At 34.5% G+C, this 72,089-nt stretch overlaps 4 protein-coding genes across 37 annotated transcripts; 1 reads left to right on the top strand and 3 right to left on the bottom strand.

Moving 5' to 3' along the window:
• Positions 1-8,942: 8,942 nt before the first annotated feature.
• LOC130965667 (uncharacterized) lies at positions 8,943-10,196 on the bottom strand. Its single transcript, XM_057890428.1, has 3 exons — positions 10,121-10,196; positions 9,318-9,695; positions 8,943-9,005 (listed from the first exon to the last, which is right to left on the bottom strand). Exons 1-3 carry the CDS (start codon positions 10,139-10,141, stop codon positions 8,943-8,945), a joined length of 462 nt encoding a protein of 153 aa, XP_057746411.1. The 5' UTR covers positions 10,142-10,196.
• A 4,802-nt stretch (positions 10,197-14,998) lies between these two features.
• Positions 14,999-16,696, bottom strand: LOC130965666 (transcription factor MYB14-like). Its single transcript, XM_057890427.1, has 4 exons — positions 16,558-16,696; positions 16,002-16,131; positions 15,100-15,538; positions 14,999-15,010 (listed from the first exon to the last, which is right to left on the bottom strand). The coding sequence occupies exons 1-4, from the start codon at positions 16,694-16,696 to the stop codon at positions 14,999-15,001; spliced, it is 720 nt and encodes a 239-aa protein (XP_057746410.1).
• A 4,112-nt stretch (positions 16,697-20,808) lies between these two features.
• On the top strand, positions 20,809-29,568 carry LOC130968176 (pentatricopeptide repeat-containing protein At4g16835, mitochondrial-like). 33 transcript variants are annotated; one of them, XM_057893325.1, is made up of 11 exons: positions 20,809-21,206; positions 22,862-23,168; positions 23,849-25,842; positions 26,188-26,251; positions 26,351-26,537; positions 26,935-27,035; positions 27,806-27,919; positions 28,051-28,139; positions 28,694-28,792; positions 28,993-29,134; positions 29,252-29,568. In XM_057893325.1, exons 3-5 carry the CDS (start codon positions 23,918-23,920, stop codon positions 26,387-26,389), a joined length of 2,028 nt encoding a protein of 675 aa, XP_057749308.1. In that variant the 5' UTR covers positions 20,809-21,206; positions 22,862-23,168; positions 23,849-23,917; the 3' UTR covers positions 26,390-26,537; positions 26,935-27,035; positions 27,806-27,919; positions 28,051-28,139; positions 28,694-28,792; positions 28,993-29,134; positions 29,252-29,568. The 33 variants fall into 33 exon arrangements, with proteins under 33 accessions (XP_057749308.1, XP_057749305.1, XP_057749307.1 ...); XM_057893322.1 differs by having other exon boundaries at positions 28,011-28,139; XM_057893324.1 differs by having other exon boundaries at positions 26,351-26,572; positions 28,011-28,139.
• A 4,553-nt stretch (positions 29,569-34,121) lies between these two features.
• Positions 34,122-36,152, bottom strand: LOC130970179 (transcription factor MYB13-like). 2 transcript variants are annotated; one of them, XM_057896172.1, is made up of 4 exons: positions 35,905-36,152; positions 35,346-35,475; positions 34,420-34,739; positions 34,122-34,326 (listed from the first exon to the last, which is right to left on the bottom strand). In XM_057896172.1, the coding sequence occupies exons 1-4, from the start codon at positions 36,047-36,049 to the stop codon at positions 34,262-34,264; spliced, it is 660 nt and encodes a 219-aa protein (XP_057752155.1). In that variant the 5' UTR covers positions 36,050-36,152; the 3' UTR covers positions 34,122-34,261. The 2 variants fall into 2 exon arrangements, with proteins under 2 accessions (XP_057752155.1, XP_057752154.1); XM_057896171.1 differs by having other exon boundaries at positions 34,126-34,739.
• Between the last annotated feature and the right edge of the window lie 35,937 nt (positions 36,153-72,089).

Genomic DNA, 72,089 nt, shown 5'->3' with positions numbered 1-72,089 from the left:
CCAGAATTGTAATTTGGTGCGCGCTGGTGCTGCCAGAATCCTTCCTTGGTGCGCTAGATTCGTTTCTTGGTGCGCTAGAATCATGCCACACAAAAATGCTGCCCTGCCCTCGCGGAGGGCAGGGCAGTGTTTTCACTTTGATGTCCCAAGTTCGAATCATGGCCAAAACACACGCTACTTCATTTTCTTTGGCTTCCTTGGCACGGTAATGGGACTTAGTTCCTTGCTTCCTCATGGTGCTTGGTTCGAAACTTGGTGAAAGCACTTGAGGAGCAATTTTTCCTTGATTTTCCATGAAGAGCACGACATTGCCCTGCTCTCCAAGAGGGCAGGGCAGAAAATTGAGCGCCACTTTGTTTTGGATTGAGGCTCCAGCTTCGAGCCTTGGTGGAAGCACTTTAGTTTATTTTCGCTTATTTTTTGCTCTTAAAGATGCCTCTCGTTCCTGCCTCAATTGTACGCCAAATATGGATTTCTATATATCGTTGGAAAGCTCTGAATGTCAGCTTTCCAACGCAACTGGAAGCACATCAATCGGACGTCTGTAGCTCAAGTTATAGCCCTTTGAAGGAGGCATGGTCATGCTGTGAGCGCCCAGATTTTACCTTAGCGAAATTCTTGCTTCCAACCTCAATATGCATCACGATTCTGCCCTGCCCTTGGCAAGGGCAGGGCAGTGTGCGTGCTGGCTGCTTCCTTCCTTGATTTGGTCATGGGCACGCTTTTAAAAGCGTGGCCTAAGGCTCCAAAGTGTACCCCAACTTCAAAGTGTGTCCCAAAGCTCTTTTTTTCTCCTTTTTTGTGCTTCTTTGCTTCTTTTTCTTCTTATTTCCTACAAGATTTATAAAATTAAAATATCAAGAAAATATATCATTTAAGTACAAAAAGCATTCAATATTTAAGCACAAATCATCAATTTCTTGTATGAAAAAGCATAGAAAATGGGTATATGATGACTTGTCATCAAGCTGGTTCGTTCGAACTCTTATTGTGTGAGCTTGGAAATAAGGCCTTAGCCTTCGGGAGGCTACTATTAAGGCATATGCAAACTTCTCAGTTTTTTGATACCTTAATTCGGGGCCTTGTAGAACTTTTCTAGTGAAATATACAGGATGCTGCACGACCTCATCTTCCCGTACTAGAGCTGATGCTATAGCTTTGTCACCTACGGACAAGTACATGACGAGTTCCTCCCCGATTTTAGGTCGGGTCAGAATCGGAGGTTGGCTTAAAAATCTTTTGAACTCCTAGAATGCTTCTTCGTATTTAGGAGTCCATTCGAACTGGCATCCTTTTCTTAGTAGGGAGAAGAGTGGTAGGGATCTTAACGCTAATCCTGCCAAGAACCTGGAGAGAGCTTCAAGTCAGTTGTTCAACTGCTGAACCTCCCTTAAGCAAGTCGGGCTTTTCATTTCTAGGACTGCTCTACACTTGTCGGGGTTGGCTTCAATCCCCCTTTGTGTTAGCATAAATTCCAAAAAATTTTCAGCCTCCACCGCGAAGGTGCATTTTGCGGGATTCAATCTCATCTCGTGCATCCTAATGGTGTTAAAGAGTTGCAAGAGATCAGTCAAGAGGTCGGCATCTTCCTTGGTTTTTACTAACATGTCATCTACATACACTTCCATTAGCTTCCCAAGATGAGGTGTAAACACCTTATTCATCAACCTTTGATATGTGGCTCCTGCATTTTTTAACCCAAAAGGCATGACCACATAGCAATAATTTGCTCTTGGCATGATGAAAGATGTCTTTTCTTGATCCGACTTGTACATCTGAATTTGATTATATCCCGAGTATTCATCCATAAACAACAAGTATTGATATCCCGAGTTGGAGTCTACTAGGGTATCAATATATGGGAGTGAATATGGGTCTTTTGGACATGTCTTATTTAGGTCGGTGTAGTCGACGCACATCTTCCACTTGCCATTTTGTTTTTTTTACTAGCACCACATTTGCCAGCCAGGCCGGATATTTGACCTCTCTGATGAAGCCGGCTTCTAGGAGGGCTTATACTTGCTCTTCCACCACTTGGGCCCATTCAGATCCGAGCATCCGTATTCTTTTCTGAATAGGTCGCGATCCAGGGTATATTGCCAGTTTATGCAACATGAGCTCGGGATCTATTCCTGGCATGTTGGAGGCTTTCCAGGCGAAGAGGTCGAAATTCTCTTGTAGAAGCCTTATAAGCTTCTGCTTCAAATCTTCTTTCAAGTTGGCTCCTATGTTGGTGTTTTCTCCTTTCTCTTTTCTGACATGCACCTCTTCAGTCTTTTTCCCAGGTTGTGGTCGTAGCTCTTCCTAAGCTCGAACTCCTCCAAGTTCAATGGCATGAACCTCCTTTGCCTTTTTCTCTCAGGTTTAGGGTTTCATTGTAGCATTTTCTTGCCAGCTTATGATCTCTCCTGATGGTTGCAATTTCCTCTGGCGTTGGGAATTTCATACAGAGATGGGGGTGGATACCACTGCTCCAAGCTGATTAAGGGTCATTTTGCCTATTAGAGCATTATAGGCTAAACCCACGTCAACGACTATGAAGTCGATACTCAGAGTCTTGGATTTCATCCCCTTTCCAAAAGTTGTGTGTAGGGGTATAAATCCTAGTGGCTTTATTGGTGTATCCCCCAGCCCATATAGGGTATTAGGGTTTGCTCTCAATTCCTTTTCATCCAATCCTAGCTTATCGAATGCTGGTTTGAACAGGATGTTGGCCGAGCTCCCCTGATCCACTAGGGTTTTATGTAGATGGGCGTTGGCAAGGATCATAGTAATCACTACCGGATCATCATGTCCGAGAACGATGCCTTGCTCATCTTTTTTAGTGAAAGAGATGGTTGGTAGGTCGAGAACTTCGCCCCCGACCTGGTAAACTTCCTTCAAATGTCTCTTGCGAGATGACTTTGTGAGATTATCTCCAGCAAACCCCCCGAGATCATATGTATATGTCTTTCCGGGGTCTATGACGGCGGGTCTCTTCGATCTCCCTCATCTCGCTTCCTCTTGCCATGAAGGTTCGACCTTTCCATGAGATATCTGTCGAACCGACCTTTCCTGGCCAGCTTTTTTAATCACATTTTTCAGGTCGTAACAATCATTCGTTAAGTGACCATATAGTTTATAGTATTCACAGTATTCGCTACGACTTCCCCCCTTTTTGTTCTTGATGGGCTTAGGGGAAGGTAGCCTTTCAGTGTGATAAATTTCTCTGTAGACATCGTAAAGGAGTGTAGGAGTGATATCTCCTATGCCTTTCAGGCCCGACTTCTTCTTTTTTCTTGGACTCTCTTTTTCTCTTTTGTTGAGTGGGAGTGCCCAGGTCGCCAGCTTGGCTCTCGCAGCCTGGCGTTTTCTTTCATGTTGATATACTTCTCAGCTCTTTTTTGTACATCACTGAAAGAAGTCGGATGCCTTTTCGAGATGGACAGGGAGAATGCGCCTTCTCGTAGTCCATTTACTAGGCCCATGATCACTACCTCCGTGGGTAGGTCTTGAATTTCTAAGCACGCTTTGTTGAACCTTTCCATGTAGTCTCTCAGAGGTTCTCCGATCTCCTTTTTCACTCCCAGGAGACTCGGCGCGTGCTTTACTTTGTCCTTTCGGATTGAAAATTGCATAAGGAACTTACGTGAGAGGTCGTCGAAACTGGTGACTGACCTTGGGGGAAGGCTAACGAACCACTTTATCACTGCTTTCGTCAGGGTTGTCGGAAGGCTTTGCAACGAGTAGCATCAGTGGCGTCGGCTAGGTACATCCAACTTTTAAAATTGCTCAAATGATGCTTTGGATCGATAGTCCCATCGTAGAGGTGCATATCGGAACTTTTAAAGTTTCTCAGAACTTTTGCCTTTATTATGTCCTCATTGAACGGGTCTTATCCTCCCAAAGGGGAATCTTCTCGGTTGCTGCGAGAGTTCTTGCCTCGGAGATTAGATTCTAATCTTAAGAGCTTTTCTTCGAGCTCTTTTCGTCGCTCAATCTCTCTCCTCAAGCTTTTCTCCGCCTCTTGCTGTTGTTCCAGTTTTTGCTCTAGCTGTTCCAGCCGTCCCTGGTAGCCGTGGAATAATCCCATTAGTTCAGTTGCATGGGGTTGTCCCTCCTTTCCGGATCTGTGACCCTCAAAAAGTTTCTCTTCGGGTCCTTTTCCCCTGAGGTACCTTCTCTGTACTGATTAGTCACCCCTTGGTGAGTGACTATGGCTCTGTCGTTATTACCAGCGTCTTGATTCTCTTGCTCAGAATCGTACGCTGTGTTTTTGCCTTCATTTGAATCGTTCACCATCATGGGTTGATCTCTCAAGTCCCCGGCAACGGCGCCAATGTTACGAGGGTAACCTAAACTTAATAGGTTGGGCTTGTAAGGCTGACCCAAACGTTAAAATGAGGTGGTCTCTGACTTGGTTCACATCTGGGAGCTGCCGTCTGACTTGTGTGTATAAAGGAATGAGGGGTGGTACCTGCAAAGACACTCCGATGCTTAAGTCAGCAAAGGATTTAGCAGGTTCAGAGAATATTGGAACTTAAAGATACCTTAGGGGTGTCAGTGTATTTATAGTGGTGATCCAATAACTACCGTTGGAGTAGTTCCACCTTTTAAGGTGGATAACCATCCCTTTATCTTAGGGTAGTTGAGATATGCCTCCTGAAAGTGGGTTGAGAGATTTTAGGGATAGTTATTCATTTGAATGAGTGTTATCTGCCAGTTATCCTTCGAACCCGACTTCTTTGGAATGGAGTCTGTGTTGAATCCGACCTCTTCTGAGGAGGTCGGTAGGTGACAAAGGCCAATCTATGGGTTGGACCTTTGGTGTGTTTGGATTGGACCTGGGACATAGTGTTGGGGTATGATATGAACACCGATTAACTACAATTTGATTATTTTATGAACACCCCTAGTTGACCTTCTCATGTCCTACAATCCTACATCCAAAACAAATATTTTTGAGTCCCTCATATTCCAGTAAGTATCTCACTCCATTAATGAAATATCGAAATACTAAAAGTTTAGTTATGTCCAACTTCATATATAGGCTCAATTTGGGTAAACAGTTTAATTAAACTTATTTTGACAACATAGTTTAAATAATAAATAATAAATAGTTATATTAAAAGTAGCTTATAAATAAGTTATTTTATATTTAGATTTTTAATTCTAAAAATGCTTATTTTATAGAAATGTAATAAAAAAATAATAGTATTTTAAAAAAAATCATTTTTTTAAAATTTCTCTATAAACTCCTAAATAACTTCTTAAAAAGATACAATTTGATTTTGAAAATTAAGGTAAAAAACTCAAAAAAATTACTTTTTTCCAAACGGGTCCAGAGTCCATTTGTCTGTAGTATTAATGCCCATCTTCAGCAGAGTCCCCACAATATTTCTTATACTTTCCAAAATTTTCTTCTCGTAATATTCTATTGCAAAGCCTGGTAACTTCACCCAAGCTGCAATTATATCTATGGTTGCTTCCATTGGATTGAAGTTGGGAGTCCACATATAGATAGAAAGATAGTTGTTTAATTTCCAGGGACCTCTAGTAAGTGCAAAGTCAAAATCCTCTTGAAAAATTTTTTTACTAAGAACTCATTCCCAAGGTCTATAATCTCTGTACTTCCCTGTTTGTTCCACATTATTTCAAGCCTTCAAGTGAGAGCAGCTAGGAAAATCTGTTTGCCCAAGAGCTTAATGATAAAGCGTATCCTACTAAGGATGCCTCAAAATTATACACACCATTTACCTTCTCGACTCTTATCTCTGGCTCAGCTTTTTTCCACTATGCTCTCTAGTTCATAAGGCTTTGGCCTTCTCCTTCTCTGGTCCTTCGTGGGCTTTTTGCTCTTTATATCCCTTCATATTCTTCCACTGCGTCACTTGATATAATGTCATTTTCATTCTCTGCAACTGGACTCTTTCCCCCCTTTAACCGCCTCGCGTTAAGTCATTGCACTCAACTTACTGAATTTAGTCTCTCTTTGAGAATTCTTTTTCGGGTCCAATCCCTCCTAAGAGCATATTTAACATCACACATAGACAAGCTTCTTAACCTTACTCAGATTAAAGAGTCTATACTTTAGTGCTAGTATGTAACTTATATACAACAATGTGGGATAAAATTAAATACTCAACTTGTATCAGTTTCACAAACTTCTTTTAAAGCCTTCTACTTGATAATTAAATACGTATTACTCTCTTAAGATCGTCTACACCAAAATCAATTCCACCTGCTCCTCTATACTGCACATGGCAGTATCCCATTCACAAATCACAACCATAGACTTACATAAAAAATAATCCCTAAACTACACGTCAATGACGCCTGAATATACTGCACATGTTCAAGCCACCACAGTTTATTTCCACCACGACCATAAAAGCATATTATATCATAAATCATAAACATTATAAAATTTAGAGTCAAGTATCGATATCACCATCCTCTTGGATAAAAAAAAAGTTAACACCATTTATTTCAAATTCTAAAGTTAACTAGATTGTATTTTCACCTTTTTTCCAATTATAAAAGCAACACATGTTTAGGTAGAGTATACCATTCCACCAATTTCTCAAATGATATAAGCAATGTATACCCTCCTTTATTTCAAATTAGATCAAGTATGTAATATCTCAAATTTTTTCGGATCATAAAAATTATTTGATTGAGTCAACTACATCATGCCAAATCTTGGATCAAGTATGTCATTCCACCAACTTTTCAAATCATAATGTATAAGATTCTTTATTTCAAACTAGGTCAAGTATGTGATCTCAATTTTTTTTCAGATAATAAAAGACATCTTTTAAGATCAAACTAGATCAAGTACATCATATCACCTTCTCATATCATAAAAGCAACATATTTCAAATTAGGTCCAAGTATATCATATCAATCTTTTTAAATAATAAAAACTATGTTTACCATCATTGATCCTCGATTTTTAACCGAACTTAGAACCGATTATGTAAAAGCCTTTACAACAAAGCAATACATGAGTAGATTTATGAATAGCATGCATACCATGCTTCATAACTTCTCAAACATTGGGTGATAGCATTTCTTTTACCATGTTCAAAAGAGTCATGAATATAATCCCACAGTTTTACCATGTCCATCAGATCAAGTAATCTGTTTATCCCACCAATGATTCTAGCCTGCAACACTTTTCTTAATAGTTATATACTCACTTCACAATTATTTCCAAATTCAAATGTTAAAACAATTTTTTTTCCCAAATGAAAAAGACAACTACTTTTTCAAGGAGCAAAACATTTTTATTTAATATGAACAGCAGATGAACATAGAGAAATCATGACGAAAGCATACTAGTCAAACCATGTTTTTCTAGAGTCAAGTTGTTCAAAAAAAAAAAAAAACATGGGTCAACGTACTGCACCAATCTCAGAGTGCCTTCAGTACTGGATCTTCAACTAGCTAAATTGGATAGGCATCATGCATCAATCTTTCCATATCTTAGATCAGGAAGCAACAAGAAAGCACAATATGTGCAGCAGAGTTGTTTTATGTAGTTAGAAGATATGCTTATCCAAGCTTCAGTGTCTTCCACTTGATAATCACACATCAATCTCTAAATAGTGTCTACACCAAAGAATTCCTCCTACTCGTCTATACTGCAGTTTGCAGTATTCCATTTACAACCATAGATTTTCACAAAAAACAGCCTGTAAACCCGTTATCGTTGTAACACCCAAACATGCTTCCCTTATTCAAGCCCCCATAATCTGTTCCCAACGCTACCATAAAATCAGTATATCATATCATAACACTAAATTTCAGGGTCATGTATAGATATCACCATCCTCTCTTACAAAAGAAGCTAACACCATTTATTTCAAATTGTATTTCCATCTTTTCCTGATTATAAAAGCCATACATGCCATCCAACGGACAATTTGAATTTTTTGGGTCAAGTTCATGTCCCCTTTTTTCTCATATCATAAAAGCAAACGTATCTCATCTTTTATTTCAAATTGGGTCCAAGTATGTCATATCTCGATCTTTTCAAGATCTTAAAAGCTATGTTTACCATCACTCATCATAAAAGAAAACGTATATCATCCGTCATTTCAAATTGGGTCCAAGTATGTTATGTCTCGATCTTTTCAAGATCGTAAAAGCCAGGTTTACCGTCATTCATCCTCCTCTTTTATCCGGGCTTGGAACCGGCTACGTAAAAACTTTTGCAACAAAGTTTTACATAGGCAGAGTTATGAATGCCATGCATACCAGGTTTCATAACATTCCAAACATTTGGGTGTATAACATTTCTTTTAACATGTTCAAAAGAGTCATGAATATAATCGCAGAGTTCTACCATGCCATCAGATCAAATAATTTGTTTATCTCACAAATGACTTTAGCCACATTGATATCCAACATTTTTCTAAAATGATCATCAAAAGAATAGTTTACCCATAATTCTTAGCGAAGTCTAAAATCATAGTGCTTTGATAACCAACCTTAAAACACAAATGCCAAAAAGTTACATGTAGCAGTAACTAGTAGTGACAACACTATACTAAATATGATTAACAGTGCTTAGCCCAACATATTTAAACAAGTTCAATAATTGATGAACAATAATATTTCCATTTTGCGAGGCCCTATATTCTAAATCAGTAAATTCACATTGCAACTACAGTGTTGAAAAAATACAAACAGTTCAGGATCCTTTGATGAGAGAGTTTGGCAAATCAATAATACCAAAAATATTTTTTGCATTGTTTGCCTAATAGCACAAGAGTAGCAGGTTCCACTTCCACATGTTCATGGGTAGTATATGTCAGACAAAAAAGATGAAAAAATAGCATATTGAAATCATTAATCTACTTAATACTTATTGCAATGAAAAACATGTTAACAACACAACTAACGAATTACTTTACCACTTGAGAATCACCAAGAGTAAATTGATTATACTGACTCCACTAAAATTGACAATGTAGGTGTAAGGCTTGAACATTTCCAGGGTCCCAACTTCCATTCAATAACTACAATACACACAAGAGTTTTTAACACGATGCAAAATCAAAGAGACCTATTTTTTTTCTTTTGTATCCAATTTTTAAAACATTTATAATAATATCCATTGCTTAATTTTAAAACACCAAAGCTTCAACTTGTCTTGTAACAATAAAAAAAGCAAAACCAAAGAAACTCTAAAATAGAAACATCTTGATTCTTGAATCTTGAGGCATTGCCGTTAACTAACTAATAATGCAGTGGAAAAGTTTCTTTTTTTTCTCAAAAAATCCATTATGTGCAAGAAAAAGAAAAAGAAAAAAGAAAAAAGAGAAAGATACCTTCTTCATCCTCCTTCTCGTTGATGATAAGATTTGGCTTCTTAAAGAATGAGAGGCTTGTAGGTAAAAATATGACCATTGATGCATCGATGGGGACCTATCAACCGCAGCAGCTTCTTTCCCACCATTATTCTGCTTCTGAAAACACACCAACATTTTTGTTTCCAAAACAGTTATGAACTTGTACAACTGTGAAAGGAAAACAAAATAGAAAAGGGAGAGAAAGATAAAGTGATGAATGAAGAATAATTCGCCTTGAAACCCTTGAGGAAACGAGAGAGCCGATGAATCACGCATTGTGAAAGATCCAAGAACCAATGGCATCACGAAATGTAGAGGGGAAACAAACCCTAATGGCAATGTTCTTGTTACTTTCACCTGCAATATAATGCAACTACGCTATCCTGTTATGTCAATGCATAAATCAAACTATAAAAGTGAAAATAATCATGAAAACAGAAAAAGAAAATATGATGCAATTTGCGCTAAAGAGAACTAGAGAAGACGGTGAAGATTGAGGGCTGTTGAAAACAAAACGTATACTGAGGCATATTATAGGTTTAGCATATTATAGGCATATACTGTTGAAAACAAGTCGGTGGCTAACTTTTAGTTAACGCTACTTCAGGACCATTTTTTTTCGGTGAACCAGGACCATTTATTATACTAACAAAAATAATCTTCTTCAGCCCAACATGACCCATTTTAGAAACCAAAACCCAAAACAAAAACTCTATGCTAACTGACAATTAAAAAAAACCAAATAAATTCTTGATTTTTTTACTCAAAATTTCGACACTTACATTTCTCATCCCTCCATTCATCGTGGTCGATCCGGTATCTTACGTGGATGGTTTAAAAAAAGGTTCAGGGACACAAAAAAGCCCCTAGGTTAAACGCGTCGTTTTCTCATTCTTTCTTGTCCCAAAAAGGTCTAATTTCTCAGGTACTCAGGCTAATCTCGCCGGACAAAGATCTAGTGGTGATCGGGAACACTTTGTCATGCCTGGTGGCAATCTCCACGGAAAAAAAGAACAAGTTGAAGCTGGTACATCTCGGAGCAGTGAAAGAGGTCTCAAACCTTATAATGGATCGAGCCTGAGTGCCTTGATGGCGGAGAATGTGCTGAAGCTTCTAGAAACGATGTCGTTAACAGAGTGGAGATATGCGAGGACAGCACGTGGCGGCGATACTGAGCAAGCCGATGAAGGTCTCAAGGGCAGCGGCGGGTCACGCCGTGACGACTCTGTGGAGCGTGTGCTATCTGTTTCGTGACCAGAAGGCGCAAGAAGCAGTTATGAAGGCTAACTCTGTTACTGATGCAGAGCAATTGTTTGCCTCCTATGCGCCACCGCAGATTTGATTCGAGGCCTTGAAAAAATCGAGATCAAGAGCCAGAGCAGCAATAGCAGCTGCTACTTGGATTCTCTGCTCCTCGTTTTGCAACGTGAAAGCACTGATTCGAAGATCGCGTCAGCTAGGGTTTTGCGATCATTCGCCATGGATACCAAATCAAAGCTCTTGATAGGGAAAAAAGAACGCTGTAACGTCCACGTCTGTCGAACGGTGTCCACGGCAGACTTTTTCGTTACATTTTCCAGCCACAAATGGACGGAAGTATCCACTCGTGTTTAGGTTTTAAGGAAGTCAAAAGACTTAAAAAGATTTAAATATATTTTTTAGGGTAAAATATCTCAATAAACTAATAAACTAAATGTATATTAATATTATTTAAATATCTCAAATTAAAAAATTGTAACATTAAAGTCACAAAGTATATTTTTATATAAATCGAATTGATTAAATTTAATTTCATGAAACACACAATAAATTGAATCCAATAAATTTGAATTAGATGAAAAACGTTAATTGAATGAAAATCGAATCAAGTGAATTCGAATTAAATGTATGGTTAAAATACTAATAAGAGCAATGCTAGGGGCCAGCAATTTTTGTGATTGTTAGCCATCAACTAGCCATCAATGATGATTTGATGGTGTGAGATTGGTCTGAAATTTCATCCAATAGCTCACCTTCCTCTGCTGATTACATGCTGGCCAAAATTCAATAAAACTGCTGGCCCCCTAGACTTTTCCTACTAATAAATTGAATGAATTGGTTTCAATTTACATGTTTGTTTTGTCTCCCATAGTTCGAATCTAATGAATTCGATTTGCGTGAACTTTGGGTATAAAATTTTTATTTTAAAAATAATTTATTAAATTAATTTTTGAAAGATAATTTTTAAATAAATTTTTAGCATTTAAAAATTTATTATTATTATTATTATTATCAATTTTTTATTTATTTTGTCCAAAAAATGTCAACAATTCATACATAATAATTTTATTATTGAGAGTATATAAGAAGAGTACTGAAAAAAAAGTCTGGTAAATATTTATAACATGTAAAATAACATATTTTAGTACTTTTTTTTAGGTATTCTCAATAATAAGATTATTATGTATGAATTATTGATCCTTTTTAAACAAAATAAATAAAAAATTGATAATAATAATAATAATAATATTAAAAATATTTAAAAAGAATACTAAAAGATTACGTTGAGTGAATAAGCCTATAATAAAGTAGGTATAATATATTTTTATTTCTCTTTCATATAGAAATATTTATGCAAGTTATTAATTTGTTCTTATTAAAATTAAAAAATTTAATATAACTTTATATATTAATAAATATATAAATTTATTTAATTTTTATATATTTATATTTATTATAATATTTTTAAAATTAAAAAATTATTATTAAATATAAATATTATTAGTTGTGCTTATTAAAAATTAATTTTAGTTTAATTTATCAAAGATAAATACTAAAAATTTATTTAAAATTTACTTTTTAAAAACTAATTTAATAAATTATTTTTCAAAACAAAAATTTTATAGCTAAAGTCCACGCAAATCGAATCTATTAGATTCGAATTATGAGAGACGAAGCAAACATATAAATCAAAACCAATCCATTCGATTTATTAGCATTTTAACCATGCACTTAATTCGAATCCACTTATTTGATCTTCATTCAATTAACATTTTTCACTTAATTCAATCTATTGGATTCGATTTACTATGTGTTTTATTAAATCGAATTTAATCAATTCGATTTATATAGAAATGTGTTTTGAGATGTTGACGTTTCCTAATTTGGTAAATTTATGTAATATTGATGTGCATTTGGGTGTTTTACCCTATTTTTTAATTTTTAAAAATTTAAATATTTGTAGGATAAAAAATTAGAGATTTATTTTTTTTAATTTAAGTATTTTTTTTTGTCTTTACATTATAAAATTAAATCTTATAAAAATAAAAAATATAAAACTCCATTCCACCATCGTCAATTTCTCTCACCCTCATCAACATCCTCTCATCTATTATCATTGTATCACCTCTAGGCTGTTGCCAATACCTACGCAGCTGCGTTGTTGCCTCCCAACCAGTATCGACGACTTTCATCCGCAGCAAGACACCGCCTGTCAACTAACCGACAACGAGTGCCGCACATTCTCCATACCTCTTTGTGGGCGATAATGGCCACGACCCCAACAGATGCAATTTCGAGCATCGTCGTTATTCTGCGTAACCAAAACTCCCGACCAATGAAGCAACTGGCGGCATCTCCTCGGTAACAACCGCGTGAAAGTGGATTTACTTTCTCTTTGTTCCTGTTATCAACTTTCATTTTTTTTTTTTCATTGATTTGCTTTCTTAGAGAGAGAGATATATATATAGTAATAAAGAAAAATGTTGGAGAAGAGTTTGATTTTGACCTAAAATATTACGAACGAAAAAGTACTTAACTTTAATAATAACGATACTACGTGTATATTAAAATCAGTTACTAGTATAAAATACATGTTGAAATACAAAATACACATTGAAAATGAACTAAATAATATATATACTTATACAATTTTAATGTACAAATAGTATTTTTGTAATAATAATAATAACATCCAAGGGTGAATTTACTGTAGCTTCGCCTTCAATATTATTCTAGCAAATAATGGTGGAGATACTAATAGCAATTGAAAAATGTTGTGGAAGTGAAAAGGACCAAAGAGTGAAGATTTTTATATGGCAAATAATGCACAATAGACTCTTTACAGCGATACGAAGAGCAAGAATTATAGGACCGACCCTTATTGTCGCAACTGCAGAGGAGTGGATGAATCATGCCTCCATGTGATGATGAGGGACTGCCCGAAAGCTGTGGAAGTGTTGATGAAGCTTATACATCCAACAACTATATCTGCTCTTTTCTCGATTCCTTTTGGAATGTGGGTAGGTGTTTTAACTTTCAGAATAACATTGAAAAATTCTCAAACCATAAATGACTGGATCGTTTTATAGTTGCTTGCTTGAAGTTGTGGCTATACGGAGGGGATTGAAATGGAAAGCGCCACAACAAGGTTGGGTTAAACTGAATTCTGCTGGCCTATTACGTACGTACACTAGTGATTGCAATTCCCTTTATCAAGCTAATTCAGAATCTAAGAAATAAACTCTGGGAGTTATCTTTTAACAAAGTTTATAAAGCAAAAAAATGTATTGACTGGCTAGTTTTTTATTTGTAAATAATCCTCCCATGAATTGGAGGTGTGTGTTTTTTTATCATCAATGCTAATGTACTAGAGATCATTATAAGGAGACTCAAATAATGTTTGATTTTATTTATTGGATAAATTGTTGTGTATTAAATTTTTGATACTTGTCATAAATTAAAAGTGTTATCTTTATTAAAAAGTATTGTTATATTTTTGAAAACGTTAATTTGATTTTGATACTAATATTTTAATTTGTTTAAAATTTATATTTTAAACAAAAAATTTATTAGAAGATTATTTTATTTTTATTGTTTTTTATAAATTTTATAATATTATTTTTCTACTTACATCTCATTATTATATTTTAATCTTTTTTTCTCATTTCGCAAAATTTAATAATTTTTTAAGATTTGAGTTTTTATTTACAATTTTTGTCATTCTTTTAATAATTTTTTTATTTTTTAAGAGTTATATTTTAATTTAGTAATTTTTATTATTAATTATTTTATTTTTAGTCAAATAATTTTTATTTATTTTTAAATTCTTTAAATAAAATTTATTGTGAAATTAAGATTTTTAAAAAAATAATTTATATTAATTTAAAAAATTCAGTGTTGTTTGAATTAATATTAGTTGGAATAACTAATATAATTATTTCTTTTTTAAAATCTTTAATTTTATTCATAATTTATATTTTGATTATTAATCTATATTTTTTAAATGTGACCAAATAAACAACTTTAAAAAATATATATTTTTGCCATCTTTTTATGAATGGTGTCCTAATTATAAAAGCATATTAAATAGGCCTTATTTTTTATTTTTAAATAGGTCTTGTTATATTACCATAAAAAAAACTTTAAAAGCCAATTGAATCAACAAACCACATTAACATCTTACCAAATAAAATCACATTATTATATAAAAAATAATGTCTATACGTCAAAATTAATTATCATATATTTATATATGAATATATATTATTTAATTTATTTTTAATATATATTTTATACTATTCACTAATTCTTATGTAAGCTTAGCATTATCCTATCAAATATAAGCATCATTTGACAATTTTAACTACTTCTGATAAGATTTTACACGCCTTCTATAGTTATTACGGAAAAGTCTGCATTCATTTCAATTCCCAAATGTATTCGTTACGGCAATGACATTTTCCTCCCTTACAAATTATTCCTATAGACCCCAAAGTTGTACCTCATAGATTGGACTTGAATAATCCTGTTGAGTCCAAACATAATCTGCACCGATTGGCACTATGTTACTACTGTGTACCATATTATCCAGGAAATTAGCATAGTGATCATCATTATCAATACCCAAAACCGAGTTATTACCAAATGGTGCAGCAAGATCCACCGCTGGTGTGTAGAAAAAGTCACTCAATGGAGAAAAATCGTCATATGTATTGCTTTGAGAAGAAGCTGGAAAAGTGTTGTGAAGATTACTATAAGGGTATTCATTTGTAGTGGCATTATTATTCACTATCTCTTCTTCCGTTGATTGAATTAAGGCATTATGATTATTTGAATTGGAGGCTGAAGTGTGTTGGAATCGCTTTTTAAGTTGGGAGTGCCACCGATTCTTTATCTCGTTGTCTGATCTTCCATGTAAGTGAGACGCAATCATGGACCATCTACAATAATATTTGAGACTCATCAGAGGAGTAATTATTATACCCTTAAGTAATTAATTAAGTTGATGCATGTATACATTTAGTGTTAATCGATAACATATCAAATGATTCATAATCATCACTGTAAAGAAATTATAATAATATATACTGGGTAGCAATCATTAACAAAACTAGTTAAAAAAAAAAAGAGATTAACCTAAAAACTACCGATGCTAATAAAGTTATTGTTAATTCACATTTGAACCCTAACCAACTATAGTTACAATGTTATCCTTGCTGTATCAACAATTATTAGATGTAGTTCTTAATCAAGCAAAACTTAGGTGATCGTGTCTAATGTCACTCTGAACAATTTTTGTTAATCTGGATTTTGCGGATTAATAAAAATATCATATTATTTTTGGTTAATTTTTTTTGTTTATAAAAAATTTCGGTAAAAATATAATGAGGTGTTGGCTCATACCTATTACCAAACTGATTGTGTAGTTTGACTATAGTGTCATCTTCTTCTTGTGTATAATTCCCTCTTTTCACATCTGGCCTTAAATAATTCATCCACCTTAATCTGCAGCTCTTTCCACACCTTGCAAGACCTTAAGAAAACATATAATGATTTGCATATGAATGCCTCAACTATGATCATCATATAGAAAAAATCAATTATCTTGAATATAATTAGCAGGTGATATTAAAAATATAATTATTTATATATTTTTTAAATTAAAAAAAATAATTATAATATAATATCAAAATTTTTATGATTAAAAGATTTATAATTCGCTTTAAAAGAAAAAAATTAATATAAAAAAATAAAAATAATGACTATACAAAATTTTTCCACACTAAAAAAATTGTGTAAAAAACTAAAAAAATGTATTAGATATATAATTATTTATGTATTTTTTGTTACAACTTAAATTTTTAAAATAAGTGGTATAGCAATGAGTGGTGATTAAAATAATGATTATAAATTGTTAAATTAGCAGTTAGTTAAATTATGAAGTTCTTCCTATATGAACCTGCAGCTCCGGGTAGTTGGCGCCAATTGGTGGGGTGACCAAACGTAGTGAGATGAGCAATCAACTTGGAATCTTCCTCAGGTGTCCATGTTCCTTTCCTCACTCCACTTTTCTCACACCGATGAGGGGTTCTCACCATCTTGATTGATTTCAACTCTCTATAAATAACAATAATAATTATTTTATTACTTCTATATTTAATTTGGCTCACGTGTGTGTGTCTGAGGTTGTTTCGAAGATCAAAGAGAAAACGCTTTTGATGGATATTGTTAGTCTAAGCAGCCATGATTCATTTCTCTACTTATATATATGCTGTATACGCGCAACCATAGAACTTTCTTCTTTTAATAAAAAAGAAAAAAAAAATAGTAGGAGATACTATATTCACATAATTTCAGGGAATAGAATATTTAAATATTTTCCCTCTAACTATAAATGTTTAGAGATTCAAATTAAACCTCTAGTCCACTTTTTAATGAAAATCCAAATTGTCCATCATTAATTTTTAATAAGTTGTTGAGATAAAAATTAAAACTGTTTCTTCATCCAACGATTTATTAAAAATAAAAAATATTAAACCAACTTGAGTTGCGAGATACCGTAAGAAAATAATAATAATAATAATAAATATTAGATAATTAACGTTTTTTTTTTCTTATATTTGAATTCACACTAATTATTTCATATTTGTTCTAGAAAAATATTAACGGTTAATATTTTATTTTTATTTTGTGATTCTCCATTTATTTTTATATAATATAGTCTAGCTAATATCAAAAAGGTAGTTATGTCATCTCAAAAACTAAAATGGCAACGCTACAAAACTAATTGCAAAAGTGGTGAATACTAATAATATGCTTTCGAAAAAGTAAGAAGTATAATGTTTCTTGAATTCTAAAATTTAAATTTTAAAGTATAAATGATTAATTTTAAACTTTAATTATGTTTTAAATTTTAAATTAAATTCTAATCTCTAAATCTTAAACTCTAAATTTAAATTATTAATATAAAATATAATAAACAAAAATTAAAATTTGTTTGATTAACGAAAAATAGGAAACTAATTTATTTAGGAATGAGCCGGAAAGAGGAAGCTAAGTAAACAATTACAAAATAATGGAAAAGTCTAGGGCCAGCAACTTTTGTATTTTTTAGCCGGCACTTAACCATTAAAAGTGAGTAATCTCCCACTATAGATGTAATCTCACACTATTAAAAATATTATTGATAGCCAATTGATTATTACAAAATACTAAAATTACTGACCCTAACATTCTTTCAAAATAATATTCATTTTAATTTATTTCTGGGGTCTACCTGCGAAAACTAGAAGGCAGAAGCTCTCTTCCTCTCAGGTACGAGGTGGTTACCCAACCACCACCCACTTGACTATTTCCCAAGTGTTTTTTTTCCTTCTTTCTTTGAAGTGCGTTCATATTTTCTACAATAATACTATCTTCTATATTAGTATACTAATAAACTACTAATAAACTCTATCTTCTTATTTTATTTTTTTAGTCAAAATATTTTTTTTAAATATATATTTTTTATTATAATTTTCTTCTAACGTGCAACAAAAATCATAATTGTAGTGATTATAGAAGTGGTTTAATTTTAGTGATTTGTGAAGGAAAGTGATAAAAGAATAAGAAAATTAAAACGATAATAATAGGGATAAAATAATTTTTTTTAAATAAAATATTTTAATTTTAAATAGAATAAAAATAGAATATTTTAAATATTATAGACAAAATTAAAATTTAATTAAACGATTAACAATTAAAATAATCCTTTACCCTAATATAGTGAAAGCTCAAACGTTCAAATTGAATGAAGCAGAAAGTACGGGAAAACAAAAGACTAGAGTTTATCAAGGTTGTGCTTCAATAAAGATATTTATTTATTTTGGAAATTTATTCTAGCTTTTTTTATTTTTCAGATTTATTGATCCCATAATTCAAACTAGTATGTAGTTTTTTTTTTTTTAAATTGATGTAAAACTGGTTTATAGTGTGTGAAGTACTTTAGTCTTTTAACCAAATATATCATGCATGGTTGATTTTAGAAATAGAACGAATTCTCATTGAGAAACTTAATGCGTTCTTTTAAAGCTTTTAGGTCGTTAAATTCAATTAGTTGAGTGTCTAATAATAGAGCCTAATGAACTATTGATAGATTTAAATATTTAGTAAATACTTTTCCAAACTTTAGCATAAAAAAATTGGAAAATACTTTTTCAAAGTTGAACATCAAGAATGTTATTACAAAAAATTAACATCTTAAGTTCAATGAATTTGCAAAACAAGTTTAGGGAAATGTTATTTTATGAAAACAGCTTAAACGACAAAGCCAAGTCTTGTAAATTTACAAGGTCCACTTAAAGTCTTAAAAACATTTATTTCCGAGGAGCTGATTATGTCACCACCAAGGTTGCGAGAACTGGACCGGTCATTGAACCGGTCAAGTAACTGGTTTAATGGTTTAATACTTCAACCGGGATTAAACCGTAGTTGAACTGGTTTAATTAAATATAGAGTAAAATTATAAAAAATTTAATACATAATTTTAAAAAGTTAAATGCAATAATTTCTAAACTAATAAAATTTAAAATTTAACAATTTCATAAAATAAACAATACATAATTTATCATTAAAAGGTCATAAACAACTTCAAATATCAAAGTTTGTAACTAAAGAAATTAAAACGCACATAAATAACAAACACAATATTTTGCAACCAAAAGAAACAATATTCAACGAACAATACTTCAATATATCAATTCATAGTTCATAGTTCATACAATTTATAATTTTATATGCATTCAATAGAGCAGAATTGACAGGATAAAAAAACTAAACAGAGCAGATTTGAAAAGATTAAAAAAATAAAAATTGAACAACAGAGCAGAACATAATTTTCAATTTCAACATGCATCAATTTTATTCTCAAATCCAACATACAAGTATACAACAAATTCATTCCACATTTGATTAATCATATAAAAAAATAGAAGAACAGAAGCTAGAAAAAAAATTGAAAACGGTATACACTATACAATGAACAGACGCCAGAAGCCCAGATCTTACCTCAAGAGAAGAACGAAGAAAAGCCAGAAAACAACACAGCATGAACAGAAGCCATAAACCCAGAAACCCAGAAACCCAGAAGGCAGAAACGGAGAAACCCAGAAGCTAGAAATGGAGAAACCCAAAAACCCAGGTGCGCGACGGTGCGCGAGCGTGGGCGACGGTGCGCGAACGTCGGCGACGGTGCGCGAAGGTGGCCGAACGTCGGGTGTTCTTCACGGCGTCCTCTGATCCGTTGTATGCAGAAGCTGCTTCAATTTTGGAGAGTGGAGAATAGATTGGGAGTGGAGCTGATGGTTGGGAGTGGCAGTGGAGGGTTCTTCACTCTTCAGTCTTCACTTCTTCGAAGATTTTGGAGAATAGAGATTATGGATTTTGGATTTTCAATTTTGGGAGTGGCAGCCTGCAAGTCACGCGTTCTTCATCCTTTTTTTTTTTTAAACAAACGACGCCGTTTTTCTAGCAGGGGAAAAAACCGGCACCCATAAAAACCGGGCCGGTTTGCCTGGTTCACCGGTTAACCACCGGTTCAATCGGTTTTTTTGTCGATTTTTTGCAGTACAGTTTTGCAGGTGGACCGGACCGACTAGGTGACCAGTTTCTGGTTAACCGGATTGAACCGGCCGGTTCGGTTCGGTCTGGTTTTCAGAACATTATATTATACTATTTTTTCTTCACTAAGGTTTTTTTTTTTCTCCTGAATTTTTCTTTAGTAAGGTTTTAATGATGTATTATCCTAAATGGGCATCCAAGGGGAAGTGTTATGATAAAAACAAATTGAATGCCCATTTATGAGTTTGGGCGGCTAACCTTTCCTATATTGAAGAAATTGTTTTCCAAAACAAAATGAAATTAATAGCAATGCATTTGTACCCCTATAAATAGGCATGACCTGATACAAAAGAGAGTACAACAGCAATAACCAATGTTCTAAAAACCAGACCGAACCGACCGGTCGAACCGATTCAACCAAAAACCGACAAAGAAAATAGTCCGGTCCAGCGTGTAAAACCGCAAAATTAAAAACCGCTCAAGAACCGCTGAACCGGCCGGTTACCGGCAGATCGGACCAGACCAGAACCCGGCCGGTTCACAGAAAACGACCTCGTTTCCTTCCTTGAAAGGGAAAAAGTTGCGTGTTATCCCCATTCCCCATTCTCCAACTCCTTCCTTCATCAAACCCTAGCCTCCACCAAAGAAAGCAAACCCTAGCCTCCACCAATAGTTGTCGTCATCTGTCGGAGTGAGAGACTGCTGCCGCCGTCCATCGCACTCAAGAACTTCCGTCTTCGTGCTCTCGGGCCTCTCGCCGGATCCTCCACGTCGGGTGCTCGCATCTCGCCGTTCTCCTCTGTGCTCGGCTGCTTGCGCCTCCCTCCGCCAGTGAGTGCTCGAGCTGTGCGTGTTGGTTGCTGCTCGTCGTCCGTGGTTGTCTCTGCTCGATTCTGCCTCCCAGCCTCACTCGAGTCTCGTCACAGTCACTGGCATCTCGTGGTTCGTCTGTCTCGTTGCCGGCGGCAGAAGCAACTCGTGGGGTGGTCGCCGACTCGCCGTCGATCGTTCGTGAGTCCCTGCACCATCGCTTCCCTGTTCTCTCTTTTCAGATTTCCCTTCTCCCTGTAATTTTGCATGTTGCTGAATTGCTAATCAAATTTGCCTTGTTGCTAATCTAAATGTTGCTGTAAATCGGGACTTTACTTGGATTTGTTGAATTTGTTGAATTTGTTGCTTCCCAGTCACAGAATCAGAACAGAATACTCAGTCAGTGCTTTGTTGATTGGTTTTGCTTACTGCTTCTAGGCTTTGAAATCAGTTTATGATAACTGTGATGCAATTATTTAGTTGGATAACTGATGTAATTATTGAGTTCAAGAGATTGAGTTTTTGATTTGCAAGGTGATTTTTGGTTGATTTTTTATTTAATTTGGTAATGATGTTTATGATTGGGGTTATCTGATTGTAGGCAGAATTGTGTTTTGTTGAATGGCTGAATGTTGTAGGCACTAGGCAAAATTGTGTTGTGTTGAATGGATGAATGCTGTAGGCAGATATGGTCTTGTGTTGTGGTTAAGAACATGCTTATAATTTTCATTGTGTTTGGCTCCTGCTTTAGGTTAAGAACATGGTTAATGCTATTGTTGAATGATTAACTCTACTGCTACTGCTGGCTGTACTCTATTTGATTGTTTTTTTATGCTGTATTGAAAAAAATTATGCTTAAACTTTGATAATTCTTTGTTAATTTATGTTAAAACGATACTAAAGCATGAGCTTTTATCTGAATGATTAAGTCTTCTCTGTTGTATTGAACTGAATTTATTTATTAAATTTTTTAGTTAAATTTAGCTAAATTGTATCTTGTTTTGAACTGATTAAAATGAATGATGGAATTTTTATTATTGAATTTTTATTGTTAAATCTTGTTTCCACTTTCCATTGAAAAAAAGAAACTAAAAGGAGAAGAAAGAAACTATAGAATATTAAGTTAATTCCCACAAATTATAAACTGTTAATATCTATTTTTGTACAATTGTTCTCTCTGTTTTAGATGTTGAGTATTGCTAATTTCTGAAATGTTAGTGCTCAATTCCTGCACATTTGGTCTATGTTCACTTATCTTTTCAATCATTTGGTTACCAAAGAATCAAGGAGTTTTAATTTTTATTTGTTTTTTTAATGAGCTTCAAGTCAATAAAATTATTGAATGTGATCTCTATGATGTATTGCACATAAGATGCTTTTCCATTCAAATTTAACCTTACATAAAGGACATATATATTTGGTAACAATTGTAATTAGAAGCTTTCAACTGGTACTTTCTCATGTTTTTAGAGTTTTGCATATTTCTAATAAGCTTACCTGTACAAAGCACCTTATAATTTATTTATTATTCTATTCTAAAACGATTTATCCGGTTGAACCACCGGTTGGACCGGTTAGACCAATAAACCAGTAAATCAGTGACTAGAGCGGTTTGATGATCGGTCCGGTTCTCTGAACCTTGGCAATAGCAAAAGAAAATACTTTCCCTCTCTCTTTTTCACTACAATAAAACACTTTTATTTTTTTCTCTTCACATACTACTAATATAATATTAATATATTATAATAGTATAATAATATTGATAAATACTAATAATAGTGTCTTTTATTTATACTTTATTTTATTACCTCTTTCTTATCTATTTTACAACATAATAGTGTAATACACAATAACAGCGGGCCGTGGGAGTCAGAACTCAGAACGGAGGGGGAGTGGCTTTGAAAACAGAGGGAAGAGAGAAGAAAAAGCTACAGGTGAAGAAGTGAGCCCCCACCGGCGAAGGAGAGAGATCGCGAAGAGAGAAAAGACGAAGAAGAGGCCACGCCGGTCTAGAGAACAGAGAGGAAAAGAGAGGCTCGGCGGTGATAGTGTTGCTGCTGTCAGTGAAGACGTAGCAGCTCGGCAACAAGATGGCGACGCCGGAAAGATCACCGGTAGGATTCATCCTCAGAGATGGAAGAGAGGACCGGCGGCGTAGCAGAGGTATTTCTTTTTAGTTCTCTTTCAGAAAAAGAAAATTACAATACTATTTATGTGGTAGATTTTAGAGTGAGTGAATGAGTTTGAAAATGTTTATGGTTTGGGTGTTTGATACTTTGATTAGTTTAGTATGTGGTTTGACTTATGGCGGAATGTTTGATGGTATTGGTCCGTGTATGTGTTTTGTGAATTGGATGCAAGATGAAAAGGGATTAAATGAACTTTTAGGACTGAATGGTTGTTTTTGTGGTGTGAATATTGGTTCGAATGAAAATATAGAGAATGAAAATAACTAACATTAGAATTTGGGATATAGAATTTAAGATTTTGGATTTAAGGTTTAAAATTTAGAATTTAAATTGATAAATGTTAGGGAAACAATTTTTTTTAACTAACATCAACTTTTTTGAAAATTATTTTGTTTAACTCAAACTTTAGATCCTGAATCATAAAACTTTAACTCTAAATTCTAAATTATAAATCCTCCAAAAAGAATGAGAAATTTTAGAACTAAAGAAAAAGCCCACTAATGTTGGCTAAAAGTTGGCTTCTTATATTTTCTCTTTAAAATTAAAAAAAAAATAACTATTGGCTAAAAGAAAATTAGCTCCTAGTTGAAGTCTTTTAAAATAACCAAACAAATAACTAAGCACTCACACCAGTTTATTTTCCCGCCACTACAGCTGCATAAGCTCTTGAACACAAAGAAACAACTAAGAATCAAGGCCCCCTAAGGACAAAGCCATCGATTCATGTATTATTCAGGGCTTGTTAGGAACTTTGTTTTAACGCTGAGTAAACGCCACGTGTCCTCCTCCTCCGGCCTCGGTTGTGGCTCCACCATGTTAGTAACCCCACTCCCATCACAGTTCAACCAGAGCATGTTCAACAATGTCGTTGCCTCCAACAAGCTCATCGCCAATTACCTTCGATTGGGTGACATGGATTCTGCTCTCCAAGTGTTTGATAAAATGACAGTGAAGAGCACCGTTACTTGGAACTCTATCCTTGCTGGCTACGCCAAGAATCTTGGGAATTTTGAAGTTGTACGCCAAGTTTTTGATAAAATTCCTGAACCGAATAGTGTGTCTTATAATATCATGCTGGCATGTTATTTGAACAATTTTGGCATCCACAGAGCCCGTGCTTACTTTGATGTAATGCCTGTGAAGGATACGGCGTCTTGGAACACGATGATCTCAGGTTATGCTCAGATTGGATTGATGGGCGAGGCGCGCATGATGTTCTTGGCAATGCCAGAGAAAAATACTGTCTCATGGAGTGCGATGGTGTCGGGGTATGTGGCTTGTGGAGACTTGGATTCTGCAGTGGAATGCTTTTATGCTGCAACTGTGAAGAGTGTGATTACCTGGACTGCCATGATCACTGGGTACATGAAATTTGGCAGAGTTGAGTCTGCCGAGAAATTGTTCCAAGAAATGTCTCAGAAGACTTTGGTGACATGGAATGCTATGATAGCTGGGTATGTTGATAATAGCAGGGCAGAAGATGGGTTGAAGCTTTTGAAGACAATGTTAGAGACTGGGGCCAAGCCTAATGCTGTGAGCTTGACTAGTGTGTTGTTGGGTTGTAGTAACCTATCAGCATTGCAACTTGGTAGACAAGTTCATCAGTTAGTTTGTAAATCTCCATTGAGTAGTGACACCACAGCCGGAACTTCATTGGTTAGCATGTATTCCAAATGCGGGGAGCTGAAGGACGCGTCGAAATTGTTTGTGCAGATCCAACGGAAAGACCTTGTATCATGGAATGCAATGATTTCTGGTTATGCACAACATGGAGCTGGTGAAAAAGCTCTGGAGTTATTTGATGCAATGAAAAATGATGGCATGAAGCCAGATTGGATTACTTTTGTAGCAGTATTTTTAGCTTGTAACCATGCAGGATTTGTAGATCTTGGGGTCCAATATTTTGATGCTATGATAAGGGATTATGGAATTGAAGCTAGGCCAGAACACTATGCTTGCATGGTTGACCTTCTCGGTCGACGTGGAAGGTTATCTGAGTCAAAAGACTTGATAAAAAGTATGCCGTTTAAGCCACATCCTGCCATCTTTGGAACGCTTTTGGGAGCCTGTAGGATCCATAAGAACCTAGATCTGGCTGAGTTTGCTGCCAAGAATCTGCTTGCGCTTGATCCTAGTAGTGCAACTGGATATGTTCAATTGGCCAATATTTATGCAGCACAAAATAGATGGGAGCATGTTGCTAGGATTCGGAGATCGATGAAAGACAATAATGTAGTGAAGACACCTGGATATAGTTGGATTGAGATAAAGAGTGTGGTGCATGAGTTTCGGTCAAGCGACCGATTGCACCCAGAATTGGTTTCTATACATAAAAAACTAAATGAATTGGAGAAGAAAATGAAGATGGCTGGCTATATTCCGGATCTTGAGTTTGCATTGCATGATGTGGAAGAGGAGCTGAAAGAACAGCTACTTCTATGGCACAGTGAGAAATTGGCAATTGCATTTGGACTTCTAAAGGTACCATTAGGTGTTCCAATCAGGGTATTCAAGAACTTGAGAGTTTGTGGAGATTGCCACACTGCAATAAAGTACATATCAGCTATAGAAGGAAGAGAAATCATTGTTAGGGATACCACTAGGTTTCATCATTTCAAGGACGGGTCCTGCTCCTGCAGTGATTACTGGTAATCTTGCCATTATGCAACCAAAACAATGCAATTGAATTCAGTCAAAGGACATGTCTATTTAAACCAGTTAGTTCAATGAACTTCATTATACATGCCAAGAACAAAAAGTTTCACCTTAATGAATTTTTCGTTTTCACGCCAAACTGCCTTTGTTCTCCTTCATTCTCACGCCACTTCTTCCTTGTTCTCTTTCGTTTTCACCCCACTTCATCTTCTTCCTCACCTTCGTCTACTCTCATCGTTGCCACTCACCATCGTCTCGTGCGCTCACCAGGTCATCATTCTTTGTCTCAGTCTCTATCCTCTCTTTCTCACTTGTTCTCACTCGCTCTCTCTTTTCAGTGTTGAAGATGTGTATGGCTATGATGGTGATGATGAACTACAATGGCTAATTGAGTCAGAGAAGGTATGTTTCGATTTTCAATTGGTTATGTGAAATTTGGGGGGTTTTGGGTTCCAATTTTGGGGTTTTAGCTTCTGATTCACGATTGGTTCTGATTTTTAGGTGATTGACTTCTCGTGTGGTCACTTGTCTGCTTGCTAGTCTTCTTGGTGGTTACCAGGATATCCTCCATTCTTGCTAGTCTTCTGATTTTTAGGTGATTGCCATGTGTTTGATGAATTTCCTGAGAGAGATGGAAAAGAGCGGAACTTGTTTTCTGTGTTTCCTTTTCCCAATTCACAAGATTTAGGTACTTTTCCTCTTGGATTGCTTATGAAATTGGGTGTAAGTTTTCTCATGTTTTGCATTTGTGATTGGTAGTATTTTTCCTTGCATGAAGTTGTTAGTTATTATTAAACCACTGTTTTGTGCCTAATATAATTGATGAGTACTACTTGTATGTACTACTTCATGACCAATAAACTTTCTTATATTAGATGACCAATATAATTGATGAGTACTACTTGTTCTGCTTTGATTCTTGTCTTTAGTTGCTTTTGAGAAAATGTGTTGTTTCAAGGTAGCTTAGATTGTTTGAAAGTTGCTAGCTTTTTCTGCTTTTTCTCTTATTTGTTGTGGATTTTTACTGTTAATGATCAATGTTAGAAGCAATGAATCAATTTGAATGTCTTCCTGGCTACATGAAGGGTCTAGCAACGTGGGAGGTGAGGTTCTTTATGTCTAACTAGTTGGGAATACAGCACCAGATTTTGAAGCAGAGGCTGTTTTTGATCAGGAATTTATCAAGGTATATTTCTGCCAGCCGAAGCAAATATTACCAGAATGTCAGCCAGTAAAGTCCTTTTCTTTCTCTCATTATTAATGTATTATTTATGCCTTTTCAGGTTAAACTATCTGAATACATTGGAAAGAAATATGCTTCGGGCTCTTTATTTTTATTTTTCTTTTTTGTAAAAAGGAAAAAAGAAAAATGAAATAACTAACTTATTTTTTTATCTCTAGAGTCAATTTTAAAGTGCATTCTATTTAATTTGAGCATCTCTCTACCTAATTACTCGTCTCTTTTAGTTATTTATTCAATTTTTGTTACATTACTAATTAATAATTAATATTTTATTCGGTAATGATAATTAGCTTTACTTTGTTGCGGTCTTTGCACAAGTAAACGGGTTCATGGAATTAGCTTTCATGCTTGTAATCACGTGAATTCATTCGTTCTTCAAAGAAGTGGATCTCATTCAGTTTAGTGAAAATTAGTGAAGTATTTGAAATTCGATTATTTTGTTAAATTAGTGGAGTGGATCTCATTCAGTTAGATTAGATTAGATGCTCTTTCTCTCTTTATTTTATTCTTATCTTGGTGGACAAAAAGTTTATATTTTTTTTTCAGGCACGTTCTCCTTTTTATCTCTGTTTAAATTTAAGGGGAGAGAGAGAGAGAAGCACTTCAGATGTTTTGGATCTATGTTTCTGTGAGAAGGAAAGACAACAAAATTTGACTATCTCAACTTGTGTGACTGAATTTCTAATGCCTTTGCAAATTTCGTTATCAAACAGTTTTGTGTGGATCAAATGATGGTTGATCTTACTGGCCACTGGTTTTCAAGGGAACGTTTTTCTGATAAGATATACAAATTAAAGATAGGTTCTTGTCTTTTTCAGGCACACAAAGTGAGTGAGTTCAGGTCTCTACTTAACTACTCACAGTCTGTTATTGTGCAAGTTTTAGTTAGCTTCACTCTCTTTTTTACACATTGAACAGACAAAACTTTCAGCTAAGATGGGTGTATTTAGTACCATAGGTACTTGTATTGGCTTTGGAATTGGAACTTCAATTGGTGTTGTCATTGGATACTACGTGTTTATATACTTTCAGCCAACACATGTCAAGGTTAGTTTCTTCCTCTAAACTAATTCAACTGTTCTTATTTTATTTTGTTTTATTATTCCTTTTAATTTTTGGATCCACTATGCCAATTAAATTTGCCATTAGAAGACTTTTGCATGAAACTAAAAGGTACCTCCTTGCTAGGTGTATATGCTATATAGTAGGAGCTTAACACTAGATTTTTTCTATGATAATTTTTATTCATGAAGATTGCTTTTGTCTAAAGTAAGATGCCGAAAAGCAATACTTAGTTTTCATATAAGATGTGTCATAATTAAGGTTCTGATCCAAGGAAAATGCAGTATTTGGTCTGCCTTTTCTTCCGGTAATCATGACTTATTTGTTGAATTTAATATAATTTTACTTTTACTATATCAGCTTTAATCACTACTGAATTTTGCGAACACATACTTTCAGCTGAAATACCATAGTGGGGAAAGAGGGTAGCTTCAAAGTTTTGTTATGATTTAACTATAGACTTTAGAAGATGCTATTCATTACCTTATACTTTTGCTTAGTTAATTAACAATTTCAGACTATGACATTCTTAATTTCAGGATCCCATAATTCGTCCTTTGGCCGAGCAAGATGCCAAAACTCTGCAACAAATGCTTCCAGAGATACCCTTGTGGATAAAGAATCCAGATTTTGATCGTGTATGTTGTTACACTTTACCCCTTGTATATTTCTTGGGTTTCTAAATAAAAGTTTATCCTATTTTTCTTGTTTTCAGTTTCAAGTGGTGTGACTGAATTTCTAATGCACATATGTCATATCATGTTCTTGAGACTACACTTCAGGCTCTCATGTTCTTGCTTTTCTTCTTATGTTGATGTTGAAAATGCAATTCTCGCAGTGGATAGAGCAAGCTTTTGAACCCAACAAGGAAGCAGTTATTAAAGCATTGCTAGGTGCAAAAGAAGCTATGCTTGGGATTAGATATCATATGCGCCTAATGGGTGAGGCTGCGCCTAATGGGTGAGGCTGCAGGTGTTCCTGTAAGTTCTTTTCATTGATTTGGCACTTATTATTAGGCTTCTTCTGTTTGAATGATGTTGATTATAAATTATATCTGCCGGTAGAATATCATTATTCTTTCCTTGCAATTCATGCAGATTGAACCAGAATCACAAACAAAACTTTTAGATGCTACACTGAACTTGGAAGGAGTGTTGTTGGCTGGAGTTCCAGGAGCAGGAGGATTTGATGCTGTCTTTGCTGTTACTTTGGGAGATTCAAGCAGCAATGTGACAAAAACATGGAGCTCACTCAATGTTCTTGCCCTTCTAGTTAAAGAAGATCCTTATGGCGTTTCTTTAAAAAGTGCTGACCCTAGAACAAATGAAGTCACTTCAGCTGTATCTTCAATTCATATTGAATAATTTATTGTAAATATTGTTTATTTTTAATACGATGAATTTATTTATTTTTTGAAATATTATAAATATTCGAATAAAAATTTGTATTAAATTTATATTTATTTTGTAATTAGAAAAAGTAAAAAAAATTCTATTTTACTTTATAGACGGATTTTTTGTCTATAATCATGATTTTCCAAAGTTTAAATTACAGATGGAAAATCTGTCGGAAAATTCGTCTGTAATTATAGACGGAAAATCCGTCTGAAAATCTATCTGTAATTACAGACGGAAAATCTGTCTGTAATTACAGATGAAAAATCCGTCTGAAAATCCGTCTGTAATTACAGACGAAAAATCCGTTTGTAAGTTTGTCGCCTTCAGGAAATGGAGGGAGAATTTACAGAGGGAAAATCCGTCGGTAACTAGTAAAAATTCGTCGGTAATTTTTCGACGGAAAAAAATCTGTCGGTAAATAATTTCCGACGGGGCTTTTACAGAGGGACAAAATCCGTCGGTAATTTCATCGGTAATCAAAAATCCGTTTGTAATAAAGACTAAATCTGTCTGTAAATCTGTCTGTATTTATCCATTTTCTAGTTGTGAGGGAGTGGCGCCTTCGTTGTTGACAACGAAACGCCTGGTATGATTCTCTACTCGCTAATCTATCCAAGATTTTTTGTTACATATTCATTGTGACCGCTTGGGCGTGCTCTGGTCGTCTTTTTCGAATTGGGAATGGAGCGACGACGACGATGAAGCTCTACTAGGGCACAGCATATTCTCCTGCAAAATCTATTTTTTTTCAAACCCTTGGTGAACAAAATTGTTCACTTCCATGTAGATAGAGCTTTGGAGGGTTGGGGTGCCACGTAGGTTCGGATAATAACAAAGTAAGTGTATAATCAAAACATGATACTTTTGTCACACGAAGTGCATCTTCCGTATGTACAAGATTAGTTTCGATCTACCATAGATATATGTCAGCATTTTTATCTTTCATAGGTACAATTGGTCATTTTTTTGTAATAATAATAATAAGGATTAGAGAAAATGATAAATAGGTTCCTAATCTTTTGTCCTGCGGACATTTAATTCCCAGAAGATTAAAAAATACATTTAAGTTCCTTACATTCTCAAAACCAAAACACTTAAATCCCTTCATGCATCATGTCATTACTGTGTCTTACGTGGATGGTTTAGAAAAAAGGTTTATGGACAAAAAAGCCCCTAAGCCAAAACAGGGTCGTTTTTCATTCTTTCTTTGTTTCTTTCCTGTCCTAAAAAGGTCTAATTTTCTGAGTGAACTACGAACTCGACCCCTGTTCATTTTTCAGAATGACAACGCGACTTCTCAAGACAAAAATAATCTACTTCGGTTCATGTTCTCTACTTTTGTAACACAATGCGGTCTCTGTGGGTGTTTCTCCGTTAACTCTGAGTGAAAAATGTTGACGTGTCAGGTTCAGAAATGGACAGGGACCTAATTGTCTTTAAATTCAAATTGGTCAGGGATTTATTTGTCCTTCTTCTTTAAACAATATCTTTTTTAAATTATTTTTTATTCATTATATTAATATTCTTTTTTCAATAAATTATTGAATATACAGTATAATAAGTATAAACTAATTGATAAATTATTCAAATTTAAAAATATCATTTAGGGTTAAGTACAATTTTAGTCCCTAAGGTATATGTCAAAATATTTTTTCATCCCCAACATTTTTTTTGTATACAAAATAGTTCCTAATGTTTAATTTAGTTTTAAAATCATCCCAAAATTTTAACTTGGTTTTAAATTTTTGGCGACAAAAGTGGAGGCAAAGGTGGATCGTTGACAGCTTTTTCTTCTTCTTGGCCTTTCCCCTCTTTCTTCTTCCCTTCCCCTTTTACAGGAGTATAAATACTCTCATTCTCTTATTTTTCTTTTATAATTTTTTTTGTTATAAGTAGTTTGGTTCAAAATTTTAAGATTTAAGTAAAAAGGACAATTTTAATACTTGGTTTTAAACTTTAGGACGATTTTGTATACAAAAAAAGGTTGGAGACGAAAAAAATTTTCGACCTATAACTTAGAAACCAAAATCGTACTTAACCCTATCATTTATTATGAAACTAAAATAAAAATGAATTAATAAACATGTTATTAATAATCCTATGATATAACAACTCTATTAGTATTATGATTTAGATCATTTTTATAATAAAATAAAAATTAATAAATACGTTATTTGATATATAGTAAAATTTGTCTGAATAATAACAAATTTAATTTTTTTCTTTAAACTAAATTAATAATTCTATTTAATATCTTTACACTAAAATACACTATGAATATGCTACTAATACTAAATGAAAATAAAATAATATATATATATATATATTAAACTCAACAAACTCAACTAACTCAAAACATCAATAATATTATTAATCTATTAATAATACATATTGTTATAATAAGGTTACATATTGATAAAAATTTATCAATATAAAAATAATATAAATTAATTAAAATTTTAAATATATTAAAATTCGATTAAATTTACACATATTTTACTTAAAATATACGTAAAATTTTAATTTAATTTTGACCCAAGATATTAGAGACGAAAAAAGTACTTAATTCTAATAATACCGACTATGCTATATGTACACTAAAATCAATCACTAATATAAAATACATATTGAAATATAAAATACACATTAAAAATGAACTAAATTAAATATATTTATACACATATATACGGTGACCGATTTTATTAGCTAATTTTAATATACAAGGCTATTTTTGTAATAATAATAATAACATCCAAGAGTGAATTTACTGTAGCTTCACCTTCAATATTCTAGCTAATTATGGTGGAGATACTAATAGCAATTGGAAGGCGTTGTGGAAGTGAAAAGTACCGACAAGAGTGGCAAATGATGCACAATAGACTCTTTACAGCGATACGAAGAGCAAGAATTCTAGGGACCGACCCTTATTGTCGCAACTGCAGAAGAGTGGATGAATCATTCCTCCACGCGATGATGAGGGACTGCCCGAAAGCTGTGGAAGTGTTGATGAAGCTTATACATCCAACAATTATATCTGTTTTTTTTTTCTCGATTCCTTTCGGGATGCGGGTAAGTTTTAACTACACGGAGGGGATTGAAATGGAAAGTGCCACATAACAAGGTTGGGTTAAACTGAATTCGGCTGGCCTATTACGTACATACACTGGTGAATGGATTAGAGGCTCTTGGGCAGATATAGGAAGGTGTGAGGTGGACCAAGTAGAACTATGGAGATCGGAGCGTATCATGGCTTGGGAGTTGGGCATTAGAACAAAAATAACACAATTTATCTTATCTAATTTTAATAAAAATAATATAATTTAATTAATTATATATTAAATTTTAATTATTAAAAAATATTTTTAAAAAAAATTATTTTTAACATTTTTATTTGAGAGAGTCTCTTACCTTTATTAAGCTAATTCAAAATCTAAGAAATAAACTCTGGGAGTTATCTTTTAACAAAGTTTATCGTAAAGCAAACAAATGTACTGACTGGCTAGTTTTTTATTTGTAAATAATCCACCCATGAATTGGAGGTGTGTTTTATTTGTCATCAAAGCTAATTTACTGGAGATAAATATAAGGTGGAGACTTAGATAATATGTTTGATCTTATCTATTTAATAGATTATCAGGTATTAAATTTTTAATATATGATATTAATTAAAAGTGCTATCTTTATTAAAAAATATTATTATATTTTTAAAATTATTAATTTGATCTTGATATTAATTTTTTAATTTGTTTAAAATTTAAAATTTTAACAAAAAATTTATTAAAAAATTATTTTATTTTTATTATTTTTTTATAAATTTTATAATATTATTTTTTTACTTACATCTCATTATTATATTTTGATATTTTTTCTTATTTAAGAATTTAATAATTTTTTAAGATTTGAGTTTTTATTTACAATTTTTGTAATTAAATTCTTTTAATATTTTTTATTTTTTAAGATTTATATTTTAATTTATTAATTTTTATTGTTAATTATTTTACTTTTAGTCTAATAATTTTTATTTATTTTTTGAATTCTTTGAATAAAATTTATTATGAAATTGAAATTTTAAAAAAATTATTTGATATTAATTTAAAAGTTTAGTATGTTTGAATTAATATTAATTAGAATCAAATATAATTATTTCTTTTTTTAGATCTTTAATTTTATTCATAATTTATATTGTTATTATTAATCTACATTTTTTAAATGTGACTAAATAAACAACTTTTTAAAAAAATATTTTTACTATCTTTATATAAATGGTATCTTAATTAAGTAATTATAAAATCAGAATGAATAGACCTTATTTTTTATTTTTAAATAGGCCTTTTTATATTACCATTAAAAAAACTTTAAAAGCCGATTAAATCAACAAATCACATTAACATCTTACCAAAAAAATTACGTTATAATATAAAAAATAATATATGTACATCAAAATTAATTATTATATATTTATATATAAATAGATATATATATATATATATATTATTTAATTTATTTTTAATATATATTTTATACTATATATTCCCTAATTCTTATATTAGCATTACCCTATCAAATATAAGCATCATTTGACAACTTTGATTACTTCTGATAAGATTTTACACGCCTTCTATAATTATTACGGAAAAGTCTGCGTTCACTTCATCAATTCCCAAATATATTCGTTAAAGCAATGCCATTTTTCTCCCTTACAAATTATTCCTATAGACCCCAAAGTTGTACCTCATAGATTGGACTTGAATAATCCTGTTGAGTCCAAACACAATCTGCACCAATTGGCACTATGTTACTATGTACCATATTATCCAGGAAATTAGCATAGTGATCATCATTATCAATAGCCAAAACCGAGTTATTACCAAATGGTGCAGCAAGATCCACCGCAGGTGTGTAGAAAAAGTCGCTCAATGGAGAAAAATCGTCATATGTATCGCTTTGAGAAGAAGCTGGAGAAGTGTTGAGAAGATTACTATAAGGGTATTCATTTATAGTGGCATTATTATTATTATTATTATTATTATTATTCACTATCTCTTCTTCCGTTGATTCAACTAAGGCATTATGATTATTTGAATTAGAGGCCGAAGTGTGTTGGAATCGCTTCTTAAGTTGGGAGTGCCACCGATTCTTTATCTCGTTGTCTGATCTTCCATGTAAGTGAGACGCAATCATAGACCATCTACAATAATATTTGAGACTCATAAGAGGAGTAACTATTATACCCTTAAGTAATTAAGTTGATGCATGTATATGTTATTTTTGCACATTTAGTTTTAATCGATAACATATCAAATGATTCATAATCATCACTGTAAATAAATTATAATAATATATACTGAGTAGCAATAATTAACAAAACTAGTTAAAAAGAGATTAACCTAAAAACTACCAATGCTAATAAAGTTATTGTTAATTCACATTTTTTTTGTGACTATTGTTAATTCACATTTGAATCTACTACACTTTAATTCCTAACAAATAATCTGTTACAATGTTATCCTTGCTTTATCAACAATTATTAGATGTAGTTCTTAATCAAGCAAAACTTACGTAATCGTGTAATGTCACTCTGAACAATTTTTGTTAATCTAGATTTTGCAGATTAATAAAAATATCATACTATTTTTAGTTTTTTTTTTTAATAAAGATAGAAAACTTAAATCTGCAGACCTCTTAAATAAGTATGAATAGACTATACCATTTGAACTATAATTCATTTACTACTTAATTTTTGTTGTTATCAATCATTTTCATAAAAATATAATAATGAGGTGTTGGCTCGTACCTATTACCAAACTGATTGTGTAGTTTGATTATAGTGTCATCTTCTTCTTGTGTATAATTCCCTCTTTTGACATCTGGCCTTAAATAATTCATCCATCTTAATCTGCAGCTCTTTCCACACCTTGCAAGACCTTAAGAAAACATATAATGATTTGCCTATGAATGCCTCAACTATGATCACCATATAGAAAAAATCAATTATCTTGAATATAATTAGCAGTTGATATTAAAAATATAATCATTTATATATTTGTTTAAATTAAAAAAATTATTATAATATAACATCAAAATTTTTATGATTAAAAGATTTATAATTTGATTTAAAAGAAAAAATTAATATAAAAAAATAAAAAGATAAAAAGAATAATTATACAAAATTTATCCACACTCAAAAAATATTTTGTGTAAAAATATGTATTAGATATATAATTATTTATGTATTTTTTGTTATCACTTAAATTTTTGAAATAAATGGTATGATGATAAGCGGAGATTATAATAATGATAATAAATTGTTAAATTAGCAGTTAGTTAAATTATGAAGTTGTTCCTATATGAACCTGCAGCTGTGGGTAGTTGGCGCCAATTGGTGGGGTGACCAAACGTAGTGAGATGAGCAATCAACTTGGTATCTTCCTCAGGTGTCCATGTTCCTTTTCTCACTCCACTTTTCTCACACCGATGAGGGGTTCTCACCATCTTCATTGATTTCAACTCCCTATAAATAACAATAATAATTATTATATTTAATTTGCCTCACGTGTGTGTGTCTAAGTTTGTTTTGAAGATCAGAGAGAAAACGCTCTAGATGGATATTGTTAGTCTAAGCAGCCATGAATTCATTTCTCTACTTATATATATGCTGTATACGCGCAACCGTAGAACTTTCTTCTTTTAATAAAAAAGAAAAAAAAATAGTAGGAAATTTCAGGGAATAGAATATTTAAATATTTTTCCTCTAACTATAAATGTTAGAGATTCAAATTAAACCTCTAGTCCACTTTTTAATGAAAATCCAAATTGTCCATCATTTTTAATAAATTGTTGAGATGAAAATTAAAAAATATTAGGTAACTAACATTTTTTTCTTATATTTGAATTCACACTAATTAATTCATATTTTTTCTAGAAAAATATTAACGGTTAATATTTTATTTTTATATAATATAGTCTAGCTAATATTAAAAAGGTAGTTATGTCATCTCAAAAACCAAAATGGCAACACTACAAAACTAATTGCAAAAGTGGTAAATACTAATAATATGCTTTCGAAAAAGTAAGAAGTATAATCATTTTTTAATTCTAAAATTTAAATTAAATTCTAAATTATAAATTATTAATTCTGAACTTTAATTATGTTTTAAATTTTAAATTTTAAATTTAAATTATTAATATAAAATATAATAAACAAAAATTAAAATTTGTTTGATTAACGAAAAAATAGGACACTAATTTATTTAGGAATGAGCCGGAAAGAGGAGCTAAGTAAACAATTGCAAAATAATATTCATTTTAATTTATTTCTGGGGTCTACCTGCGAAAACTAGAAGGCAGAAGCTCTCTTTCTCTCAATTACGAGGTGGTTACCCAACCACCACCCACTTGACTAATCCCCAAGTGTTTTTTTTTTTCCTTTCTTTCTTTGAAACACGTTCATATTTTCTACAATATAACTCTTCTAGAGAATTATATGGTACAGATCTAGATCTGTACAGATTTAAAGATTTGTTTATACTACACTTTCTAAAGCTACACTTTAAACTGTAACTCTTCACAAAGAAAAGCGTCACTTAATGGAAAAAAGTAAATTAGAAGATTTAAGAGAAGAAATAATCAAGTTATCAAAATTAATAGATCAAAAATTAATGATTTTAACTAATGTTAACTGTAATGACACCGAATTCTTAAAATCAATACAAAATGATTTTTCTCAAAATCTTTATTTTACTATAAGTTTTATTGAAGGACTTCAAAAACCTGAAAAAACTTATTTTTCACACGAAATTTCTAAGAAATGTTACCATGGAAATGATTCCCCACATCTTTACCATACTTTTAATCCACAATTAAATTCTATAGTAGATATGCTTGAAGAAATATTAGTATCCATAAAATTTCAAAGAAATAAAGAAAAGGAGAATCCCAAAGAAAAAAAATTTCAAAATATAATCAACATAACAGATATAAAAGTAAAACCACCTCTAAAATTATGAATATTGAAGAAAAATTAGAAGAAGTTACAATGCTTTTTAAACAATTAAAAATGGCTCAAGAAAATAATATTATGGAACAAGGATTTCAAATAGAAGAAGAATTAGTAAATTCTGAAAATATAGAAAATGAAGAACACATCCTAGATTATTCAAGTGACGAAAAACCAGCAATTCCAATACAAGTAAAAGATGAAGCTGGAACATCTAAAAATAACCAATCTCAATATAAATGGAAAACAGGTTTTGATAATTATGCTTTCAAAAAAGGGTTTATAAATAAAGATTCAAAATATACAAAAATTCTATCAAAATACGTTCCTAAAATCCAGGAAATGGAAGGAGAAAGAATGCTTGACTTAGACTGTAAAAAGAATGAAAAGGAAATTTTCGAAAATTGGTTGAATTCCTTTTTATTAGAAGCCTTTACTAATCCAAAACTTAGTGAATTGTCTGGAAGAGATATTTGGAATTACATAGGGTTTCATACTAAAGGAGCTATAAGAGATTATATGACATCAATAGAGAACCAAATAATAGAAGAATTAGCAACAAAAACAACAGCTTATGATAAAATATTATATATAATGATGATTCTATATAAAGAATTTTTTGGGAAAAATATTATAGATCATAAACAAGAAGTCTATAATAAAGAATATCAAGAAGTAAAAAACCATCTAGCTAATATTCAGATATATGATCTATGTAATATAGAGTCTTATATATGTGAATATAGAATACATTATTACAAATTAAAAGAAGAAGATAAAAATCATTATCTTAGTATGTATATAACAAAACTTCCATATCCTGCTAATGAATTTATAATGGGAAGATTTATAAGAGAAATAAATAGAGGAACAATTGAAAATAATTTTGGTGGAGCAACCTCTGCAATAAGAGAGGAAATAAAAGAACGTTGTATGCAAGAAGCGACTCAAAAAAGATTTGCAAATATAATTAGAATTTGCTGTCAGGATAACGAAGAAATACCCCAAAAATATGGTCTTAATAAAAATTTTCAAAGAAAAAGAAAATATCAATTTAGAAAAAGAAAATACTATCCAAATTGGAGAAAAAAGAGATACTTTAGAAAAAGAGATAACAATAAAAACAAAAGACAAAAAAATGACTATTGCCCGAATAAAAAAGAAAATTGCAAGTGTTGGTATTGCTAAGAAGAAGGACACCATGCGAATGAATGTCCCAAAAAAAAGGATAAAAAAGATCTTACTAAGCAAATAGAAATTGCTAAGTCTTGTTTTATGGAACCATTAGAGGAATCTGATGATAACTTAGACTACATTTTTGAATATGTCTCAGAAACAGACTCAGAGATTGAGTAATAATGCCACATTTATTACTATAAAAATAACAGAAAAGTTTATAAATGCTTTTATAGATTCTGGAGCAACACAATGCTTTGCTAGTTCAAATATAAAACTTGATTGGAAAAAATTAAAGAAACCATTAAGAGTTAGAATAGCTGACAAATCAATATATAAAATTGACTAAAAAGCAGAGATGGCTGAAATTTTTATTCAAAATTATAGGTTCATTGTTCCATCTATATATATGTTAGATTCTGGAATAGATTTTATCATAGGAAATAACTTTTTAAAGCTATATCATCCATTTATTCAAGAATTAACATATATAGTTTTAAAAGCTCCACACGATTCTTCAATAAATCAAAAATCAAAACGTATAAAAATACCAACTACTACTATAGATAAGATCTTAAAATTTAAAATATTCTCTATATTAGAGACATGTTATTTAAATCTATACTTTCAAATAAATATCCCAAAAAAATAATCTTGAAATAAAGATAGAAGAACTTTTGGATGAAATTTGTGCTGAAAATCCTTTAGATATTAAAAATACAAATAATGAATTAGTAAGCATTAAATTAAAAGATCCTACAAAAGAGATAAATGTTCCAAATAAAATTCCTTATTCCGCAAGAGATAGAGAAGAGTTCTCATTAGAATGTAGAGATCTTTTAGAAAAAGGGATTATAAGATTAAGTAAAAGTCCTCATGCGGCTCCAGCCTTTTATGTCGAAAACAATAACGAAATTAAAAGGGAAAAACAAAGAATGGTTATTAACTATAAGAAGATGAATGAAGCAACTATTGGCGATGCTCATAAACTTCCAAGAAAAGACTCTATTTTAGAAAAAATCAAAGGAGCAACTTGGTTTTCATCTCTTGATGCAAAATCAGGATATTGGCAACTTCGTCTAGACGAAGAAACAAAGAAATTAACTGCTTTTACTTGCCCAACAAAAGAATCAACAAGTGTGTTACTCTACGAATGGAATGTATTGCCATTCGGATTAAAACAAGCCCCAGGTATTTATCAAAGATTTATGGAAGAAAATCTTAAAGAGTTAAATGAATTTGTTTTAGTATACATTGATGATATACTAATTTTCACAAAACAAGATAAAGAAGATCATCTTCAAAAATTATTAATAGTTTTAGAAAGATGCAAGAAAAAAGGATTAGTTCTTAGTAAAAAGAAAGCCAGAATAGCAAAACAAGAAATAGAGTTCCTTGGATTAATTCTATCCACTCAAGGAAAGCTAAAACTTCAACCAAATGTTCTAGAAAAGGTAAATTTATTTCCTAATAAAATAGAAGATAGAAAACAATTACAAAGATTTTTAGGGTGTATAAATTATATTTCTGATCAGGGATTTTTAAAGAATATAACAGAATACACTAAAAGCTTATTTCCAAAAATAAGTACTAAAAAAGTATGGAAATGGGATGAAAAAGATAGTATACAAATTCAAAGAATTAAAGAATTATGTGAAAAACTTCCAGAACTTTATATTCCAGAGGAAAATGACTACTTAATAGTAGAAACAGATGCTTCAGACATAACCTGGTCAGGATGTCTAAAAGCTAAGAAAGCTATAAAAAGTTTGGAACAAGAAAAAGAATCACTAGATTCTAAATATCCCCCAAAGGAATTACTTTGCAGGTATATTTCAGGGACTTTTACTCCAACAGAACAGAGATATACAACTTATGAAAGGGAAACTCTAGCAGCAATTAAATCTCTTAAGAAATGGAAAATCGATTTACTACCCAAAGAATTTACATTAAGGACAGATTCAAGTTACCTAACAGGTTTCATACGATATAATTTAAAAGTTGATTATAATCATGGACGATTGGTAAGATGGCAATTATTTTTGTTACAATATCCAATAAAAATTGAATATATTAAGGGTGACAAAAATGTTATTGCAGATACATTAACGAGAGAATGGAGTTCGTCTACAACGCATTAGATCAAGAAATTCAAAAATATGAACAAGAACTCGAAAAATGCAAGTATTGTCAGCAAATAAGGACACAGATCCAATCCCTCAAGAAGGCCATCGAAGCAATGAAATCAACACAACAACCAAAACCATCAGAGTTCAGCCAGCTAAGCGTGGTGGACAAATCAGGTGAAAAAAAATTCCAGAAAATAAAACAATTGCTGAAATTATCAAAAAATCCATCCAAGATAAAAAATATTATGTAATTTATAATGGCCCCATGAAAGGAGTATATGATGCCTGGGAAAAAGCAGCACCATTTACACATCAATCAAGGATAATTCATAAATGAGGGTTTTTAACACTAGAAGAAGCAAAGGAATCTTTCAGGGAATATGAAACTCTTCATCCAGAGCAAACCCTAAAAAGAGCAGATAAAGCTCCAATTCAAACCCAGAGAACAGGAATAATAAGAAACATTCCTAGAAGAGCTGAAATCAAGGAAAAGAAAAGGGTCTGTAGATCAAATCTCAGAGAAACCCTTAACATAGTCTTAAATTGGACTGAAGAAAAAAGGGCAATCTTGGGATATTATCCTATTGCCAAAGAACAGCTAACAAAGCTGGTTATATTTCCAAATGCTTCCCCATCTGACACCTATCAGTTTTTCCAGTATGGATTAATTGATACAATTTTAATTTTTAATGATTTGAAAATTATTAGTGAGTTTCCTGCAGGATTCATGATGCAGTAAAGAGATTTAAAAATATGATTGACAACGTAAATCCAAGGGATATATCCCTAAAATTAATGAATAGTCAACCTATTTTTAATGAAGAAGAAGAATGCTTGGTTCCAACACATCAAGTAATCTTCATGTCCGTCTTCCCAGGAAATTTTCAACTAATTGATCAAGTTCAAGATTTAACAATCTACAGTCATGAAGGAAGACTAGCCAGCACACTAGCAAGGGTCTTCGAAAGAACTCAAAAGATAACAAGGGAATCTCACACAAGAATCAATTATAAAAGCAGAAATACTTTACTTGTGTCCAGTAAGAAAAATGAAATTGAAGAAAGAGAGATGAGACTCTTAGTGGAATTTGAATCAGCATTCTACAACTTATCTGGACTCTTAGAAAAGCTCCCCGAAGGGATAAAGAGGAATCTCTGCTATTTGATAAAAGGCAGAGAAGACCACAAGTGCCAGCTATGTGTCTCAGAGTTATCTGAAGAAAGCAATAATGAAACGGAATCAACCCACATGATAAAGGAAGAAGACAACATATCTGAAGGTCACGTAATGAAAGAGGAGGACAGCACATCTGAAGCATCTCTCAACATTATTGCATAGTGACGTAAGCGCTTAGGTCATAGAGAACTAACAATGTAGCTGGTGCAAGATAATAAACAATGACGTAAGCAATGACGTCATAAGAAGGGTAATGATGGGAATTGTCCATCAGACCCAACCATTATAAATAGGTTGCTTAGGCAATTGTAGAAGGCATCAAACAATAGAAAGCAGGAGGCTAAGAGTACTCATATGCTAGGAGAGCAAGGAGGAAGCAGCCGAGGCGATTCTATAGTTTGAAGAAGAATTCCCTTAGGAAAAACCAATTCTAAACTCCCCTCTGGAGTTAGTATCTACAATCTCCCCTCTGGAGATAAAAATATCTTATGTAAAATATTCTAAATAAAGGAAGTTTTTTCTCCAGAAAGGTACGCCTTTATCTTAATCTCATAGCTATGAATTATTTAGAAAGTTTAGAATTAACGGAAGAATCTGATTATTATAGATTATCTGCCTTATTAGATAATGAAAAACAGGCTGTTCTAAAAACAGAATTAAATCTCAAATCAAATGAAAATTTTAACAAACAAAATCTTTTAAAAGAAGTTTTTAATAGAAAAAATATAATATACTATGGAAAAATTCAACTTGAAGCCCCTATAAAGATAAAATCTGCTAATAGAGAACTTGAAATAGCTTTGATAAATGATGAAGAATTGAGTAAATAGATTGAGAAAATTAAGGATCAACAAAAAAGATCTAAAATTGGATGGATTCATATTAGTACTATACAAGTCTTAATCAAATCTACATATATGAAAGGAATTAATTCACCAATAAGCTTAGCAATCTGTGACAAAAGAATTACTGATGACCCAATAGATCAAATAATTGGAATTGTTCATGAAAACTTGGCAAACGTAAATGTTAAATTCAATGCCCATCTTGGATATGCTATACCTTTATCAACTGAAAATCTTGGAAGATCTATAAGTTTGGCTTATAAATTTCACATAAAGAGTCTAATGGAACAAGACGATGAACCATTTTCAATTACATATGCAATAAATTATGCTTTAACAAATAGCCATCATAGTATAATATTTAAAAACAGAGAAAGAATTTATGTCGATGAATTATTTCAGAAAATTGTAAAAACAGAAATACCAAAATATAAAACTATTGAAAACCCAGTTCTTTTACTAAAAGAACCATAAGGAAAATTAGTTTCATCGAATTTTCAAATAAGAGAATCCAAAATTAATAGCCCTTTAAGTTTATCTAAGTTAAAGATTAAAGAAGAAAATTGTGAAATAAAAGAATTAACAAAAAAGGTCGAAAAATTAAATGAAACTCTAAACACTAAGTTATGACAATAAATAAAGAGAAAATATATGTAACCTATCAAGACAAGAAACAAGAGCTCTTTGAAAGAGAAAATCGGTTGAATTATTTACAGTTTTCTGAAATAAATCAAAGAGCATTTGAAGCTCTAAAAATAATCTATGACAAATTGAAAGGAGAAGTTGAAGAGTTAGAAAAATTAATAGAATCTCTAGAAAATAGTGATGAATCGATGATAGAATTTGCAGAAATTCTAAGATAAATAATGAAGTATACAAAGATTGAAAGACCAGAAAACAAAATAAAAAGAAAAAGGGCGAAAAAATTAAAAAGTAAAATAAAGGAGTATAAAAGGGAATTAAATAATCTTCAGTTCGAAATTAATGACCTTATAATAAAAAGGATAGAAATAAGAACAAATATAAACGAGTTGGAGCTAAACTTAAAAAATTTATAAATGCCTGGAACACCATATTATGACTTAAAAGAATTAAAGCTATTGAAAGAAAAAATGGAGAATGAAGTTGAAAAATTAAAAAGATATTTAGAAACAATAGAAAGTGTAGAAATAAAAGAAGTTCTGGAGGATTTGAAAAATTATATTAAAGAAAAAGACAAACAGATAAAAGATTTTATATACAATAATCAATGCAAAAAAGAATATTATAAACTAAAACAAGATTGAAAAACTATAAAAATAAAATCAGAATTAGTAATAGTAGAAATGCTCAATACTTTTGATTATGAAATTACACATTATAAAGTACCACCAACCAAATATATACAAATTATAAACTTATTCGAAGCAAAATATGAAGAGTTAATAATTTTGAAAAAGAAATTACAAATTGGTATCAGAGCCAAGTTAACGATTAAGGGTAACACTTTTTCTTTAAACAACACTTTTAGTGATACACTTTTAAATCAATAAAAAACAAAAATCTGTAAATCTATACCAAAACACATCTGTACACTAGATGGACCCAACTCTTCTATATTAGTATACTAATAAACTACTAATAAACTACTTTCTTTTCAATAAGTAATACAGAGTTTTTGACTGAACTTGAGAATAATTTTACGCGGCTGCTTCGCCCTCATAAGTCAACAGGTTTTGTATTCTCACCAACATTATTTCAAACATCTTTTATATATTTTTTTATATATATCAAATATCTTATTTTATTTTATTTTATTTTTTAGTCAAAATATTAATTTTTTTTCAAAATATATATTTTTTATTATAATTTTCTTCTAACGTGCAACAAAAATCATAATTGTAGTGATTATAGAAGTGGTTTAATTTTAGTGATTTGTGAAGGAAAGTGATAAAAGAATAAGAAAAATAAAAAGATAATAATAGAAATAAAATAATTTTTTTTTAAAAGAGAATATTTTAATTTTAACTATAATAAAAATAGAATGTTTTAAATATTATAGACAAAATTAAAATTTAATTAAACGATTAACAATTAAAATAATCCTTTACCCTAATATAATGAAAGCTCAAACATTCAAATTGAATGAAGCAGAAAGTATGGGCAAACAAAAGACTAGAGTTTATCAAGGTTGTGCTTCAATAAAGATATTTATTTATTTTGGAAATTTATTCTAGCTTTTGTTTTTTTTTTTTTCAGATTTATTGATCCCACAATTCAAACAAGTATGTAGCTTTTTTTTTATTGATGTAAAACTGCTTTATAGTGTGTCAAGTACTTTAGTCTTTTAATCAATACGAAAATATTTGATAACAAAAAAAATTTTAACCAAAATCAGTCAAAATTTGTCTTATATTTAATATTCATTAATTGCTGCGGCTAGAACTTACCTTATACTGTGTCAAGCACTTTAGTCTTTTAACCAAATAGAACGAATTCTCATTGAGAAACTTAATGCGTTCTTTAAAAGCTTTTAGATTGTTAAATTCAATTAGTTGAGTTTCTAATAATAGAGCCTAATGAACTAATGATAGATTTAAATATTTAGTAAATACTTTTCCAAACTTGAGCATAAAAAAATGGGAAAATACTTTTTCAAAGTTGAACATCAATAATGTTATTGCAAAAAATTAACATTTTAAGTTCAATGAATTTGCAAAACAAGTTTAGGGAAATGTTATTTTATGAAAACAGCTTAAAAGACAAAGCTAAGTCTTGCAAATTTACAAGGTCCACTTAAAGTCTTGAAAACATTTATTTCCGAGGAGCTGATTATGTCCCCACTCACATACACAATATTAGTTATACGAACATATGAATTTTTTAATATTTGATTGGGTCCCATGTACATGTCGTGTGGATCACCCTTTGAGAAATTATTAAATATTTTACTAGAATTTAAGTACTATGTTTATTCCATAAATTAATAAAATTACATTCTTTCTAAACACATAAGATAATAACCATGCTCTCTCTATATAACAACTTAGTCATTTATATAGAATATATATTAAAATAAAATAAAAAAATACACATTGAAAATTAGTGAAATTTGTGAATAGAGAAATGAAAATAACAAAACTAAGAGCTAGAGAATTAGAGATGAATTTTGTGAATGTATTATTGATTATATTATGTTAATAGTGTACAATTGTACATTAGAATCATTGTATATATACCAAATCATGTAATTACTGTGCATTATAACACTCTAGTACACAAAATTTGACACTTAAGTCATAAATTAGAGGTGGCTTAATATTACGTTCTCTGAAATAAAAATAAAAATACATATATAAATATATACAAAAATAAATATAGCTAGAAACCTTGAAAAAAAGTTAAACAAAATCGAAATTTAAAATTGCATCATACTCGTTCGGATAAACATAGAAGAATAGATAAGATCAAATAGAAAGGATAATATATAAAACTAGAATTTAAAAAAATACAAATAACACACTCCAGACTAGACCTGCAAAACAAAGACCGACCAGAGTATATATCTATATATTCATATATACAATCCAAAATATATCCCAAAATATAACATATAATTCCTGTTTCTCTAAATCAACTTTTAGGAGGAACAAAGTACAAGTACAGATGCAACAGTAAAAAATATGCATCTATATACAGACTAGAAACACAATTACAAAGTCCCAATATTTCATTTTTCGCTTCCAGAAAATCTCCAATATGCTCAGCGAGGTATCTCATGTTCTGCATCTGAAAATAGTTAAGAAAGTGAAAATCAATAATGCAAATTCATACTTGAGGTTGAGACTCCATTAAAACTCTAGAAGTGAATTATGAGGAGGAGACGAAGCACCATGGTGCTGATGACGACGCTGACTCGATGAGACCCATGCCACCGCTGTTTGCTAAGGATGACGCTGCTGCGGAGTGAGAACGACGACGCTGAGTTGTGAGAATGGCGATGGAACAATACGGGTGCCACGACAACAGAAGAAAGAACGACGACGCTCTGAGGCTGAGAATGCAAAGAGAGAAGAGAGAGATACTAAAAATGAACGAGGAGAGATAGAGGCTAAGAACGACGTTGGAAGATGGATTGAGACCGGCAGCGAATGCTAGGCTGGACGGCGACGGCAGAGACCAGAGAAGAGTGGAGTAGGTAGTGGTGGTTCTGTGGATAGAAAGGAGAGTGCAGTGAATTTACAGGGTCAAGAAATTAGGATTACATTAGATCAATTTTAAAAATATTTATGATAAATATAAAAAATTATTATGATTAAATTCTATATTTGTAAATTATTTATTGAGAAAGTATAGGGAGCCAATGACCTAAGCGTACAATGTGTACAATGAAGGTTTATAAAGTATTAGAGATATGATTATTAGTGTTACATTATCCTAACAAGTTACGTTTTTGGGATGAGTGATTTCAGGACATGGTATTAGAGTTCCAGATCCGGAAGGCTTTTTATAACATGAGATGTTTATTATTCCTGGTATCCGGATGGTTATTCTGGATAGTATAGGTAATGTTTATTTTATTCATAAATAAAAAATTTAGTCCATTATACACATTGTACGTTTAGGCCATTGGCTCCCTAGCACTACTCTTATTTATTATACATACAAGAAAAGCTCAAAAGATTTGAACTTACTAAAGACTGCCCATATTTATTGAGAAAGTCTAAAGGGCCAGTACTTTTATTAAAATCTAACCAGTACTTAACCAACAAAAAAAGTGAATAATTCCACATAATTGGATAAAATCTCACACCATTAAAAATACTAATAATAATTAATTATTAGTTACAAATCACAAAACTTATCGGCTCTTAACACTCCTCATATTTATTTATACAAAAGTACCAATGATCAAAATATATATGGCCCGTTTTTGTCTTCTCCAAGGAAACACTCTTCTTTTGTCCGATCCCTCCCACTTGAATTTCGTTTAACACCCATTTGATTTGGCTAAGAATTATGATATTTATATATTCTCATTAGCCACTTCTCATTATCTCGTTCTAATTTGCTTAGGAAGTCCACTTTGTGCAACGATTGATGAGTTCGTTCATCAGAACGTCACCACCAACCGATCGATAACGAGTAAAAAATTAAATATGGTTCTAAAATCTAATCCAATATTATGCCATTGTCTCGATACTACTAAAATAATACAGCCCGCTAACCTGGAAAACATCTAACTAATGCTATGAATTCACACATACATTCTCGAATGCATGCGTTGCATGCAGCTTTCTTTGAAATTTATGCCGTCGTTATATGCTTATCATAGTCTGTGTCTATATATATGATAAAAAAATCCTACAAAAATAGAGAAGTACTACTAGAAAGAACCAAGTGTTGAAATATTTTATTCTTAGTTTTGTGTTACTTTCTTTTTTATTCCTCTATCCTCAAGAAGTTTTTCTTCAAATTATAATATAAGTGATATTTTCGTATCTCATACTAGCTTAGATTACATACACTCCTGATATTAGTATGTCTTCATCAAATTAAATAACATCTTTGGACAATCTTAGAAAATTAGAAGTTATTCTCAAATTGAATTATTAAGTTAATTTGTGAATTTTCTCAACATCTAGTTATCATTTATCAATGTGAATTTTTGAACTCTACAATTTTATTGTAATTGGATCTAGTAATAATCTCTAGTATTTAGAGGATTCAAGAAAATAATATCTAATTTTCTTAGTTTAGACTATAATATAGGTTAGTAGATTATCTCATTTATGTCATTTCTTAATTTAAAAATTCTTAAATTGAGACAAGAGTATCTAAGGTTCTTAGATGGTAAGGAGTCTGTCTGAATCATTTCATAGTTATGAGAAAAATAATATCTAACATTCTTGGATTATTGATAGCATATTTCATATTAATATCTAAAGTATTTAGACTGTGTGGCGGTTCAATCTGAATCAAGCTATTATTAGTGGAACTGCCAAGCTATTTGAGAACTAAACATAGCAATTTAGATTGACAAACCAATATACTACACGAACAACCCACGTATAAAATAAATTAATAAATTTATTAAATTAATTAAATTAACTTATAAACAATAAATTAATTAAATTATCCTTAAAATAATCTTATATTTTAAAAAAAAACTAGCACAATCTCAAACATAATTAAATCCTAACTAACTAATCGAGATAAATTAAAGAGAGAAATGATCCCAATATATGATAACTAAATTAACATAATTTTAAAAGTAAATTAAATTACCTAATCTAGCAAACACTACAAGAAAAATATTTATTCAGTCACACTTTTTTAAGCTACATTTGAAAAGCGTAGCCTATTCTATAAATAGGCTACGCTTTTCTCCGTATTGCCTTCTTATAAGAGAAAAGGATACACAATTGCAGCATCATTTAAAAAGTGTAGCCTTAGGTATTATAGAAATCATTTATAAAGCGTAGCCGTAGGTTAATATCTATAGGTTCACTTTTCATATCAAAGAGGATGCTTTTAGAGGGTAGCCTATTTGTTAAATTTTGAGTGCATTTTAAAAGCGATGCCTCATATATCTAGAGTAAAAAATTTGACACTTAGTGAAATTTTTTCCTCTTTTTCCTGAAAGCAAACTCATCACACTTAGTAAAATTTTTGTGATTTAATTCCCTCCAAATGTCACTCAATCACCTTCGTCCCCTTTCGTAAACCCTCAGTCTCACTTTTTCCTGAAAGCTCACTCATCACCTTCATCAACTTCATCGCGAAGTAGAAGCCCTCGCCATCATTGCCCTGCTCACCATCAGTCTCACTTTTTCCTAAAAGCCCTGCTCACCATCGTTGCCCCCCATTCACTCTCTTCGCTCTCGCTATTGACCCTCTCACTCTCGCTCTCACCACTGACCCTATCACTACAAGAAGAAACCCTCTCAGTCTCGTCATTGACCGTCGTCGCCCCCCACTCACCACTCACCCGCACTCACCACTGTCCACATTACTGCACTACTGACCGTCGCTCCTCTTCGCCATCTTGTACTGATCGTCGCTGCGCCGCACTCACCATCGTCGTTGTGCCGCTCTCACCATTGTCATCTTCGTGCTTCTCATCATCGTCTTCTCCGTGCTCACGTCATTGAATAGGTATGTATTGATTTCTATTTGGTTCTGAAATTTCAGAGACTTAGGGTTCCGATTTTAGGGATTTTAATTTGGGGGTTTTAATTTGTGAAATATGGATTTGTGAACTGTAATTTGATAACATGCATGCTGTTGTTGATGAAGATGTGTGGTATTTTAGGGTTTGTGAACTGTGATTTAATATACATCTTGTCTATTTTCTCTGTATTTTTGTTTGTGAGACTGAATCCAAATGCAGCGTTAATAATTTTCTCAATGAATAAGTTGGCTTCCGTTTCTCAGTTTTCAGCTTCCGTTTCTTCTAAAAAACTTGGCTTTTGACCTATTTTACATTCTCTTATAAGTTTTTCATTTTTATCTTTTTTTGTGTGTTTTTCTGTTTCATTTTAAAGTTTGTTCCTTTTACTTGATCTCCATGTCTAAAGGCATTACTGTGTTATAGAACTGATTTCTTTGTGGAAAAACTCTCCCCTCCCTATATTTTTTCCCTGGATCTTATGTGAGCTATGATAGCTCTGTTCATAAGGGTATTTCAAAAGTTGAGAAGGAAGCCAAGGTAGTATTGATAATGACAAGAGATCACTAGAAACTTACCTGCAATCTTCAGTTAAGAAGTTGAAAGTCTCAATTTTAGGTGTATGAAACAAGACTGAGTTAGTTTTTAAGGATACCATTGTCTCTGCTGAACAGGAATAGAGAAAGAATCTGTGTTGGTTCAATATTCTATTAAGGAATGTCAAACAAAGAGAAGGGGTTGCACTTCCCGGAGAGAGATATTGAGAGCTATTTCAAAGAAAAATGATGAAATGATTAAATTAAGAACTAGCTAGCTTTGTCTCAAATTGGTTTAATGAATTTCCATATCAACTGCTTCTTTCCTTGTTTTGCAGCCTGGTTTATCTTGACATTCTCATGCCACCATTAATAGAGAAACGGTAGCAACTTCCAAATTTTTTTGCAGCCTGGTTTATCTGGTTTTGTAATTTTTTTGAGGATTTGTTGTTCTGATATTTGGGATTTTACAATCTTGTATAATTTCTGCTTCTTGCTATGTTAGAGTTTGCTTTTTTATTTTGCATTTTGCTTTATTATTTTGCATCTTGCTTTGTTAGGGTTTGTAGTTGTTATTAGTGTTATTCTCTCATTGGAAACCAAGTACCAGCAGGTTTGGTAGTTGTTATTAGTGTTATTCTTGAGGAAGCTGGATTACTTTTTTGGGATAAACTGATTATTATGGATTAAATTACATGCTGAATGGCATGCATTTACGATGGATATCATGAAATAATTATTGATAGATTGGTTTACCTAGTTATAACTTGACCTTCATGCTACTCTCTAATTATCTGATCATAACTTGTCGGAGTGAATTTGCAATATTTTAACCTGGATAATGTATCTAGGATGGTCTGTCAGCTGCTGATGCTAGAGCAAATGTCATAAATTCTAATGATACAATCTTGGCAAGTGAGACTATAACCGATGACAAGGATACAACATATGAAAAAGATATCAACTCTGCTGGGACCAAGAAAAGTGATTCAAAAAGGTACAAGTTGTCTTACAAGCTTGCTGAGCAAAATCAATTTTCTGGTCCTTTCTATATCAAGTTAGTTTCTTCCAAATATTGAATTAACCTCAATGTAAAGTGTCAGCCGGACACTGAAAAGTTTCACATGCTATTTCTTGAGAACAGCCAGGCTTTTGGTGTGCAAGAGTGAAGAAAATTTCTCAGTGAACTAATAAAGCCACTAAATCAAATTTTGGGGCCTTTTTAATTAGTAATAATAGGAGTATTTTTCACGCAGTTAATGAGATCGGTTTGAAATTATAAACCACCATGAGAAGCATGAGTTTCTTGCTAAACTTAAACCCTTCATAATTTAATTTTTTTTATCATTTTTGATATGGTCATCATCAATAAAGTTATAACTCGGCCTCGTAACCGCCATCAACATGAGCTATAACTCATTATCACCCGTTACAACTCGGATTTTATGAGCCACAGCTCGGTAACATCAACACTCTGTCATAACCGACGTATAAACGGCTTACTAATCAATGCCATTATTAACCATTCCAAAACCGACAATTACAAAGACGCAACGGACAAAGAAAACACGATATATAAAGAAAGGTAAAGTGTATCTCGATCTCAGGTTCAAATAAGACAAAATACTGACTTAAGCATCGGAGTGCCTTTGTAGGTACACTCCTCCTCCTCTTCATTGCTCGCACTCCCATACTACTACACAAGGAACAAGTTCGGACCCAAGAGTTGGACGATTCAGCCTCCGAGGATATAGCTCGGCGGACACCAGGTAGTTGAAGCCGATCTATTCAGCAGGCAAGATCAATTGGCGCCCACCGTGGGCCCGAGAAAATCGATTCTTTCTTTTGGTCCCATTACCTTCTCTCACACTCATGGCTGACGTACCACCTCCTTCACTATCCGAACTTATGCGGATGGTGGCTGAGCTACAACAAGCTAATCAGCGAATGGCCGACGAAAACCAAATGATGGCTGCTCAGATCACTGAACTAAACCATGCTCGGATCAAACATAACGACATTCACCACCAGCAACCAGAAGATAATGAGCATCATTCCCAGCCCTCTCATGTTTTGGAGACTATCCGAGCCGAGGAGGTTCAACCCGAAGATGAAAAAGAAGTGTCCGACGAACTTGTAGGACCCTTCACAGAAGAAGTGATGAACTTCGAATTGTCGAAGAGATTCACCCTGCCACTAACCCTCACCCCTTATGATGGGCTCGGAGACCCGAAGAAATTTCTCAAAAAGTTATGATCAATAATGATCGTCAACGGTGCATCGGATACTATTTTATGCTGTTATTTTCCGAATTATTTAGATGGTCCTGCACTTGATTGGTTGTGTGCTTTGCCTGCAGGTTCTATCTCGTGATTTCAGCAGCTAGCGAAGCTATTTGAAGAACACTTTGCCGGGTCTGCGATTTATTTGCACGACTCCGATTATCTGAATACGATCAAACAGGGATAGAATGAAAGCCTGAAGGACTACATGACCCGCTTCACCAAAGTTACCATCAGCATACCAGACCTCCACCCCGAGGTTCACCTACACGCAATCAAAAGCAGACTTCGCCCGGGAAAATTCCAGGAGATCATCGCAGTGGCCAAGCCGAGGACCCTTGCAGAGTTTTGCGAGAAAGCAAAAGGCCAAATTGATATCGAAGAACTCATACAAGCTCGGAAATATGAAAAGACAAACTACCGAGATGACGATAAGGCTCTAAGCAGTAAGAAAAATTTTAAACTAACCCCTCATTTTGATTCCTATACGCAGTTCAATACTAGGCGGGAAGACATAATTAGAGAAATCTTAAATTCAAAGCTCATCAAGCCACCAAGAAAGGCCGGTACTTATCAAGATACAAAGAACGTGGACAAGTCTAGATATTGTGCTTTCCACCAGAAACACGGTCACAATACTGACGACTGTGTGGTGGCCAAAGACCTCCTGGAACGCCTAGCTAGGCAGGGACACCTTGACAAATACATTGGGGGTCATATCCAAAAGCGCAGCACATCTTCCACAACCAACGATCTGTCCAAACAGCCAAACCAAGGAAAGGACAAGGCACATTCAAGCCAATACGAAAAACCTCGAGGTATAATTAATTGTATTTCAGGAGGATACGCAAGTGGAGGATCCTCAAATTCGGCTCGAAAAGGATCATTCCGATCAATATGCTCGGTGAACGGCCGAAAACAAGAAGTTGAAACGACAAATACACCACCACAAGTGACTTTTACACACGCCGACTTCGACTCCAGCATACAGAATTTAGATGATCCCGTGGTCATCACTTTTCGACTTGGGGATTTGTTGGTAAGGAAAGTGCTCTTAGATCCCGGGAGTAGCGTCGATGTTTTGTTCTATTCCACATTCCAAAAAATGAAGCTCAGCGACAACATGCTGCAGTCAACAGGAGGAGACTTAGTTGGATTCTCAGGAGAGCGAGTCCCAATACTGGGTTCAGTGTGGTTGCAAACCACACTGGGTGAGCATCCTCTTTCAAAAACATATGATATTCAATATTTAGTAGTCGATTGTTTTAGTCCATATAATCTTATACTTGGCCGACCTTTTTTAAACAAGTTCGGCGCAATTGTTTCTACAGTTCATCTGTGTGTTAAGTTTCCTCTATAGAACGATCAAGTTGTAACAATCCACGGAGATCACAAAGAAGCACGCCAATGTTACAATATCAGCATGAAACTCCAAAATCGTCCCAAGAAACAAGTTAACAACGTCGGCCTTCCCAACGAAAGCAGCGCACTCGCCGACCTTGATCCAAGGGCCGACTTTCTCGAACGCCCCAAACCATCCGACGACCTGCAGAAAGTATATTTTAATAATGATCCCAACAAATTTACTTATGTAGGTATGTCGATCGACACATCAGAACTAAAGGCCATCACTAACTTCCTACAAAATCAAGCCGACCTTTTCGCATGGACACCTTCAGACATGCCCGGCATCGACCCACAAATAATCAGTCACAAACTAGCAATAAGCTCGACAGCCCGACCAGTACAGCAGAAGAAAAGAAAACTCGGTGAAGAGAAGAAAAGAGCATCACTAGAAGAGACTTAAAAGCTCATCAACGCAGAATTTATCAAAGAAATACGATTCACTACCTGGCTAGCAAATGTGGTAATGGTAAGAAAACAAAACGGTAAGTGGCGCATGTGCGTCGACTTCACTGACTTAAACAAGGCATGCCCAAAGGATTCTTATCCTTTATCATCCATAGATTCCTTGGTAGATAATGCCTTAGGTTATGCTACCTTAAGTTCTATGGATGCGTATTCGGGGTATAATCAAATCCTCATGCACCCCTCCGATCAAAGTAAAACGGCATTTATTACTGATTTTGGTAACTATTGTTATAAAGTTATGCCATTCGGATTAAAGAATGCAGGTGCAACTTATCAACGTCTTATGGACAAGGTCTTCACTAAACAGATAGGCAGAAACATCGAAGTCTATGTCGATGACATGGTCGCCAAGACACAGATTGGGAAAAACCATCTCGACGACTTAGCAGAAATATTTGGCCAAATATGCCACTACAACATGCGCCTCAATCCCGAAATATGTGCATTCACCGTTCAAGGGGGTAAGTTTTTAGGATTTCTACTAACACGCAGGGGAATCGAGGCGAACCGAGATAAATGCCGAGCAGTTCTGGATATGGCCAGCCCGACGACAATAAAGGAAGTTCAGCGCCTTACAGGAAGACTTGCTGCCCTCTCAAGATTTGTCCCATGCCTAGCTTCAACATTTATTCCTTTTTTCCAAGTAATAAAAAAAGAAAAGCAAATTTCAATGGAACGACGATTGTGAGAGAGCTTTTACAAAACTAAAAACAACCCTCTCACAACCGCCGATTCTGTAAAAACCCCTCCAATGGGAAAATTTGTTTTTATATTTATCAGTTACTGATTGGGCAATAAGCTCGGCTCTTGTTACAGAAAGGAACAAAGTTCAGCATCCGATATATTTCGTAAGTAAAACTCTTCAGCACGCCGAGCTCAACTATCCGAGGATAGAGAAGCTCGCATTAGATCTGATATTCTCGGCTCGACGACTCCGACCTTATTTCCAGAGCCATGTCATCTACGTCAGAACAGACCATCCATTAAGATAGGTAGTGGAGTTGTCTAAGTTCGACATCAGGTACCAATCCAGAGGCCCAATTAAGTCCCAATTCTTGGCCGATTTCATAGCCGAACTTACAATACCATCAAAAGAAGATCACACAAAGCAATGGACTTTGTATGTGGACGGCTCCTCCAATAATGGGGGCTGTGGAGCAGGAGTTCGTCTGGAGGCCGATGATGGCTTCATTCTGTAACATTCTTTACACTTAGCTTTCAAAGCCAGCAACAATCAATCCGAATATGAAGCATTACTCGCCGGACTACAACTTTGTCTGGATCTCCAAATATCAGCAATAAAGGTATACTGCGACTCTCTACTAATAGTACGACAGGTAAACAACCTTTTTTCAGGTAAAGGATCCTCTTCTATCTAAATATCTAATATTAGTGAAAAAATTAACTGCAAAATTCTCCAAATTTGAAATACAACACATACCACGGGAACAAAATCAAAGGGCTGACATTTTATCTAAGCTCGGTAGCACACAATCCGAGTTATCCACACTGCATCAATTCACCATAACATCTCCAAGTATTACTCTAACAAATGTGTTAAGTGTTACACAGGAAAAGGATTGGAGGAACGAAAATACAAAAAAAATTCCGAAAGCAAGCATCTTACTTCACATTACTCAATGGAGCTTTATACAGACGAGGATACACTCACCCATTGCTAAAGTGCCTCAACAAGCCTGAAGCCGACCTAGCACTATCTGAGGCACATGAAGGAATCTGCGGAACACACACTGGTGCTCGGAGCTTAACAACAAAGGTTCTCTGTGCTGGATTCTTCTGGCCGACTTTACAACACGATAGCCAACAGAAAATCCAGACCTGCAACAACTGCCAGAAACATGCACCACTTATACACATTCCCGCTGAGGAATTGCATCACTCTGACATCAGCTGGCCTTTCAACCAATGGGGGTTAGATATACTCGATCCGTTCCCCACGGCATCGGGCCAGGTAAACTTTCTCATAGTCAACATCGACTATTTCTCAAAATGGGTGGAAGCCCAACCTTTGGCGAGAATCACATCCCAACAAATTATTTCTTTCATTTGGAAAAATATTATTTGCCATTTTGGAATACCTAACCATATCATAACTGACAATGGTTGCCAATTCGCAGATCAGAACTTTCAGTCTTTTTTGCAGAATCTAAAAAGCAGGCAACATTTCGCCTCAGTTGAACACTCTCAAACAAATGGACTAGCCGTGGCCGCAAATAAGGTCATCTTACACGCACTGAAAAAGAAGCTCGATGACGCCAAGGGACTTTGGGCAAAAGTAATACCTGAAGTGCTTTGGGGGTACAATACAACCCCACAATCATCAACAAAAGAAACACCATTCAGACTAGTATATGGCTTTGAAGCTATGATACCACTAGAGATCTCCCAAAGCTCAGTCAGAACCCAGCTCGGCAATCACGAAGCCGCTCGGAGATCCGAGCTTGATGTCATTGAAGAAATAAGAGACATCGCCACATTACGACAACGTATGGCACAGCACGCGCTAGCTCGGCAATACAACAAAGGGGTTAAAAGCAGATCATTCATGAAAGGAGACTTAGTACTTCGTAGACAGAAACTGCTCGAAAACCACCATCACACAAAAAGCTCGCAGCAAACTGGGATGGGCCATACCGAATAGCAGAAGTACTCGGCAATGGAGCATACAAACTAGAATCCATATAGGGTAAAATTCTGCCTAACACTTGGAATGTTTCCTCCCTAAAGAAATTCTATAGTTAATAAGTCAGGGACAGGCTTGTACTCTTTTTCCTACTTCCAAGATTTTATCCCAAAGGGTTTTGATTGGAGAGGTTTTAACGAGGCTAGCCTACCTGCGCCTTTGCAATCAAAGGTTCACCAATTTATCAAATAAATAAAAATTATCTCCTTCTGTTTAACTATGCGAATTATATTATCAGTCAAATATAACTCTATCTATCATCGATACAACTCAGACATCGACAATACTCGTCTAGTTACAAATTGCCAATACTCGACAATCCTATCAAACAAAAGGAAATATTCCAAATCAATTTCCGATCAATCAAACACAACTTTCTCTTAAATGAAAAGCGATACCATTAAACACAATAAAGGTTCAAAAGCACCACAAACTACTAGCTATTACATATGCAACACAGCAAAATGTTCCACACGATTATGAAATCCTCTCTAAAATTAGCATACTATACGTTGTCAGCCTGTTCCTCTGCATCACCATCATCCTCAATCAGCCGGCCATCACAGACGATTTTCCTTGGGTCCATCTCGGACAGATCAATCTCTGGTGCCAAAAACCTCACCTGTAGACGAGCTCTCTCAAACCCCTCAACAAAAGAATCCAGAATTTTATCAGTTTTCTGCTTCTCAAGCTCTTTAAGTTGAGCAGTGACCTCAATTAGGCGAGATTCCATGTTCGCCAAGTCACTTTCCTTTTTCTTCAAATCCTCCACATCCTTAACGTAACTGTCTTTCGTCTCCTCCAACAACTTCTCAGTATCAGTTAGCCGAGTCTGTAGCTCGGCAGCAGCAATTTTGCTCTTACTCAATTCCTCTTTTAAAAGAGAAACCTCACATTTTTTCAATAAAACCTTCTTATGCTTCAACTCCTGGCTACGCCCAAGACTGGCCAGCCGCAACCCAACAACCTAGAATACAAATTGAGAAGAATCATATACATGTTTTCAAAAACCAAAAACGTTATAAACAAGCTCGGCTATTACCTGCATGTACTGTCCAATCGCCATGTCACTAACCTCTTTCGCAAGAGAAACATCAGCCGAAGACTGGCAATACTCGTCAACTACATCCATGTAAGGATACTCTTTCCCCCACACAGAAAAGCACTCGCTTTTTTCGGAAATTTCATGAAGCTTCTTCTGATTGCCCATAAAAGCCCGTATTTCTTCCAAAGGGACCTTTTCCTCCTTTTCACCAGAATCCTTGGACAACTCAACCACGTCCGAATTCCTTTTCTTCAAAATTACTTTTGTCCGACCTCGAGGAGGTTGACTGACTTCTCCAGTCACAACCACCTTTTCAGGGTTAGAATATGACACTTCCTTCTCCAAATTTTTGTCCTTGAAACGGGACCTCAAAGACGCAGCTGAAACACCCGGATATTTACCACCTGCAACAAACACAACACATTAGGGATCCATAGAGAAAAAACAAACACATCAAACAGAATCCCAAACACTCACCCAAATAATCTAAAACAACATCTTTATCCTCTTCCCACTTCAGCAACTCATACATCGAAATAAGATCTTTACGATCAATATTTTCAACCAGGAACTCAATCAAACAAACATTTCTCAGAGAAATAACCTCCGGCCCGAGTATATTTTGGGGCTCCGAGCACCAAAATAACGCAAACTTCTCAGCCAGATTTTCATCAATGAAAAAAGGGAAATCTTTTTCTAAGCCTCTAACTTTGAAATACATTTCCTTAAAATCCTTAAAAGAGGATTTATACAGCCGGAATATACTAAACCCTGGGGTACTATTGAAATTTATCCACCCACCCTTTCATACCCCCCTTGGCTTGAAATAAAGAAAAGAACAGATCAACAGATGGCACTTGTTCTAGAAACTCCATCAGGATTTCAAAAGAACGCAAGAATGCCCACCCATTTGGATGAAGCTATGATGGAGCATAGTTTAACTGTTTTAAAATCTGACACTCAAACTCTGTAAACGGTAACCTCACTCTCAACTCTTCCAGAACACAGCTGTGCATGTAGAAAAACTCGAACCCCCTTCCCAGTGATATACCCTATCATCAACACTACACGGCAACAACTCAACTTGAATCCCAGAGCCAACCCTTACTACCTTCGCTACATCCACCTCTTTCACTACAGCCTCATCACGAAACAAGGAGACTCGAGACTTCACATCCTTACCAACTCAGTCATAGGACCAGTCTATTTTATCCCTTTTCTCCTTCTCATAACCCATTATAAAACAAAATGGAAACAGAAGCAGAGAAAAATGAGGAAGAAAATCAGAAGCAGAAACACAAAACCATACCTCTCTTATTCATTCTTCACAAAGAAGCAGAAAATCAAAACGCCAAAAATATCAAGGTATAATTCCAAGTAGCGGAATTAAGAATCCAAAGGACCAAAAAACTTTTCAGATGGCGAAACCACTCCCTCAGTCACATCAAACGACAAATAGATCCTTGGAAACCACCAAACCTTTAAATACCTTCATTAATATTTCTCTCTCCTCAATAAAAACAGTGACATGACTCCCCACGTAACAAATAAATAAACTTCTTTTAATGAAGTACGTTGAACTGGGGGCTCACTCAGTAACCTACTCAACCGACTTATAACTCATCACAAAGCTCAACCTGCTTCATTAAAAAAGCCTCTCCTCAGGCTAAGCTTGGGGGTTGTGATATGGTCATCATCAATACAAGTTATAACTCGGTCTCGTAACCGCCGTCAACATGAGCTATAACTCATTATCACCCGTTACAACTCGGATTTTATGAGCCACAGCTCGGTAACATCAACACTCTGTCATAACCGACGTATAAACGGCTTACTAATCAATGACATTATTAACCGTTCCAAAATCGATGATTACAAAGATACAACGGACAAAGAAAACCCGATATATAAAGAAAGGTAAAGTGTATCTCGATCTCAGGTTCAAATAAGACAAAATACTGACTTAAGCATCGGAGTGCCTTTGTAGGTACACTCCTCCTCCTCTTCATTGCTCGTACTCCCATACTACTGCACAAGGAACAAGCTCGGACCCAAGAGTTAGACGATTCAGCCTTCGAGGATATAGCTCGGCGGACACCAAGTAGTTGAAGCCGATCTATTCAACAAGCAAGATCAATTTTATTAGTTTGTATACCCAATTTTAGTTTTCTATATATCCAAATAATTACTATCTTTTTATTTTGCTTTACTATCTATTTTGAAAAGCGCAAATTTCTAAATGTTATCCTAATATGCCAAAAGTTTCTTCTGTTATTTCTAAATATTGGATGCATGTCTCATTGGCAATGTGATATTGGTTTCATTATTGTTTTCTCCTGCCTTTAGTCACCCCTTTTGCATACAGGACCAGGCTTCTGATGTTGGTGTGCTTCTTGTCGATACTTATGGGATCTTCCACTCAATCAAGGTCTATTTTTATAACCATTGGTAGAATATGCTTATAGTAAGGATTTGCATCATTATGGTAGTCTCTTTGGACATTTTGATCTGAGAATTAATATATTTATTTTACTATGAGTTGCATCAATTGTTGCTGCTGCAATGCCACATGTATAGTTAGTTGAATAAAGTGTTGTGCATGCTCTGTTCTGTTGAAAATTAGATAGGAAGAAGAATAACTTAATATTATTGATATTGTTATGTTTATAATTCTAGAGGTTATATTTCTCTAGGAACAGATGAACTTAAATTTATCAATTGTCAATCATGTGCATTATTGTTATGAAAATATTGTGCTGATTTCGATTATCTTTAAATGGGAACAACTACAATTGAGCTAAGCCCAATTCTATCTAATCTGATTTTTAACTTTTCATGAGACATAGTGCACACTATTTTCGAATGCTTATTAGTTATCATTATTTTTTGTTGTTGGTAAGATATGTTGATTGCAACATTCAATTCCTTTGTTCATATGTGATGAGTGGATTTTTGTCAACCAATTGAGAAGCAAAGATCCTTGGAGATTCAAGGATGAGTACAAACATAAGCCACCATGACAATAAGCTCCTCAAAATGTCCAACTTAAGGACTTAAACTAAAAGTCAAAAATGAGCTATATCAATCCTAGTCCATAAGTCCTAGTGGGCCCAATCCTAGTAGTAAAGGAAAGTCAAATGAGCTATATCAATCCTAGTCCATAAGTCCTAACTCTCCACTAATTCAATTAGTGAGAACTAGAGTCAATGGATCCCAATCATCAATTACTTGGACATTAGCAACTCAAGAGTTTCTAAGTTACCTTTCCAAGCCAAGAATATAAAATTCTACTCTAAAATTCAACCAAGCATTTTATCAAACACTTGGAAGGCACAAAAGAAAAGCATAGTAAATCAACAACAAGAATTGATTCTATCAACAATCAAATGTAAAGAATTAACATCAACAATTAAAGGAAACAAGATCTACATGAATTACCTCTTATTGAATTGAAAGGAAATGGAGGAAACAATAGTAGATCTACAACAAAATCTAAGAACAACATAAAGAAAATTTCAACAAAAGAATAGAAGAAGATGAATGTAACAACAAAGAATTGAGAAGATAGAAGTAGAAGAAGATGAATTAAAATCTAGATCTAAGAACTAAACCTAATCCTAATCCTAGAGAGAAGTGAGAGCTTCTCTCTCTAGAAACTACTTCTAAAACTAAACTATGACTAATGGTAACTAACATATTCAATCCTTGTGTTTCCCCTTCAGTCCTTGGGTTAAATAGCATCAGAAATGAGTTGGATTGGGCCCACAAGGCTTTAGAATTCGCTGGCCATGTTTTGCTTTAAGTGAACCAGGTGGCAGCAATGGCGCGTGTGAGTACTATGCGCGTGCGCGCCACCATACGTGTAGCAACTATGGCAAATCTTATATCGTTTCGAAGCCCCGGATGTTAGCTTTCTAACCCAGCTGGAACCGCATCATTTGGACCTTTGTAGCTCAATTTATAGTCGTTTAAGTGCGAAGAGGTCGGCTTGACAGCTTTCCGGTTCTTTCATTTCTTCATGAGTTCTCCAACTTTTCATTCTTCTTTCTTCATTCCCTTGATCCAATCTTTGCCTCCTAAACCTTAAATCACTTAACAAACATATCAAGGCATCTAATAGAATCAAGGAGAATTAGATTTAGCTATTTTAAGTCCTAAAAAGCATGTTTTCACTCTTAAGCGCAATTAAAGGAGAAGTTATAAAACCATGCTATTTCAATGGATAAATGTGGGTAAAAGGTTATAAAATCCCCTAAAATCAATACAAGATAAACCCTACAAATGGGTTGATAAACCCCATTTTTAGGGTTTATCTTGTATTGGATTTAGAGCATTTTGATGACCTTTTCTCGCATTTAGCCTATGAATTAGCATGGTTTTGTAATCTCTCCCGTATTTGTGCTTAAGTGTAAAAACATGCTTTTTAAGCCTTATTTTAATGAATTCTAGTTCCTCTTTGATTCCATAAAATGCCTTGATATGTTTGCTAGTAATCTCAGGTTGAAATAGGCCAGGCATGGATCAAAGGAAGCAAGGAAGGAAGCATACAAGTGGAGAGAAGCATAAAAAAATCAAAGAAGTGAAATCAGCCATGCACGCGCATGCACATAAGGTGCTCACGCGCACATTGCAGGATCGGCCAGGGACGCGCACGCGTCGATGATCGCACATGACTTCATTAAAGCAACACATGCCTGGCGATTTGGAAGGGTTTCTGAACCCATTTTGGGCGCCAATTGCTAAGAGAAAGGAATAAAAGGCTGAAAGGATTAAGGGGAAGAAAGGGAACAAGTCTAGTGGTCATTAGTTTAGATATACTTAGATTTAGTTTAGAGTTTAGAAAGAGAAGCTCTCCCTTCTCTCTAGAATTAGGATTAGGTTTAGGTTAATCTCTCTTCTTAGATCTAGGCTTAATTCATGCTTTAATTCACTTTTCCTCTATCAATTCTTACTCTTCTCATCTTCCTCTTTCTAGTTATGTACTTTAATTCTTGTAGTTCTTCACTTTGTTTTGAATAGATTGTTGTTTCTTTGTTTCCTTTTCAATAATGCAATTTGAGGTAATTCATGATAATTGTGATTTCCTTGATTTGTTGTTATTAATTCATTTCAATAATTGTTGTTAGATTCTATTCTTGTTATCAATTTACTATGCTTTCTTTTTATGCCTTCCAAGTGTTTGATGAAATACTTGGTTGGATTTTAGTGTAGGTTTTGTTCCTCTTGGCCTAGGTAGAGTAATTAGTGACACTTGAGTTATCTAATTCCTTTGTTGATTGATAATTGGAGAGATTGCTAATTGGTTTGTAGTGCACTAAAACTAGTCTTTCCTTGGGAGTTGGCTAGAACATGTGGCTCAAGTCAATTCATCTACTTGACTTTCCTTCATTTAGTAAGGGTTAACTAAGTGGTAGCAATGAACAATTCTCATCACAATTGAGAAGGATAACTAGGATAGGACTTCTAATTTTCATACTTTGCCAAGAGCCTTTTATAGTTGTTAGTTTATTTTCATGCTTCTTGTCCAAAACCCCAAAACACATTTCTAACCAATAACAAGGCACTTTGTTGTAATTCCTAGGGAGAACGACCCGAGGTCTAATACTTCGGTTTATAAATTTTAGGGGTTTGTACTAGTGACAAACAACTTTTTGTATGAAAGGATTATTGTTTGGTTTAGAAACTATACGTTACAACGAAATTTCATTAGTGAAATTCTAAACCGTCAAAAATCTAATCATCAAAATGGCGCCGTTGCCGGGGATTTGCAATGGTGTTATGTTATTGGTTATTGTACATATGTGAATAGTGTAAATAGTTTGTCTTTTGCTTGTTTACTAGATTTTGTTAGTTTTATTTTGTTTTTTTCATAATGAATTCTCACTTTGGCTATGAGTTTGGCTCTAATTGTGTTGTAGGGAATGTGAACTTCAATGCTAACATGTACCAAGGATGGAATACTCCAAGATGGGAAGAGCCTCAAGGAATTGATCACTCCTATTGGCATCAACCTCCGAACACTCATAGGTATAATTCTCATCCTAATGCATGTCAATTCAGTGGTTATGGTGACTCCTTTTATGACAATCAACCACCACCATATGCCTATGAATCTTATCCTCAACATGATGCTCAACCATACTCACAAGCCCCTTTCTACCAAGTACCATTATGTGACCCTTATCCAACATATAACCAATCACCCATACCACATCCTTGTAATCATTATGAGCAAGAACCTTTAGAACCACCACAACCCTATCAAGATTATTACCAAGAACCACCTCAATGCACATCTTCTCCACAATTTTACCAAGAGGAACCACCTTCCCACCATGAGCCCTCTCTCCAAAATAATGAACCTTCCTACTCGCCCCAAGCCCCAATAGATGATTCTCTCACTTTGTTACTCCAAGAACAAGAAGCCATGAAGCGGGATACACTTGAGTTTGTGACCAATTTGACCAAGCTGGTGCATACTTTAGCCCACCAATGTTTGAAGACTCAAGGTAATTCCGTGACCACATGTGAAAGGTCAAAAGAAGAGCAAAGCATGAAGGAGAAATTGGAAAATCCGGTGGAGAAGGAGGAGTCGAATTTTGTGTTGGAACAATTGGAGGAGCCTATGATCATTGAAGAAAAGGAAGAGGTGGTTGAAGATTTAGGAGATGTTGAAAGTCCATGGGAATGTAGCATCATGGAGCACTCTTCCAAGAAGCTTGATATTGATGTTGAGGAGGGTGCGCAACCTCCAAGGCATATCATCGTTGGAGAATTGGAAGAGGCTTATCAAGAGATGGATTCAATCATGGATGAATTTCTCTCTACAATGGAATCCTCTCCCATTGGACATGGAGTTGAAATTATCGAAGAGTGTGCACAACCACCCAAGGAAGACGGAAATGGCATGGTGTATATTGAGATCGAAGACTATGAAGAGGATGATCAAGAGATAGATTCATTCATCAATGAATTCCTATCCAAAATTGAATCAACTCTCATTGGGCAAGATGAAGTTCTTGAAGACAACACCAAGCCAAATGATGAAAAGGGAAAGGTTGAAATTGAAGAAGCTTGCGAAGAGGTGGAAACAACTAAAGAAGAGCCTAAAGAAGTGGACCTTGCATTGTCTAAGTGTGGGGATGTCTTCCTTCCCGAATCACCATCCAACACAACATTCAAGTGGGTAAAATTCTTATCCATAAGCTTTAATTTCTCACTTGAACATGGTTTGATTGAAAATGATGGACAACTTAGAGCTCTTTGTGGACTTAAAGGAAAAAGAGAATTGTGTAGTGGTTGGAAATTGGGTATAAAACTCACTAAGGTCAAAGCTTCAAGGTATAGGGATTATGATGGGACAAGAATCACTTTGTATGGGTCTAGAAGGAAGCATTGGTGGAATAAAGAGAATTCTATATGCCAACTACGAGCATGTCAACCACCCGTACGGAAAAATCATGAAACTCAACTAACGGATGGGTGTGAAGATAAGATATGGGATCCCGGTTCGCTATGTGAAGACCAACTATGGGGACTCATATCTTGGGTAGAACTTTGCCCAAGCTTGATGAAGATGGTTGAAAATTCTGTCAACCAATTGAGAAGCAAAGATCTTTGGAGATTCAAGGATGAGTACAAACACAAGCCACCATGACAATGAGTCTCTCAATATGTCCAACTTAAGGACTTAAAATAAAAGTGCTAGGTGGGAGACACCCCACCATGGTAAACTCTTTCCATTTTCTTTTAAATTTGCTTAATAAGTGATTTGAGTTACCATTGTAGGTAGATGTTTCATATAAATTTGTTTGTACAACTTAATTGTTAGCTTAGTCACATGTATGTTATGTTTAGTAGCAGATGAATAATATCATATTGCATTTTTGAGAATTGCATTTTTGTGTTTGGTAGTAGATGCATAAGAAGTTGTGAGCAGTATGGGGAGCACTTCAACATATTTCTCTCTCAAAAAAAAAAGGGGTGGACGCGCGCGCACCATGTACGCGCACGCGTCCCTGTGCGGATGCACCATCACCCACGTTCCAGAGAGTTGGGCCTCTCTTGGGCAACTACTATACCATGAGCCCAACCTGACCCATGCTGCCGCGCACTACGTGCGCGCGCGCAGATTATGAGATCATGGAAGTTCACGCGGACGCGCACCTGCCGCGTCTGCGTTTATCTGCTGCTGCATTTTTTTGAGCCAAGCCCTAGAGAGTTGAGCCGGATCTGGGCCAACTTTAAGCCCCTAGCCCAACTCGATCTGCGCGGACGCGCACTTGCTGCGTGCGCGCCCATACGCCCAAGGAGGAACAGACGCGAGTGCATGCATCGCGCTAGCGCGCCTAATAGCAAATTCCCAACATGCGGGGACGCGCGCCTGCCGCGCGCGCGCCCCTTACACGCTGCTGCCACTCTAGGCCTTTGCCCCGAGAGTTGGGCGTGCGTCAAGCCCATTCTAAGCCTCAGGCCCAACCCCATGTACGCGTGCACGCGCTGTACGCGCCCGCGCCGTTGCATAGTCTGTCAATCCACGCTAGAGCGCACTGCACGCTCACGCGTGGGTCTCTATTTTTCCCAATGTACGCGGACGCGCATGGTGCGCGCTCGCGTCGATTCAAAATTAGGATAACCCTAGTGCGCGAAGGACATTGCGCAGTCGCGCACCCTCTCTTCTCCCTCATCATCTTCTTCTTCTTCTCAACTCCATCAACCACCATCATCACCACCGGCGACTGCGCCGCCGTCGCCACCCAACCTTCGCCTCTCTTTTTTTCCCCATCCACACTCCCTCTCTCTCACCGTCGCCTGCTCTACCGTCACTTTGCCATCCGCGCCACCACTGCTCCGCCGCGACCGTCACCCTCCGCGGCGGTGCTCCACCCAGTCCATTCCTCCTGCTTCAATACTCCCCAAATTTCCTTTTCCATTTTTAGTTCTTCGCTGCTCCCAGGTTCTTGCTCCAACTCTGCTTGCTATTAATTTTTCGTTTCTGTTAGCTACTGTTAATTTTCTGTTAGTTAGTTAGCATTGAAATTTTGTATGTTAGGATTAGTTAGAAATAATTGCGGTTAGGTAGTTAGGGCTGGATAGAGGATTCTAGGCCTGATAAGTGCTCCGTTTGTGTTTATTTTCTACTTGTTCACTTGTCTGATAAGTGCCACTTTTGAGTTGCTCTGTGTGCATTCTGTGCTGCCTGGATGCTATCTTATTGATGCTGTGATTAATTGTAATTGTAATCATGTTGTTTGTGTCATTTTGCTACCCGGGAACGTCCATTTTTAAGCCGAAATGCTGCCCAAATTTCAAGAAATTTAATTCCATTTTGCTCTCTATTACGAATTTGGGCTACCTTTCGTTATTTTCAATTTCCGGGATTTGCATGATACATTGTGACCATGATTTATATGCTTGAAATGTTCATCTCTCATCATGCTACTAATTTTTAACTTCCTTTTTTTCTTCTAACCCACTAACTTCTTTCCTTCCTAATTTGCATTTTAACTCTTTTAACCATTCTTTTGAGTATTGATGATAGACATGCTTATTCTTTATGAATTGTGCTCATTAGTGAACATTGAATTCTTGGGTTATGGCTGTGCTTTCTGTTCTTATTTGTTGGCCCTATTTCAAGTTCAATTCACATCATGTTTGTTTGTCCTCTATTTTACATCCTGAACATGCTTTCTTTGCTTTGTGCTACATGCTTTATTGCTTATATTCTATTATATTTCTTTTTCAGGATGTCGAATAAAGGAAAGGCTATAGCCACTACCTCCAAGAAAAGAAAACATTCTACACCCTCTATTCCCTCCATTTACAAGAACTATGCTAAAAATCCTTTGAATGATGAAGAAAAGGAAAATCAGTTGCTACCTTCTACCGATCTAACCAAGTTTCCCAATCTTTACTGTGAGCTCCGCTTGTCTAAGTATCGGACGACGAAACTAAATACCGAGAAGAAACTTGTCCTTCCCAATGATGTGAGACGGTCAATTACTAGTCGGATCTTAGAGTTGGGGTTGGATTTTGTTGACAGAGATTTGGGTGACATCAACATCTCTTGGGTGAAGGAATTCTATTGCAACTTCTTCCGTCCCACTTTGGATTCAGTTCAGTTGAGGGGTAGAGAGGTTATGATTACTGAGACTGCTATAGAGGAGGCATTACAGTGCCGACATCTTCCTGATGGCACTTGCGCCCATCAGCAGGCCGAGTTGGCCATACACAGCATGACCTTTGATTATGAGGCGCTGAGGCGCGTGATTGGTTTACCAGATGCTACTTGGGTCATGGATGCGAACAACACTAAGCCTAAAGGGATGCTCTTTGCTCATCTGACTAGAGAGGCTAAGACTTGGCAAATGATATTTGCCCACTATGTCTTGCCTACCACTCACTTCTCTGAGATCCCTATGGAGATGTTACTTCTGATTGGGTGTGTTATGGAGGGGAAGGAGGTCTATTTTCCTCGATTGATCCGACAGTGTATGTGGCGAGCACATATTCGTGGCCTCCTTCCGTTCCCTACTTTAGTCACCAGTATGGCTGCCCTGGCTGAGGTCTCCTGGTTAGATGACGATGTGCTGCCGCCGCCCCCCGATGACGATGACAAAGAGGTTACTATTCCTTGGGGTGGTTGGGTGCACGAGAAGCCCCCAGCTAGACGCCGGTCTCGGGCTAGAGCAGTAATAGGGACAGCTGGACCGTCAGCCCCTACAGTAGCCCCATCTTCCTCTACAGCAGCAGCTCCCTCTTCATCGACAGTTCTTCCTTCCGCACCTGAGCCTACCTACTTACTGGTCCAGCGTCTATTTCGGTTTTTAGAGCGCGAGAGGCTCCATGTCAGGCGCCGACTGGACCGGATGGATCAGGCACTCATCTCCCTCGGCGCTGAGTTACCTCCACTTCTAGACTCTCCGGCCTCCGATGAGCAGGATCATCAGGAGGAGGATGCGGATGCACCGACTCTACAGGATGCCCCTCCAGCTGCCCCGGACACTACAGAGACACCACAGACCCACGTGGAGCCGGTCCCACAGCCAGAGCCAGAGCCCACCGTTGTGCCTTCCACTGATCCTCCGGTTTAGCATCGAGGACGATGCTTGTTCTTAAGTGTGGGGAGGTCACCGGTGAACTTTTTGGCTACTCTCCTAGTTATCTTATTTTGCATACCTTTTGTATATATTTGATGCATTTTGAGTTTATTTTGGATACCTTTACTGCTTATTTTGGATTTTAGATATTTTGATGCTTATGGATATCTTTAGATGTTTTAGATGATAGATTTCATACTTTTAGTCGGACTTTTCTTTATACATTTTTGCATATCTTTCTTTTTAGTTTGTGATTGTGATTAGAAATCATACTTTGAATTGCAAAAAACTTAGTCACCCTTTTTGCATAAGAAATTGGTTTTAAGTGAAAAAAGAAAAGGGTAAACTAAGAAAATTTTTTTGCATTTTTCAATCACAACAATGATTAGTCAAATATTGAGATTTTTCAAGAAATTTAAATACAGGGCATTAACCCAATTGATTGAAAGAAAATTTTTTGGTGAAACTTGCTTGAATTCTTACTTTGTGAAGCATGTATTGAACTAAAAACACAAGCTAGTGAGACTTGAGCCTATTGATGTGGTTACATTTTATAACCACTTATTTTCTATTCTTGTGTGGAATTGTTCTCTTTCTATGATTGTGATCCTTGATTTGCTTGATTCTATATGTCCATTTATTTCTTGTATTCATGCATTTGTATGATTGAGGCCATTATTTTATTAGCCCACTTACCCAAATAGCCTACCTTTTACTCTCTATTGTTAGCCAATTTTGAGCCTATGCTTAACCAAACTTGTTCTCATTTTAGCACATTACAAGCCCAAGGCGGAAAACCAATGAAAAGTCCTTGTTTGGATCTTTGATTAGCCTAGGCTAGTGAGAGTGTTTATTATTCAAAGTTGGTGAGGCTTTGGAACATTGGATGGGATAAAAAGGGTAGTACACTTTCATATTTAGGAATTGGGAACATATTCATGTATTGATTGAATGTATAAGACCTTATGCAATTGATGTCCTTGCACAAAGTATAAAAAGAAAAGAAGAGAAAAAAAAAGAAGAGAAAAATAAAATGAAAAAAAAAGAAAGGAATATAGAAAAAAATGAAAAAAGAAGAAAAAAAAATTAATAAAAGGGGACAAAATGCCCCAAAGTGAAGTTCAATAAAAAAGGAATCAATGCATAAGTGTTATTAATCAAGGGATAGAATGCATGAATATGTAAGAAAAAGTGAAGAATGGGTAGTTAGAATAGTTTGAACTTGTATAAATCATTATATAGTTAGGTGGGAAAGTCTATACTAATCAAAGATCTAAACCCTAGTCCACTTAACCATAAATGATCCTACCTTGACCCTAACCCCATTACAACCTAAATGAAAGACCTCATGATGAATGTATGCATGCATTGAATAAGTGTTGATTGTTAGAAGAAAATCAAATTTTGGAAAGCTTGATTAGAAGAGAATTGAGTGAATTAACCCTTAAACACTTGAGTGAATAGAGCAGATACACATCCGGTGAGGGTTCAAAAGTTCAATCACATGTGTTCACTTGTATTATCTATATTCTTGCAAGCTTGAATTTCTTTTGATAATTCAATACAATTGTGGTTTGGACTTGATTCCTATTGTCCTAGCTCTTGTGCTTACACATGTTCTCTTGAAAATTGATATGTTTGAACTAAGCATTCGCATTCACTTTAGGTAGTTGCATTTAGATAGATTCATACAGTTTAGTTGCATTCAATAAATGTCATACCCCTTAGTTCCTTCTTATTTTAGCATGAGGACATGCTAAGGTTTAAGTGTGGGGAGGTTGATAAACCCCAATTTGATGGTTTATCTTGTATTGAATTTAGAGTATTTTGTAGACCTTTTCTCACATTTACCCAATGAATTAGCATGGTTTTGTATATTCTCCTTTAACTGTGCTTAATTGTGAAAACATGCTTTTTAGGTCTTAAAATAGATAAATGTAATTCACCTTGATTCCATTAGATGCCTTGATATGTTTGTTAAGTGATTTAAGATTTAGGAGGCAAAGATTGGATCAAGGGAATTGGTGCACGAAATTGCAATAACACTTTTGCAATCCCGCACAACTAACCAGCAAGTGCACTGGGTCGTCCAAGTAATACCTTGCGTGAGCAAGGGTCGATCCCACGGAGATTGTCGGCTTGAAGCAAGCTATGGTTATCTTGTAAATCTTAGTCAGGAGATCAGAAATTATCAGGATTGATTGTGAAAAGCAAAAGAACATGAAATGGTTACTTGTTTTGCAGTAATGGAGAATAGGTTGAGGTTTGGAGATGCTCCATCTTCTGAATCTCTGCTTTCCTACTGTCTTCTTCATCAAACACGCAAGTCTCCTTCCATGGCAAGCTGTGTGTAGGGTTTCATCGTTGTCAGTGGCTACCTCCCATCCTCTCATTGGAACGATTCCTAATGCCCTGTCACGGCACGGCATTCCATATGTCGGTTCTCAATCAGACCGGAGTAGAATCCAGTGATTCTTTTGGCTTCTGTCACTAACGCCCCGCCTTCAGGAGATTGAAGCACGTCACAG

This window comes from Arachis stenosperma, chromosome 3 (assembly GCF_014773155.1).
Source record: "Arachis stenosperma cultivar V10309 chromosome 3, arast.V10309.gnm1.PFL2, whole genome shotgun sequence".
NCBI classification, from domain to species: Eukaryota; Viridiplantae; Streptophyta; class Magnoliopsida; order Fabales; family Fabaceae; genus Arachis; species Arachis stenosperma.
This window is presented reverse-complemented; position numbering and strand designations above follow the sequence as displayed.

Coding starts and splice junctions, on each gene's coding strand:
- LOC130965666 (XM_057890427.1), bottom strand. CDS start 16,696: ATGGTGAGAACCCCTCATCGGTGTGAGAAAAGTGGAGTGAGGAAAGGA. Junction 16,132..16,557: donor CCAACTACCCGGAGCTGCAG/GTTCATATAGGA, acceptor TGTTTTCTTAAG/GTCTTGCAAGGTGTGGAAAG. Junction 15,539..16,001: donor CACAATCAGTTTGGTAATAG/GTATGAGCCAAC, acceptor ATATTATTGTAG/ATGGTCCATGATTGCGTCTC.
- LOC130970179 (XM_057896171.1), bottom strand. CDS start 36,049: ATGAAGATGGTGAGAACCCCTCATCGGTGTGAGAAAAGTGGAGTGAGA. Junction 35,476..35,904: donor CCAACTACCCACAGCTGCAG/GTTCATATAGGA, acceptor TGTTTTCTTAAG/GTCTTGCAAGGTGTGGAAAG. Junction 34,740..35,345: donor CACAATCAGTTTGGTAATAG/GTACGAGCCAAC, acceptor ATATTATTGTAG/ATGGTCTATGATTGCGTCTC.
- LOC130965667 (XM_057890428.1), bottom strand. CDS start 10,141: ATGAATGGAGGGATGAGAAAT. Junction 9,696..10,120: donor TGAATGGAGGGATGAGAAAT/GTAAGTGTCGAA, acceptor ATTATATTGCAG/GTGAAAGTAACAAGAACATT. Junction 9,006..9,317: donor CGAGAAGGAGGATGAAGAAG/GTATCTTTCTCT, acceptor TGTGTATTGTAG/TTATTGAATGGAAGTTGGGA.
- LOC130968176 (XM_057893317.1), top strand. CDS start 23,918: ATGTATTATTCAGGGCTTGTTAGGAACTTTGTTTTAACGCTGAGTAAA. Junction 25,843..26,187: donor TGCTCCTGCAGTGATTACTG/GTAATCTTGCCA, acceptor CTCTCTTTTCAG/TGTTGAAGATGTGTATGGCT. Junction 26,252..26,934: donor GGCTAATTGAGTCAGAGAAG/GTATGTTTCGAT, acceptor GGCTACATGAAG/GGTCTAGCAACGTGGGAGGT.